The 72,089-nt window shown below is 39.9% G+C and overlaps 2 protein-coding genes across 2 annotated transcripts; both read left to right on the forward strand.

Moving 5' to 3' along the window:
• The first annotated feature begins 496 nt into the window (after nt 1-496).
• On the forward strand, nt 497-11,245 carry LOC104225688 (centromere/kinetochore protein zw10 homolog). Its single transcript, XM_009777540.2, has 14 exons — nt 497-1,805; nt 2,858-2,995; nt 3,119-3,289; nt 3,703-3,864; nt 5,803-6,036; nt 6,118-6,267; nt 7,842-7,934; nt 8,235-8,330; nt 9,324-9,449; nt 9,547-9,624; nt 9,715-9,873; nt 10,102-10,252; nt 10,338-10,420; nt 10,660-11,245. Exons 1-14 carry the CDS (start codon nt 1,242-1,244, stop codon nt 10,741-10,743), a joined length of 2,289 nt encoding a protein of 762 aa, XP_009775842.1. The 5' UTR covers nt 497-1,241; the 3' UTR covers nt 10,744-11,245.
• A 15,681-nt stretch (nt 11,246-26,926) lies between these two features.
• Nucleotides 26,927-27,811, forward strand: LOC138868589 (uncharacterized). The gene has a single exon (XM_070146149.1). The coding sequence runs from the start codon at nt 26,927-26,929 to the stop codon at nt 27,809-27,811; it is 885 nt and encodes a 294-aa protein (XP_070002250.1).
• Nucleotides 27,812-72,089: the final 44,278 nt, after the last annotated feature.

Here is a 72,089-nt window from a genome sequence, read left to right on the forward strand (position 1 = left end):
TCGATCCGACCCACATAGTCTCCTGGACACACGCTATATTAATCTTCCTCTTCTGAAGGATTTTCGCCAACTCTATAGACTTACTCGTTAGTGAACCTATGTTTCATGACCCGATTCTCAAACTATAGGCTCCCTTGCCCCCTCTACCTCCCCTGCCTCCCGTCCCACCCCCTGACCCTGGCCCCATACTCTGCCCCACCCGAGGACATGTCCTTAATCTATCATCCCAGACTACAACCACTACACCTACGACAATCTAAAGAAGACTCGCTAGTGCACAACGGACAACGAATCAAACTAGAAGGAAACAAGTGACTACTAGTACACCAGTTGAAAGATTGAACTATTGTGAACTAAAGTAACATCAATTTAGTTAACACCAAAAGGGAAACAGTAGAACGTGAGGTACCAACTCCCGAGAACCAAACCTGTGTTGATTTGCTGTGCTCGATATAGTTGTACGCTCACGCACCGCTTCCCACCGCCCTTTGCTGACGCTCGTCCAGGTTGCTCTCCTTTGCTAGTGCTCGTGCGCCCAACTTGTCTCCAACAACTTCATGAATTTCCCTGAAACACACAGAAAATACCACGACCCAAAAACCAAAAAGAGATATCACCGCTACCACTGGTGTAGCCCTGACAGTAGTAGGGGAAATGTAGGGAAAAAGCAGAGAACAGTTTGCAACACCACAAATAACCGTGACGCCTGCAGTCACCTGCTTAATCGAAATTGAACCGAACACTGACACTTCACCAAGTTTTCAAGAATCGAACAGATCTAACCTTTAGAGGACGAAAAGAAAAGATCGACGAGAAAATTTCCAGTTGAATTCACTGGAGGCAGTGGTCGGACGAGAGCTTCTAAGCTTCAGAAGAAAGGGAGGCGTGAGAGATGTGAGGGCTTACCCGCTGGTATGGGTGGTCGGTGGCGTGAGGGGGGTGTCGCCGGCGTGGAATGGGGTGGTCTGACTTTTGCCCGTTGGGGATGGGATTAACGGAGCGTTTGAAGAAGGGAACCACTAATGAGTGGAAAGCTGTGAGTGTTGTCTAAATGGAAAATATAATGAGGGGCATGATTGAACTATAAATGAAGTAGAGGGCATATCTGCCCCTTTTCCAAACTACATAGGTTATAGGTTATAAAAAGAAAAACGGAAGAAACCCGACACCGGTTGGACGGGTCACATTTACAGATCACTCTACATTGTAGAGAGGAAGAGACAGGGGTTTCCCGGCGAGCCATGGATGTCCTGTTCAATTCAATCAACGTTCGCGATCTACTCTCATCACCAAACATCGACGATGTAACTTCGCCGTTATCCGCCCCGGATCTCCGTCTTCTCATCAATCGTCTACAAGTTCGTTCCGTCGATATAAAATCCAAAGTCCGGCAATACATTCTCTCACATTACTCCGATTTCTCCACACTCTTCTCCCAGTGCTCCGACGTCGTTTCGAGATCCGAACATCTTTCTTCTGAAGTATCCAATTTGATCCAGCTCATCTCGGATCATCCAGTTGAAGTAGAAACCAAAGCCGTAATTGATGACATTGTGATAAGAAACAGAGAGTTGAAGGAAAAGAGGGAATTGTTAGGCTTACTTGCTGTGGTATTGGAATTGAGTGATAAACTCAGGTTTGTGAAGGAGGAGATTAAGGTAGGGAGAGTTGAGCAAGCGGCAGAAGCGTTAAGGGAGTTAAAGGCAGTGTTGGTAACGAGTAGTAATGAAACGACGGCGTTTGAGGAGAGGCAGCCTTTGGTTTACGGATTGTTAAAGGATGAGTGGACTAAGTGTTTTGAGGAGGTAATATTTGGATATTGTTTTTGTGTATGATTGTTTGGTTGTTTAGAGGATTAAAGGAAATTAATTTGCTTAAATTCTTTTCTCTGTTATGTTTTTTGTGAAAAATTTTAAGCTTTGGTGTTAGAAATTGGTGATTCTTATAGCTAAACAATTATTTTGGGATTGAGGCTCATTTGTGAGCGTCATTGTTATTGTTATAAGGTGTTTGGCGGAATATTTGGGCTTTTTACTGAAAATATGTTGAGACAGATAATAAATGAAGTCTTTTTACTGAAAATATATTGAGACAATTATTATAAAAAAGTATTCTTTTTATTCTGGAGTAGGGATTTTGATGTCCGTATGGAGATACATTGGAAAGAAATGGGCCTGAATAGAGAGAGTGACTAACTAGTTTGTGAAGTGAAGCTAGTTTATCGATTAAATTATTGAGATGTATTAAAGGTTAGTCTTTTCATTTTGAAGTAGCAATTTCTATGGGATTGATGCGTAGTTCTAGCTGTGCCAGTAAGGAGAGTGATTTCGATTTTTAATTTTGAAATAGTTCTGAATAGGTAGGAAGTGTTCCGAAGGATTCTTATAGCCGACACCACGTAGTTTGGCATTGAGGCAGAGTTGATTGATGATATATAAGCAGTTTATCAGCCTTATAAAAAATATAAGCAGCTTGTCAGATCTTCTCTGTGTCTGGTGCAGTTGTATTTTCTGTTTCTTGTAACATCTAGATGTGGCAGCAAGGAAACTGCTTTAAATTTGTCCGTTTCCAGATCAGTCTTGCTGCTCTCTTTTTCCCCGCTTTCGCAATGAGTTTGTTAATGAGCTATATTTGTGAAGAAAACTAGCCAAGACATTGCTGAAGTCTTTTTTTGTAATGTCACTAATCAATTTTTTTTTTTGGGTAATGTGTATGTCTGTGTGTTTCCTGTGTTTGTTTTGTAATTACGTGTTTTGGGGGTTTGTTGTGGGGCGGGGGTTGACAGAAGATGATATACTGGTGATCTTTATTTAGTTTCTGTGATTCTTGTTTAGAGGAATTGGATTTGGGTGTGTAGATGCAAGAGGTGCTTTTGCGATGTATGGACAATGCAGTGTGGTTTGAGCAAGAAAACTATACAGTTCACCTGAAGCATCAGTCGAACATCAAAGGCATTGATGGGATTGAGCTCCAAACAGTTTTAAAAGCGATGGATGTGAGTTTGAACTATGCCTCTCCCTTTTCACTTTATCTGAGGGTGACTCTGGAATATATTAATATTTCTGGTAAATCTTAGAGCAAATGTGATTAACTTTTTATCTTATTTTTTCGTTTTTAGGCAGTTGGTATTATGGATTACGGGCTGTCGAAAGTAGCAGATTTGATGATTAAACATGTAATTGCGCCAGTGGTGAGTTTTAGATCAACTATTGTGGTGGAAGAGACTAATCAGGAGTCTCGGAATGGTGCTGAGGCAAATCTGAAGATACTTCCATCTGCTGACCCAAATGTAATGTTTGATGTCGATACCGCAGTTCTTCCTCTTGGCTAGTTATACATGTCTGTTTCTGCAAAAGCATCAGTTCAATTTGAACAAACATGTTTTGTATTGAGAGAGCTCAATTTCTTTGACATTCTGAGAAGAACTGAATATTTTTTCAAAAGTTACATTTTTTTTGTCTGGACAACATAATCCACTTACTTGGACATGATTGTGAGTTCTTCAAACTACCTTTTAACCTGTTTTTGGGTTTATTGCGTTAATTTTTGTTCTATAAGTTGAAGAATCCAATTTGCTTTACCTATAAAATGAAAACAAACAAATCCACCCCCTTATGCTTTGACATAAAAGAGGACTCTAATTGGTACTAAGTTTTTAATTAGTAAAATTCATAATAACCCAGTTCCTGTCTCAACATGCAGGTTGACAGTATGGATGGTGGAAGCATGTACTCTGTTCTTGTTGATATCGTCAAGTTTATTAGTAAATCCTTGTGCTTTGGAAATTGTACATGGATGATTTGCTTTGGAAGATTAACATGGCCAAGGATGTCAGATTTGATAATATCCAACTTCCTCTCCAAGGTCCAATTCAATGTCCTTGTGCCTTAACATAGGGGACGCACTTTGCAATCTGAATTATTAGAAGTCATCTTTCCTCTGTGCTAATTATGAATGCTTTGATCTTGTTGAGATCCTTCACTGGAAATTGTTTATAACGAACTGTTAACTTTTTATATATCCCTGCAGCTGCTAGTACTCTTATTACTAAACACTAAATATATCAATTGATGTGTTAGTTTGGGTACTTCACCCTTTCATGTAGAGGCAAGGTAGGTGGCTCTGTGTATTGGATGAAAGGATAGGTAATTGTGGCAATTTTTGGATGCCATTTGATTCGCTGACTTTTCAAAAGATATTTTTGAGACAGTTATTTAAAGATATATATTGTTAAAAGATATCTTTACTAGATGGATTTGGATAAGGTAGCTACGAATTACTCTGAAGAAAGCTAAGAATATGAGCCAATGCTACGGCTCTACTTTGGTGAATTTGCTGAATCCTATTTTGGCTGAAGTAACGTAAATTATCTGTTTTTCCATGAATGTTTGGTCCAATGGGCACTTCATTAGTCTTCTAACTTCATAAAAAATAAAAAAAGTACTTCATTATAACTTTACATATCGGAAGAAAAGATTATCTCATTAGTGCTACTATCTCTGAATTCAGATGATATCCTTAATTCGTCATTTCTTAATTCATTTCAACTCTTCCAATTTAGTAGGACCATTTGACGAGAGCTGCAACATTTATCTCAATAAATTGAAAATTTTCCATGTCATTCTGGTATAGAAAACATAGAACGTTTGAGTTGCTCTAGTGCTTTTTCTCCTTTCTTGATTTGATAACTTAACGATGCCTCTGATATATGCTTTTCATATCATATTTGGTTAAATAGAAATTATTCTTAGTTCCATTTCATCTCCAAAGGGGAAGAAAAGATGTTGGTGTGACCTATATGTTACATGGGTCTTTCATTTGCATTGACATACCAATGTTGAATGGGTGAGATGGTACTTCGTGCAAATCGTAAAAATTTCACTAATGAACTAGCAAAATGCTGCGGGTACGCCTATTAGACACTTACACCTTTATGAGATCTGTACCCTTAACTGAGTCCATGTGATATAGGGTGTGACCGATATTTCTAGCTGTGACTTTGTCAGAGACTTAAGTTTCTCGGACACATGTGTGGGTGTCCGACACCAGTGCGAATCTAGAGGTCGGATCTTTGAGATGTAAATTCTAAGATTCGGGATACGGATCCTAGGACAGATACGGGTATGGGGATTTGGATAAAAATAATTCAAAAAAATAAAAATATCTCTAAATTATGAGAAATTTTGTGGTATACTTACGTATAGCTTGTAAAGTATGGATTTCTTTTTTTATTGTAGATAAGTAAAGGATTGATTTTCTAGATAAGGTAATGATATTTTTTTCAAATTTACCTAGTTTTGCTTTTGATTTCGGGAATCAAGTTGTATCTCGTCTGGAGTTTTTTCATCCATTGGGGTCAGAGTACCCACAATTATTTGACCAGAACCGGTACGGATCCCATACCCACACCCATACTAGTGTCATGTCGACACGGGTGCGGCACCTAAACTGCCGTGCCGGAGCAACTTAGGTCAGAGATACTTGGGGCAGTTAAGAACCAGTTTGAAGAATCAAGTGTTTTAGTGGCATGCTTGTGTCTCTTTTCCTTGGTATATCTTAGGAATATTGCGATAACTAGCACTGTGCATTATCAGACTAATGAAGCATCAAATGTTACTGGTTTTTATTCTTTTGGATAGCACTTGATAAAGAAAACAGCTGATTAGGATTCTTAATTCTCATTGTTAACTATGTTTTATTAGATGCTAGGTATATCTTTTTTTTTTTGAGAAAAAAAATATACAAGTTAATGATAGGTATATCTTATTGTTGAATTCACAATTTTGATATTTCTTGTTTCAGAACGTGCCTGATGATGCTTCCAAACTGGCCGACTTCCAGAAAATCATAAAATGCACATCTGACTTTGAGGAAAGTTTAAAGGAGTTAATGTTCATTGCTTCCTCTGATGGCAAGGATGAAAGATTGAGCAAATTCGCTGATAATGTGGAGGTCCATTTTGCATCCAGGAAGAAGGTTGAGATTTTGGCCAAGGCTAGAAATCTACTTTTACAGTCTGACTTCCGCCTTCCAGAAGTAAGTACAAAGTGTTATACTTTTACATTTTGAATTGTCAATGTTTTAGCTTCTGAATGTGCTGTAGAGCTCTTTCTGCAGGATGGTACCAGGAGACACTCTAAAGTTAAGGATGATAAAAAGTCTGAAAGTTCATCTGACCTTGTTGTCAATTTGCTTTTTACATCTGAGAGATGTGTGGTGTCTGAAGCAGCTTCAGGTCTAATGAAGTTAGTTCACGGAACACTCAAGGTCAGTTCACTGAAGCTTAAAAAATCATACAGAGTTTTGTTTGCATGTGGGCAAAATCAAATTGTTTTACTTTCACCTCTCTCCCCTCTGTCTCCTTTACTTTCCCTTTTTAGCCAACTCATAGGGCCAAGGTTTGCTTACTTCTTTTGGCTTTATTTTCTGTATTTTTCATGTAATAATTAGGTTATCAACCCGTCTTCACTATTAATGTACATCCTTTAGTATCATGAAGTATCTTAATATAGATGACTCTGAATTGACTTATGGTGCTTTATATTTAGCTTCTATTCCAGCATTACTGAATGAAATATAGGAGGGGTGAAATTTTGATGTGAGAGGTTAAGTCGAATAGCATCAATACTTAAGATGTTATTGTCCAGCCCGCAAGGCTTTGGTCTAGTGGTAAGAATGCAATGCGTGATGTGGGTTAGGCGTGTCACGGGTTTGAACCCTGCCGTATAAAATCCTGTTATTTAAGTGGAGAAAGGTAGAGGGGCGGGTCCATTATCCACGAGTTTCGAAGAGTGAGCCACTGACCCTTGCGGATTTCTCGGTTATCCTAAAAAAGATGTTATTGTCCACTATCAACTCAATGAAGTCCAGGGTTAATCTCATTTTAATCCCAAATTAGCTGTGACAGGCTCCCTTGCATGAGTTCACAGTGTTCATTCTTTTATTTTCTTTCCCCCTTTCCTGTATGAGCAAAGAAAGTAAAAGAAAGAACAGTTGTGCACCATCAGCTATCTTGCAGAGATCAAAATATTTCCGCCAGCTTTGATTGATTATAAAATGCTTTTCAGTAATTGCCAAAGCAATGTCATTAACTAGGAGGCATTTTTAGTACCGTGTTTTACTGAATTTTGTCATTGAAGGCATGTTCTTCCAAAAGAATTGTTCGCCTGAAGTCTTGATCACTGTGTGGGGAGTGCATGGTGAAAATTGGGGTTGTTGAAGTGTGTGACCATCTTATCTAAAACTTAAGCGGTCAGGGAGAGCACACTTTTTTTACTTAATTATGTATTCAACACGCCCCCTCAAGTGCAAACCCGATTCTTTTTCTCGGGTCAAGCATGTGAAAATTCTTCTTATAATAGGTGGTGCTGAGACTTGAACTCAGGACCTCTGCCTACTTTGATACCATGTTGAAGTGTGAAACCATCTTATCTAAAAGCTTAAGCTGTTAGAAAGAACACACTTATATTTACTTGTTTATGTCTTCAACAGGGTAATTGACCTCAATAACATTGATTAAACATTTTAGTAAAACAAAAGCCAAAAGAATACTAACTTAATTTATAATGTGTTCATATTTCAATTGTTTGTGATGTGCAAGTCCTTTGTTTAATGGATGAAGGCTACCGTGTGTTTTTAAGCTGCAGATTCAGTTGAAACCAATGGAATATGCTTAGAGATATTTTGCATGTCTTTTGTCTTTGATAGTCATCAGTTGAAGGAATTTTACTAGTCTTGCTTCTCTGGCTCTTCTGCCCATTCTTACTTTTTTATTTCACCTTGTACTTTCTCGCACATCCTTTCATCTAATGACCCCTGTGGAAAATGGTCCGATCATGCAGGATGTCTGCTTGTCATCTCCTAGAGTGGGATTGGAATTCTATCATGCTGCTAGGGATTCTCTACTTCTTTATGAAGCTGTCATACCTGTCAAGGTAACTGCTGAAGAGAGCTGCATCATAAAGAAGCTTACCCGTGCAGCACATGCTTTTCCTTTCTATCCGACCTTTTTCAATCTCCTGCACATATGTGAATGCATTTAGCAAAATGTTTCTTTTTCTCCTTCTCAAAAAACGTTTCTTTTTTCTTTCTTTATTACAACCTTCTGAGCCTTCAGGGCAAGGGCAGTTTGGTGTCTGTTTTTTGTGCCTTTTTCATGATCATAATTCCTATATTTTTAATGGTTATTCTTTTTTTCTTTTTCTGGTTTCCTCCCCTTGTTTTGACTTGGAAAGTTCGAAAGGCAGCTTGATTCCATCAACCATTCTGCCGTTCTTATTCACAATGATTGTCACTATCTATCTCAGGAGATTCTTGGACTTGCATTTGAGGTAAGCATGAATGGAAAAATATCTTCATTCTGTTTTAGTTGATTTAATTTGCTCTGGTTTCGCATGTCCTACTGCAAGCAAAAAATAGTCCCACAATCCGAATTAGGTGTCCAGTTTGATTTGATGTGATCAGGAGAAAAATAAGAAATATGCTTTCTTTAGCCTTAACTAGGCACCCACTTATCTTGTTAGTTTCAAAATTAAAAAAAAAAGGATTTTAAAAGTTTGATTTAGTTAAAATGCCATGTCTTGACTTTTTGTGTCATATAGTATTATGGTAAACTTTCATTTAATTTTAGGATAGGAGCAAAAAAAAAAAAAAAAAATATCTTTACATGATCTTACAAGGTCGAGGAATAGCCTCTTATTCCTTGTTTCTTTTTGGTGCTCCCATGAGATTCCTTTATGTTTAAAAGATTGTTTGTCACTCCTAGAAAACCATCTCTTTTGGTAGGTTTTCTACTTTTTGGTGTACTTCTTGTATAACCTTATGTTTTGAACCCAACCATTTCTGATTCTTCATGAGAGCACCCGAGGGTTTTTTATGGGTAAAGAGAGTTCCAGAGGATAGTTTTCTTTTCTCCTTTCTCGAGAAAAAATTAGCACTGTATGATACGTGTGATGGGTGATCCAATAATAGCTGCATAGATCTACGGCAAACGGTGTTTGCATTCATTACTTTGGATACTATAGCATAATTAAGAAGTGAAGTTCCCCAAGTTCTACGATATTTTGCTTGGCTGAGGTAGAGAGCCTGAGCTTTTTCCTTTGCATGCACACACTAACCATGGGTTTTCTAATGCTAATTAACTTTGCACCATATATGGTTTGAATATGACATGAGCAACAGCAACAACATAGTTATTGAAGAATTGAAAGGCATTATATCTCAAGCTTCCATCTCTTTCGTGATTGTACTAGTATTTTCGCACTGGTGTTTCCATCTGCTCTTTCTTTTCATTATTGGTTAAAGCTGATAGTAAATTGTTTCAGTATCGCTCAGACTTTCCAGCTTCAATAAGGGAACTTGTTTTTGCGGATTTGGCTCCAAGATTCCAGCTGCTTGCGGAAGAAGTTTTACGAAGACAAATTAAACTTGTCATTTATAACCTAAAACAGGTAACTTTGCCCCCAGAGCTTACACAAGCACATTTTGGTTACCTACAAGTTGTATACATCTCAGTGATTATATTTGCTGGCAATGACGTGATTCTAGGCTATCGATGGGGCTGATGGATTTCAAAATACTCACCAAATGAAGCAATATGAATCTGCTAAGTTGAGCATTGACCAGGTACAGTTTAGGGATTTGTACTTCATGCTGGAAATGGTTTTTACATTAAATATTTAGTCCTAACAATAGGGCTTAAGCATTTCCTTGCAGGTGATATTCATACTTGAGAAAGTATATATTATATGGCACCATTTACTCCTACCTTCTGCCTACAAGAGAAGTATGAGCATGGTGCTGGAGGCAGTCTTTTCTAGAATAGCAAATGATATCCTGCTTCTAGATGATATTGCTGCAGAAGAAACTTTGCAGGTGAGGACCAAAACTTTTTCTGTTATTTGACCAGGAAGCTCCAGACTCTGCATGCATTACGCCATCGAATTGTGTGCAGGAATAAGTTACCAGATTACTGCCTGCTGCTTTATTTTAATGATGAAGACTGCCTGCTATTTTTCTTTTTCCTTCAGTTCTTCATCCCAAAAAAAAGCAAGTGGTTTCTTACAATTCTTTGACCTTATAGGATGATTTGTTTGTTTACAGCTCCAAAGGCTGATTCATCTGCTATTCGAGAATCTGTCTTCTTTATTGGACTCTGTAGTGGCTATCAACCAGTCAGGAAAGTTGCAGGAGTCTCCTACACAAACTCTTGATGATCTTATACCATCCCTCCGGAAATTACGCAAGCTAGCAGGTATGCCCATTGTTGGAAGTGCTTATTCCAGAAGGAAATGATTCTCAACCTTACCATTTTTTTTTCCGCTGGACAATGTGAATAGATCTCCTGGACATACCACTGAAATCCGTTACTGAAGCTTGGGAGGCCGGTGAACTTGTCAACTGCGGTTTTACGCAAACAGAGGTATGTATGAAGAAACCAGACATTAATTAAGCTAGTTACACGGTAATATATTTGGTTGGGTTGCGTGCACTGTGCTTCGCAGCTAGAATGAGGATCTTTAGCAGAACATCCTAAACTGTAACACAATCTGTAATTTGCTAACTATCGGGCCCAAAGCAGTGTCTTGTTTGGAGCATTATGGGTCTCTTCTCTTGTTCTTGAATTATCATGTCATATTCATTAGCTAGTTCGTTTTACAGGTTGAAGACTTCATCAGAGCCATATTTGCAGATTCACCTCTGCGGAAAGAGTGCTTACGGAGAATAGAAAGTATATGTTACTGAGCTTTCAGTTACGGTTACAGTTAGCTTTTTGGTTGCTACAGCTAGGAGTTTACCCGTGTCAGATCTCTCTTAACCTCGATAAAGTAAGCAATCAGTTTTTTTCCCCGCTTCAGGAGCCTTCTATGTCCAATGATTCTAAGCGATATTCAAAGAAAAGCTCTCTTTTGTGTATTCTGCTGAGGTTTGGTAGTTCAAATCAGAGAATGTACATGATAGGGTCTTCATGTGAAATGTAAATTGGTCCATTTTATGTCTACTTTCGTTTGAAAAGTCTAAACAACGATGAGAATATGAGCATAGCGTACAACTGACAGAGAAATGACACATTTTAGATTCATTCAGTTGATGGGAATTAGAGTCCCAGTAGTTTCTCAATTTAGCAACTGTAATGTGAAAGGATGCTCCCATCTTCCGCTGTTTCTTTTGGGCTGTTATATTTAAGTAAGTTGTTTCGGTCACTTGTAAATTCTTTCTTCTTTATAAGCATAACATTTGTTCATCATTCTGAATATGTCAATTTTTGGATGTGGATGCTGAAACACTGCAACTATGTGCATGCGCACCCATTTAGAGCAAGTAATACCTATGAGGAGCACCAAGAGTGGTCTAACAGTCATAAAGTAACAAAAACCATGGGACATTAGGTTTCAGATTTCAATTGAAGCACCAAGAATATGCCTAAACTTTGATGAGCTTAGTTACCTCGGTACTGTGCGCAAACGGATTAGGTAATCACGAGTATTAAAATATAATGCCTATAGGCTATGAGGACTGCAAATGCATAGACACAAAAGTTATGGTGGTTCCACTATCAACGGTTCATAGCCTTGAATTGACGGTTACCTCTATCGGAGATATTTGGACTTGGGAGTTACTCGTGTTGATCTTTATATGGACTTTGGCACGCCGTTACATTAATCTAACTATAGAAAATTCAAAAATTATAGTAGTCTGTTTTTAAGTGAAAAATAGTATTTTTGTAAAGGGTGAGACAAACATAACAACCTGAATAATCCCAGATAGCAGCTCCTAATTGCCCAGCTAGGCACGATCGCAAACATAAAAAAATGAGGCACCGCTTGCCTTAGTGAGCTCGCAAAAGAGGAAAGAAGGGGAAGAGAAAAAAACAAACTAAAGACAACATACCATAGCCACTCACAACTTACTGTTATCCGTGTAGATTTGTATTTTGAAATTTCAAATACGGTGTAACAACGTTATAAATTTATACAAAATACCATACATGTATTTGATTAAATATTACATGTTCCTGTCGCTTTGGATACCCATTGTTTTTCTTCTTTTTTCTCAAAAAATTATTCACTTCCCAACATTTTATCAAATAGTGTATATATAATCCGGAGATACAAGGGACTCCATCTTGCACTGTCATATTTTTCGGAATCGAATAGAAACTTTTGAGCCTTACATATTTCTCTATCAACCTTAAACATTACAATTATTTTATAATTCTCATCTTAACTATTAGTCAATCATGATGAACAATTTAACCGTTACTTTAGAGAAAAACTTCGTGGCTTTCTTATTTTTCTAACACACCTCAGTTTATTTTATTTTTTTTCCTCTCTGCAAGACACATCTTTACATGGCCTGTTCCATGGCGATATGGGCTCCCACATATTGTTGGGGATATATTTAAAAGAAGCAGTTGCCAATTAGACTTTTAAAAGTAAAAGTTGTTGTATATACTCCAATATTGTGATACAAATGAAACACTAGAAATTAATTGGATGCTAGTTTTTTCTGCTGTCGTTTTGGAAGTTGGACAGTAGTTGTTTCTGCCTCTTGTTGGAGCTTCCAACCAAGCCCTCCCCCCCCCCCCCCCCAAACTCCCCCACCAAAATTTAAAGGAAAAAAAAAAGAGAAAAAGGAAACAAAAAAACGCATCATGCAGACATAGATTAATTGAAGTACTTAAATCTTAAGCAAGTGACAGTCCATCATCCATCGCATTTGACTATCTATTTTTGGTCTACCAAACACACAACGAATATGGCTACCCCCTAAATGTTTCTTTCCATAACCATTCAAAAATTATAACAATATTACAACATGAATTCTATTTTGAGTATATAATGAAAACAGAAACGTTAGTTATTACTTCCTGTATGAGGAGCAATCGAACAAATTTAACCTATAGTCTTATCTGCTGTTTTTTTAGCTCTTTACTTTGCATGCAGCGCTTAATATGTGATAGTATCGAAATAGATTAACGACTTAATTGAGAGATCTAAACTAATTTGATCAGCATTATGTGAGCCATGCATGAACCTTGAGAATGCATTTCTACGACTTTGAATCTCTCTTTTATGATGGTTGACGAATTCAAAGGACAAAATACAAATATTTATCTTGGAATTGGTGGAGGAATGAAAAAGAAAAGAAAGGAAAAGGAGGAGAAACATCAAAGCTCTTTAACCAAAAATATTAACACTGTTATAAAATAAAGACTATAAAGTAAAGACAAGTATAGAGAGAAACTGATATATTATTCGAATTCAAACTGATGTACATAATGAACTGAAATCTCTTCTATTTATAGAAGAAAGGAAGCTGTTGTGTAAGCTGCTACTACAAGCTGCTGTGTAAGCTGCTACGCAAGCTGCTGTGTAAGTTGCTACTACAAGCTGCTGTGTAAGCTGCTATTACAAGCTGCTGTGTAAGCTGCTACGCAAGCTGCTGTGTAAGCTGCTACTATACCAGATATGGATAATCTTCTACTGAGAGCAATGTTTATCCATAACGGAGTACTGAATGGATAAGCTTATTATACTCGGTATGGATAATCTTCTACCTAGGGTAATATTTATCCATAACCGGGTACCGAAGTGATAAGCTTCTTCAGGAAGCTTATTTTCAATAGAGTACTAAATAGATAAACATATTTACGGTGGAGTCCCATATGGATAAGCTTCTTCAGGAAGATTATTTACAACGGAGTACTAAATGAACATCCATAATATAATATATTTATAACACCCCCCTTGGATGTTCATTAAAAGATAATGTGTCTCATTAAAACCTTACTAGGAAAAACCACGTGGGAAAAAATCCTAGTGAAGGAAAAAGAGTACACATATTTAGTAGGGTAAGAAGATTATCCATAACCGGGTACCGAAGTGATAAGCTTCTTCAGGAAGCTTATTTCCAATAGAGTACTAAATAGATAAATATATTTACGGTAGAATCCCATATGGATAAGCTTCTTCAGGAAGATTATTTACAACGGAGTACTAAATGAACATCCATAATATAATATATTTATAACAAACACTTGTTTTTCTCTACCCCATAAAATGCTTAATAAAAGTCGAACGAGCTAGTATGAAGCCCTACAACGTTATCTGATTACTTCATAAAAGATAAAGGAAAATGACGTATGAACTTCTAAGTGACTAAACAAGTATTTTTTTAATCATCTTTATTCCTAATTTCCTCATGTTGCTATTTTCTATTGATAATCACTTCTCGTTCTTATTATACTACTAGTAGAAGTTTGTCTAAACTCCGCCATTTATAAGACGGTTTTTGCTTAAAATGTGATTCTTCTCGTTTTATTTTATGTGATGGTATTTGATTATGGACACTTGACAGAGCGTAGACATTTGTTTCATATATATATATATATATATATATATATATATATATAAGTGATATGAAAGAGAATTATAAGGTAGAAGCTGAAAGTTAACATCACATTAGTTAAAATATAAATGATTTAATGAATTTAAATTGAAAAATATTTAGAAATATATAATAGCGTCAAACATTTTGGAGCTAAACAAAACGAGAAGATAAAGTGGAGGAGTATTTGTATACGGGTGAAACGGGGCTAGCATATACCCCGCTTTTTCGGTGGATCAAACGGAGCAAGGATATGATTACACGTGATCGGAATTGAAGCTAAGAACTTCTTGTACCAAGGCCCGAGCAAAATGCTCGCCATCAGACTTGATCCGGGATGAGTTCTGAGACTTTGGGAAGCGCATGAACGATTGCACACGACTAACGGAGGGTCGTGATATTCGTGCCCAACCGGATATCGCTGCGCAGATCGCTCGATGTTGGTAATAGATCGGTAATTAAAAAGAGAGGAAGATTTTTACCTTTTTAGACTTGTACTAGGGGTGAAACTCTCTTACTATATATAAGGGAAGCTTTTATTTCAATAACACACATTGTAACACGCATACCAAGGCAATACAAATTGATTTCTCTGCTTTCTAACTATTAAAAAGTTCTTAATTTATTGTTGTTCTTCATATATGTTTGGCTTAGAACCAAGGGTCCGATCGAGACCAAAATTACTTTTCAGCTCAAATCCGAGCCTGGCCGCAACAACAAAATTAGTTTGGTTATTCATTCTATACCTAATTCATTTATCAAACATTCTCGATTATATGTGTTGAATCAATCCACATTTCTTTAAAACCACGTAAATTCAAATGCTATCCATTTTAAGGGTAAACAGTTTGGTGCCCACCGCGGGGCTAAGGATAATAGTAGTGGTTTGATACAAATCTCCATAACACACTCTATTTTACGCTTGTTCTTTAAGGTTTCAGTTTCATGTCAGTTAAAAATGTCAAATTCTATGATATTGAGTCTGACCATCATGGAGAAAACAACAACCTAGTGCCTAGCAATAAGGTGCCCCCTGCTGATCCCAACGGGGTCCCAGATGCCGATCCAATCGATGCCAATTCACAAGTTGTTATAAACGTCAACCTGCCAACTAACCCCGAAAATAGCATTCGCGGAGGTCCCCGACCAATAGTTCGAGAAACGTTTGAGGGCGAAGGTGATGAGGTAAGCTTGCGGTTAATTTTCAAAATGTTGCAGGCTCAACAAGGGGCGATAGCACAGCTACAGAATCAAGGACACGTCCCTAGTAGGGTCGAACCTAAATGGTCCCAGGAGAACACCCAAATAAACGAACAAACCACCTATAGGTCGGATGAAGTCAGGCCCGAAGTCAGTCCCCAAGTAATGAAAATGCTAGAGGCATTAACGAAAGCGGGTGAAATCTGGAGAAAAGAAAATTGAAGCCAACGACAAGAAGGTGGAAACATAAAATTACAGAGTCGACCAAATTCCAGGAGCGCCCCCACCCCGATTTTGAAAGAACCGGACTCCAAGAAGTTTATCCAAAAGCTTTTCCCTCCGAGCGCTACACCATAGCCGATCCCAAAAAGGTTTCGTATTCTTGATATTCCAAAGTACAACAGAACCATATATCTAAATAAGCATATGACCTCCTATACATATTCCATCAAGGGGAACGACTTGGAGGATGACGAAATCGAGTTGGTTTTGCTAAAGAAGTTTGGAGAAACTTTGTCAAAATGAGTAATGATATGGTATCACAACTTACCCCCAAATTCTATTAATTCGGTTACTATGCTTGCAGATGCTTTTGTGAAGGCGCATTCTGGGGCCATCAAGGTCGAAACTAGAAAATCAGACCATTTCAAGGTTAAACAAAGAGATAACGAGATGCTCAAAGAGTTTTTATCGAGGTTCTAGATGGATCGGATGGACCTACCTCCAGTTTCCGATAATTGGGCCTTTCAGGCATTCACTTAAGGACTTAACCCCTGAAGCTCCTTGGTTTCGCAACAGCTAAAAAAAACTTGGTAGAGTATCCGACGGTAACCTGGGCCGACGTCCATAATAGATACCAGTCAAAAATCAGAGTCGAGGACGACCAACTCGGAGCTCTTTCTGGGTCTGTTTATCCCGTTAGAGCCGACGACAGGTCTAAGAGAGTCGTCGATCATGAATAGAGATCGATCCAAAACCGGTATCAACCATATAATAAAGATCGAAGGGGAAACGGGTCTAGGTGTCAACTCACGAGGAACGAAAGGAGAAGTGATCGAGGGTCCAATACCCGAGGCCTGATGAGAAAAAATAGTTTCGACAGGCTGCTTAGAGCTAGGGAAGCACCAAGATTATTGGAATACAACTTCAATGTCGATGCTACCAGCATCGTATCAGCCATCGAGCGCATCAAGGAAACCAATTGGCCTCGACCATTGCACTCTGACGCTACATAGAGAGATCCTAACTTGATGTGTAAGTATCATGGCACTCATGGCCACATAACCAAGGACTGAAGACAATTAATAGAAGAAGTTGCCAGGTTATTTTATAACGGGCACCTACAAGAATTTATGAGTGATCGAGCCAAAAACTACTTCAGAAACAGGGACGCCAACAAACAAACCGAGCATGAGGAACCTCATCACGTCATTAACATGATCATTGGAAGGGTTGATGTCCCTCAAGGATCAATGAAAAAATGCACCAATGTATCTATCATAAGGGAAAATCACACCCGAGATTATATCCTAGAAGGAACCATTTCATTCAGCAACGAGGATGCCGAGGGAATCGTACAACCTCATAATGAAGAACTGATAATATCCGTACTTATCAATAGCTCTCGAGTTAAACGTGTATTTATTGATCTAGGTAGCTCGGCCAGTATCATTAGATCAAGGGTTGTAGAATAGTTGGGGTTACAAGACCAAATAGTGACGGTGGTTCGGATGTTGAACGGGTTTAACATGACATGCGAAACCACTAAAGGGGAGATAACCCTACCAGTGAACACCATTGGAACGATCCAAGAAACAAAATTCTATATGATCGAAGGGGACATGAGATACAACACTCTATTCGGAAGGCCATGGGTTCACAACATGAGTGCGGTATCTTCTACCTTACACCAGGCACTAAAGTTCCCTATGCTGGGGGGAGTCAAGACGATCTATGGAGAATAGCCAGCCGCAAAGGAAATGTTCCCAATCGACGAGGTAATCCTGCTATCAGCGGTTTCGACATCAAGGAACCTAGAGTTGACCAGAAAGGAAGAAATTAAATAGCAATCACCGATGCTAACTTCGACCGAACCAGAGGAGTGGGGAGTAGACATGAGGACGACTATGAAATACCGAGGTCGTTCATAGCCCCCGATGATACCGACGCCACAAAATCGACAGTCGAGGAGTTGGGGCAAGTCATATTGATCGAGCACCTGCCAGATCAAAAGATATACCTGAGCACAGGGTTAACTCCCGAGCTGAGGAAAAAACTCATTGAATTTCTTAAAGCTAACATAGACTGTTTTGATTGGTCCCACCTTGACATGACAGGGATCCCCCCAGAAGTGACAACTCATAAGCTGAGTTTGGACCCGAAGTTCCACCCGGTCAAATAGAAGAGGAGACCACAGTCTGAGGTCAAGCATGCATTAATCAAGGACGATGTATCTAAACTCCTTAAAATAGGGTCAATTTAGGAAGTTTAATACCCAGAACGGTTAGCTAACGTAGTGGTAGTGCCAAATAAGATAAGAATGTGTGTAGATTACAAGGATCTGAACAAGGCATGCCCTAAGGATTCTTTTCCCTTGCCTAACATTGACTGGATGATCGACGCGATGACTGGGCACAAAATACTCATCTTTCTTGATGGCTATTCCGGGTACAACCAAATTCGGATGGACCTGGGGGATCAAGAAAAGACTTTTTTATCACTAAATTTGGCACCTATTGTTATAATGTGATGCCATTTAGATTAAAGAATGTCAGTGCCACATATCAACTCCTAGTAAACCGGATGTTCGAAGAACAAATAGGAAAATCAATGGACGTTTATATTGACGACATGTTAGTCAAGTCCCTGCGAGCAAAGGACCATTTAAAACATTTGCAGGAAACCTTCGACATATTGAAAATATACAATATGAAGCTAAACCCAGAGAAGTGCACATTCGGGGTCAGATCGAGAAAATTCCTTGTGTTCATGGTATCCAATTGAGGGAGAGATATCAATCCCGACAAAATCAAAGCCATAGAGACATCACCGTGGTGGATAATATCAAGTACGTTTAAAGACGACCAGGAGTATAGCCGCCCTAGGCCGGTTCATATTGAGGTCCTTGGACAAAATCCATCGGTTCTTCTCACTGTTGAAGAAGAATAATAACTTTTCCTGGACCCCAGAATGCCAACAAGCATTAGAAGAACTCAAACGGTACGTATAGAGTCCGCCCTTATTACACACTCTGAATACGAATGAATAGTTGTACCTTTACTTGGCAGTTTCTGAGGTGGTGATAAGTGGAGTCTTAGTTCGGGAAGAGGAAGGTACACAATTTCCTATTTACTATGCTAGTAGAACTCTAGGTGAGGCTGAAACAAGGTATTCTTACATGAAAAAATTGGCGCTCACTTTGCTAAGCGCCTCCAGGAAGTTAAAATCGTACTTTTAATGCCACCCCAAATGTGTCGTAACCTCTTACCTACTGAGGAACATCACACACAAACTCGAGCTCTCGGGTCGATTGGCCAAATGGGTCGTCAAAATAAGCGGGTACGATATCGAGTATCAACCCCGAACTGCCATAAAATCACAAATTTTGGAAGACTTCATGGCTGACTTTACGCCGGCCCTAATACCCGAAGTCGAAAGGGAATTAATACTAATATCGGGGAGTACCACGGAATCTGGACCCTTTATATAGATGGCCTCGAACGCAAAAGGGTCTGGGCTTGGCATCGTGTTAAAACCACCTACTACGAATGTTAGGTAGTCTATTAGAACTCTGAAATTGACTAACAATGAGGCCGAGTATGAGACCATAATTGTAGGTCTTTAATTGGCTAAAAACTCGGGGCCGAGGTGATCGAAGCTAAGTGCGACCCCCTCCTCATGGGTAATCAAGTCAATGGGACGTTCAAAGTGAAAGAGGAACGAATGCAAAGATACTTAGACAAATTACAAGTAACACTGCATCAATTCAGGGAATGGACCCTACAACACGTGCCCCGAGATCAGAACAGTGAGGCCGATGCTTTGGCTAACTTGGGCTCATTGGTCGATGTTGATGAATTCAGTTCGGGAACGGTGGTACAACTCATGAAGTCGATGATATAAGAAGGCCACGCCGAAGTAAATTTGGCGAGTTTAACTTGGGATTGGAGGAACAAATATATAGACTACTTGAAGACCGAAAAATTGCCTTCAGATCCCAAAGAATCGAGGGCCCTGCGTACCAAGGCTACCAGATTTAGCTTGGTCGAAGGGACATTGTTCAAAAGAACATTCGACAGCGTGCTAGCCATATGCTTGGGGCTGGGAAATACCGAATATGCCTTAAGAGAAGTTCATGAAGGTGCTTGCGGGAACCATTAGGGGGAAGAATCTTTGGTACAAAAATTAATTAAGGTCTCTATTACTGGACCGAAATGGAGAATTATGCGAAGGAATTTGCACGAAAAGGCTACGACTTCCAAAGACACGCACCAATGATCCATCAACCAGGAGAGCTACTCTATTCGGTCTTATCCCCATGGCCATTTAAGAAATGGGGAATGAACATCGCCGGTCCGCTACAGTAGGCACCCGGTAAGGCTCAATACATACTATTCATGACCGATTATTTTTCCAAATGGGTCAAAGCTCAAGCGTTCGAAAAAGTTTGGGAAAAAGAAGTCATTTACTTCATATGGGACCACATAATATGTCGATTCGGGATACCGACCGAGATCGTTTGCGATAATGGGAAACAATTCATCGGCATCAAGGTAAATAAATTCTTCGAAGATCATAAGATTAAGAAGATACTATCAACACCTTACCACCCTAGTGGTAACAGACAGACAGAATCAACAAACAATACCATACTTTAAAACCTGAAAAAGAGATTGACCAATGCCAAAGGGAAACAGAAGGAAATCCTACCCGAAGTCCTGTAGGCATACCGAATGACCTCAAAGTCTAGTAAAGGGGCCACCCTGTTTTCATTGGTCTATGGGACCAAAGCCTTAATACCAGTCGAAGTGGAAAAACTGAGCCTCCGGTTCCAATATGCAACAAAAGAGTCAAATGGCGAGGCCATGATCATGAGCCTGGAACTATTGGATGAAAGGAGGGAGGCCGCCCTAGTTCGGTTGACCGCCCATAAATAGCGAATAGAAAGATACTACAACCAAAGTGCCAACCTTCGACACTTAAAGATCGGGGACTTGGTGTTGAGGAAAGTAACATTACACACCCAGAACCCAAACGAGGGGAAGGTGGACTGAATTGGGAAGGACCATATCGAGTCATCAAAATTACCAGCAAAGATTCATACAAACTTGAAGCTAAAAACGGTGTGCAGCTACCGAACAACTGGAACAAAGAGCCATCAGACCCATGAGAGTCCCCTTTTTTGACTAATACACAAGGCCTTTGCCGGGATGTCTTTCATCAAGCAAAAGAGGGGTAGTAAATGGAATAAACTAAGCAAGATATCAACTAACCAAGAGAATGAACTAACCCCAAGGGATGATCTCAGATTGAAATTCAAGGCATGGTCCCATTGAAAGCCCAGGGAATAATTCCTAAAACATAAAAAATAGGATTTAAATAAAGTCCAAGAACATGACATACTTAAAGCGGTACTACTGCTAAGGTACGAACTCAATTACTCTTTAATCATTTTATGAATCAGACTAACATTTGTAGGCAAATCGCCAAGGATGAAATCACGCGTTGCACTCCTTTTCCCTTGAACGAGTTTTTTTCCCAAAATGCGGTTTTTGGCAAGGTTTTTAATGAGGCAACAATAAAATGTGCTAACTTAGATTCGAAGACCAGAGTCAATGATCATTCACTTCATATCAACAATATCTGAGCCCTCTCAAGCTCGACCTTGAATACTGGGAGCAATTACCCTCGGATTATAATTTTTAGCAAGAAAAGAAAGAAAACATTGTATGCTAGAAGCTAAGGCTTGGTGGTTAGGATCCATATTAAGGGCCAAACGGTCGTATGAATCATGCTCTCATAGTCCAATCTAGCCATGATACAAGTTTTTATGTGCTTTCGATCATGTACTTTATATACTAAGAAATGAAAGAGAGTTCTGCCTTGCTATTACACATTTTCTTGCTTCTTCAATTCTGGATCCTAAGAGCCCACGGGCTATCCCTACTCAGGGACGATCGAGCCCAAGGGCTACCCCTACTCGGGGACTGTCGCCCGAAGAAAGTTCGGACAACCCGGGCTACCTAATCCCGGAGGCACCAATCCTATTAAGTGGTGCCCAAATATAAAAGGCTACGACCACCCTAAGAACGACTCGGAGACATCCGAAGCTTGTAATAAAAAACTAAGGCCTTTATAAAAATTCGAAACCTACTAAAATATTACCTTCGACAAAAGCATCATCTGAAATCACTTAAGCATCTTGAAAATTTCTAGTCACACCAAGGTTTCAAAGCCTCGGGCAGACAAAGTTGTATCGAAGTCGGGCTCCATTCGGACCTCCAAGAAATGAACGCCCTATAACTACATTTGATTCTATGCTAAGGCATTAAAAACACATCAAAAGATGCTAGAAAAGTAATGACACAATATTTCTAGAAAGGAAACATTTCACATATATTCTGAAATATATTTACAAAGGCCCAATAAAAACGGCCTCAAAATAAAAAAAAAAATACATAAGCGAAATCAAAAAAGGTACTGAGGCATCTACGCTTGGTCTTCATCGGGGCCCGACTCATTACTAAAATCGTCAGAGTTCTCAGATCCTTCGATACCCTCAGGCTCATAAAGCTTCTTTGCCTCGGCTTCGAGCTTCCTCAATCTCGGTCGATAACTCAAAGCCTTGGGTGTGGATCTTTTCGAGGGTCTCCCTACAGGACAACCACTTCATGTATTCAGCCTTCGTCTTTAGGTGGATCTTGTCTGCCTCCCATCGGCCTTGTACTGGGCCACCATTTCTTAGGCATTAGTGGAGGTTATGTCCAAATTGGATCTCAGTGCCTCATATTCTCTACCAAGGGAATCCCGCTATGCCACAGCCGAGCTCAGGTATGTTCGAAGACCGTCATTCAGCTGAAACCATTTGTCAGCTTTGTATTTCGCTATCCAGAGTTGGTTCTCCCCTGATGCCATCTCCACCTTCGCAGTTTCCTTCTCTAAGGCCAGTCGGTCCATTCTGCGCTTCCACACTTCGGTCTGGGCCTTGACCTCGTCCATCTCGGCCCATAGCTGGTCGATCAGATCCATCTTCTGTTGGACTTGCGAAGTTGTTTCATTGCGACTAGATGCTCGTTCTTATCTTCAAAGACCTTTACTTTTTCAACTAGGTCAGTGTGTTCGCGTTTCAGGGTTGAGTCTTCCTTCTAAGTTTTTTCTAGCTCGGCTTGGAGAATCGCGAGGTCTTTAAGGGCCTCATCCTGTTGATCACTCAGAAACCTGTACATGTCCGTCTTTCGGACCTGCTCTTTGAGATCTAACTCGAGCTGGTTGGTTTCCAAGAGGTACCAGAGGAAGCTCTCGTGGTGAAGCAATGAAGCTTATAAAACAATGGAATTAAGTAAGAGACATCAAAGGAAAACTTAAATGATCATAAGGGGAGTTTGAAGGTGTTAGAGCCTTATCCGGTTCAGCACCTGCTATGCCTCGTTGAAGAGACTTGACGTGCCCACCTCGTTCATCTTTATCCGGTCCTCCTCGGTCACCAGGCATCAGAGGTAGCTACCTACGCCTACCGGAGCAGACAAGACCCGAGCATCCTTCAGGACTGTGAGAACAACCATCCTCTTGTGCTCGGGGTCCACACTCGGCGTAGGAAATTGCTTCACCAATCTTGGGCTCGAACTCGGCCCGCCAACTTTCGAGGGCACGTCCTTCTTTGGGACTTCCAGGAGACCAAACCCGGAGAAATCTTCCAATGTGGACATATCCATGCCATCGAAGAATGAGTGGAGAGGGTCTTCTGCACCTTGTGCTCCTTCACTTGATTTTTCTTTGCCCCCTTGGGCCTCTTCGAGCATGGACTCAGTATAGGAGGGCGTCTCGATGATATCGATCACACTGGTCACCTCCTTCAGGACAATAACAGTTTCTTGGGAGGTCACAGCCTCCATCTACGCTTCGGCCTCTCTGATTAGTGGGGATTTTGACTACTTATTAGCGCCTTTTAACTTTTGTTTTAGTCTAAAAGCATTGAATTGTGTTCCCAAAACTAATAAAATTGTGCAAAATTGCAAGAATGATGGAAGTTGATATCCCGAGATGAAATCCGACTCAAAAAGAAGTAGTCCTAGGTACAAGGAAATAAAAGGAACAGGAGCACAACTATGTGGTTCGAGAAGAAATTCTGTGGCCACAAAAGAAAGTGCGGACCGCAGATTTCCATCTGCGGCCGCAAACAAAGAAGGGAAATCTATAAGACATTTGCGCGAATTGCGGACCGCACATGAATTGTACGGCCATAAAGCTGGGCTAAGAGTTGAAGATCAGAGAGTGTGCAAAATGACCAAGTCCAGATCCTTTGTGAATTGCGGACCGCACAAGAATTGTGCGACCGCAGTCCTAATTTTGCGGACCGCAAAAGAGTTACCTCCCAGCTGCAATTCAGAAATGTGCGACCGTAGACCTCCAGTTCCTGATAGATGAAGAAATTTGCGGACTACACATGGAATTGTGCGGCCGCAGAACCTCCCGAGGGGCATTTTTGTCCGAGATTTCCAACCTTGTATAAATAAACAAGTTTCATGAAATTTGGTCAAGTTTTTCAATAACTGAAGTACTGTAGCCATTTTTTTGCCTCTTTTGTACGTTTTAGCTTCTTTTAGTGTTCTAACATTAGATTTATTTATTTTAATCTTCCAAGGTAAATTTAATTAGTTCTTCTTCTTTGTTTTCTTCAAATACCCACTATGAGTAGATAAATTTTTACTAGGATTGTGACCCAACCCTAGTGTGTAAAACTTATGAGTGATTTATTTTATGCTTGTTTATGAATGACTGTTTATTATTTAGCTTAGTTCATTCTTGAATTGTAGAATTGATGGTTGTAAACATTGATTCATGAATATTTGACTTAGTCTCTTCTTGACAAAGAGGGACCTAGTCTAGGACAATATAGCTAACAAAGAATTGGATCAATTGAGAGATTGATTAACCAGTTAAAGGGTTCAATCTAGATATAGTAACAACCCGACTTGAGCTCTTATCAACCGTTTTGGTAAATACCCATTTGGTCTTGAGAAAGCCAAATTAGGCAATATCACTCTCTGACCAAGAGGCATTGAGTGGACAACATAGAGTTGTGAGCTATAATATACCCCAATCAACAAAACAAGCATTAAATTCTTTATCCTATTAGGCAAACACCTAGGTAATGGTCACAACCCTAGGGCTTTTATATATTTGGAAAACCTTCAAAATCAATTATCTCTAGTCTGGTGTCTTTAAATTTTCAATCATTATATCAATTTTAGATATAGAAACAAAAAAACCTTATTGTGGAAGTGCAATTTAGATACCTCACTTGCTCATTCCGAATATATATTCCTAACTTCCATCTTAGCTCCATGTGGATTCGACCCCGACTCTTAGTTGGGTTTTATTATTGCATACGACTGTGCATATCTCCTTTGCGGTGTGCATTTGAATGTGATCAATTTATGGCACCATTGCAGGGGAGTTAAAAACGATGTTAGCTATATATTTGGGTTCGTGTGTGGATTATCTTCTTTTCCGTCCGTGTTACTAATTTGTGTTAATCAATTGTAGGTACAATTATGGCGGCGAACAACAATGAACTCGGAAACATGCCTTTAGGGGATGTGGACATTGAAGATGACCAAGTTGAAGAGGTTCCTCTTGAACTTCAAGCCAATAGAAGAGGTCGGATGCCTCATGACAATGTCCTAGTTCCACCCCCACCTCTACCACGAGCGAATCCACACCGGGTGTTTCCCAATTAAGGGTATGCAAGTGCAATAGTCCCTCCCTTTATTAGGGCGAACAACTTTCAAATCACCAATGTGATGCTCACTTTGCTAGAGCAACGAGGTTTCTTCACCGAGGCTCCGGGTCAAAATGCGATAAATACTTGAAGGGGTTTATGGACACTTGTTGAGGGGAGCAAACAAATAAATGTCTCCGAGAATGCATTGAGGCTAAGGCTTTTCCCTTCTCTCTATGGGGGAAAGCCTTAGATTGGTTGGAACGATTGCCGAACCATTCCATTTGTACTTTGGATGAGTTGGCAGAGAAATTTATTACTAAGTTCTTCTCTCCCGGGCATATGGCTACTCTTAGAGATGAGATTTTAGCATTCAAGCAAGACACGAGATATAGGAGCGGTATAGAATAATGGTCAAAGAATGTCCTAACAATGATGTGACGGAGAATATAATTCAATAAACTTTGTATCATGGGATTAACATGACCAACCAATGTGTGGTGAATTAACTTACCGGTGAAAATTTTAGGACTACGCCGTATGCGGAGGCTTGTGAGATTTTGGATGAAATGGCAGAAACATCATCGGCATGGCAATCCCGGGCTAATGTTCCACTGATCCAAACATGATTCACCTCCATAAAGAGTTGCATGACCATGGGCAAGCCATTGCCAAATTGACGACTACCTTGAATCAAGTAGCAAAGGTGCAACTTCATCAAGTGCAAAATCCTAAGCGAGTCAATGCCATGGAAGGGGTGAACATGATGGTAAACAAGAGAAGATCAAAGTGACTACAAGTGCAAAATTGAGTGGAGAATTATGTGCATGAGGATAGTGGGTTTGATCAAGATGAATCTTATAATGAACAAGAAGAGGAGGCGCAATATGTGAACAACTTTCAAGGGCAAAGAAACAACATCCGAGGTTCGAATAAAAAATGATGGCGACCTCAAAACAATAAAGGTAATTTGAACTCAAGCAATCAAGGAAATTAGAGTGGTGGCAACAACCAAGGTAATTGGAGTGGTGGCAACAATAAAGGGAAATGGCATAACAACAACAATCAAGGTAATTGGAGTGGAAATAATCAAGGAAATTGGGGGTAACAATCAAGGCAGATGGAACAATAATCAAGGCAACCGGGGGTCGAGTTTTCAAAGGCCCCCGATGTATCAACAACCGAAAAACCTGCATCCTTATCCTTCTCATGGTCCAAGTTCTTCCAACAATAAAATGGGGCATATTGAGAATATGTTCAAGCAAATGATGTAAAATTAATGTCGATTCGGATGCCCAAATTGCCTCACGCAATATATCAATCCGCAACTTAGAAGTTCAAATAGGGCAAATATCTCAAGCTCTAAGTACTCGTCCTAAGGGGGCACTACCAAGTGACATGGTGGTGAACCCAAAGGGTGGTAACAACACGGGGCATGCCATGGCCGTTACTACGAGAAGTGGAAAAGGTGGGGATGCACCTACCTCAAGCCAAAGGCAACTTGTGGATGAAGAGCAAGTGGCACAAGAAGAAAAGATCCCAAACAATGGAGAGCAAGCTAATGATGAGGTTCAGATTAATATTGATGATAGTGTGGAAGAGACTCAAGAGGAGGTGAACCCGTCTATGGATCACATTGTTGACATACCAAAACCAGTAGTGCAAAGGTCTAAGGCACCATTGCCTAAGCGTCCACCTCCATATCCTCAAAGACTTGCAAAGAATACTGATGAAAACCAATTCAAGAAGTTTATCCAAATGATGAAGAGTCTCTTAATCAATGTGCCATTAGTTGAGGCCTTGGAGAAAATGCCCGGTTATGCAAAGTTCATAAAGGATCTTGTGACAAAGAAGCGGTCTATGAATTTTGAAACTATCAAAGTCACTCATCAAGTGAGTATGATTGTGCATTCAATAGCTCCTAATTTAGAGGATCCCGGTGCTTTCTTGATTCCTTATACAATTGGAAGTGCCGAGTTTGCAAAAGCTCTTTGTGATCTTGGGGCAAGTATCAATTTGATGCCCTATTTGATTTTCAAGACATTGGGAATTGGGAAACCAAGGCCCACCTCTATGAGATTGCAAATGACTGATTGTAGCATAAAGAGACCTTTGGGAGTGATTGAGGATGTTTTGGTTTGTGTTGATAAATTCATTCTTTCGACAAATTTCATCATTCTAAATTGTGAAGTTGATTATGAGGTGACGATTATTCTTGGAAGACCTTTCCCTGCTATGGGGAAGGCTCTTTATGATGTTGAAGCCGGAGAACTTACTTTCTGAGTTGGTGATGAAAACGTGGTTTTCCATGTATGTAAGTCCATGCGGCAACCCAATAGCAATGAGGTGTGTTCTTTTGTGGACTTGGTGACCACTGTTATTGTCGATGAAATAAGTGTTATGATAAATGTTAGTGATATGTTGGAGGGTGTCTTACTCAACTTTGATGATGACGAGATGGATGGCTTCGTGGAATGTGTGAACTCTTTGCAAGGAATGGGGTCGTACAACTATAAACCCCGAAAATTATCCTTGGATCTTGACAATAGGACAACTCCTCCTACAAAGCCTTCAATTGAAGAGCCTCCTACTTTGGAGTTGAAGCCATTGCCTCCACATATTCGATATGAATTTCTTGGCCCTTCTTCTACTTTTTCGGTTATTCTTTCCTCTTGTTTGACTAACGTGCAGGTAGATTCTGTATTGGCGGTGCTACAAAAGGGGAAGAAGGCTATTGGGTGGACATTGACAGATATTTGGGGGATAAGCCCCATATTTTGCATGCACAAGATTAACTTGGAGAGCGGGGCCAAGCCATCTATTGAACATTCTAGACACCGGATTTTTGACCCTCCCCGAGAATTTTTACATTTTTAGCTTAAATATGTAATTTAGGTCTAATATAGCTATTTTGACTATTTTACTTTATTTCTTTGCAAAAAAGGAAAAATCACGAAAATATATATACAAATTTTAGTTTATGTATTTCTCATAAACTTGAAAATACAAAAACAATTGTACTTCATTTTGGTACTTTATATAAATTCGAAAATTACAAAAAAAAATATAATTCTATTAATGTTTTGTAGTCATATAATTTTTGAAAAAATAAAAAATATTACTTTATATTTTATCTTTATATAAAAAACGAAAATTACAAAAAATAGTTTTGTTAATATTTTGTAGCTATTTTTAATCTCGAAAAATATTAAGAAAATAATAATATAGTTTTGTTTTAAATATTAGTCTTATTTTTGTTAGTTATTTTGCTTACATAGGACTAGTTGAGCAACGTAGTGTTCCTATTTCTCGGGTCCGGGCAAAAGAATAATATTCGGGTTCAAACTATCCGGTTTTAGGCCTAACTTTCTGACCTAGCCCATAATAAATCGAGTCCACGACACATGGGGAACCCCACCACGCGTGGGGGACACAAGCCTCGAAACCCACCACGCGTGGGGCTCATTTTTCTGGGCAAAACCATTACAAATGCACAGACAAAACATTTTGAAAAGGGGGGATTTTGAAAAATTGAAAAGGGGGACCTTTGAAATTCTTGGAACGAAAGACTTGGAAAATTTTGGCAGAAGCACTATTCATTCATCTTCTCCAAAAGAAGAAGAAAACCCTACTACAAAAAAGCCATAACATTCCTACTCCCTCACGCCCAAACAGACTTTTTTTGAAAAATTTAAACAAACGGACAGATTTTGGAAGGGAGTGGATTTTCCACTGTTCATCTTCTTCTCCAAAAGAAGAAGAACTAAAACAAAAAACCTAAGGATCCCGACCCCCAACGCTTGAACCTTCTCCAGTCCGACACCTTCCCGTCGCAACCAAAACCCCAGCAAATCCAAACAACCTTCCCCATCGCCTTCTTCCCGTAGCAGCCATAACCATCGCCAAACCACCACCCAAACACCACCACCGCAGCTGCTTCCACCTCCAGAAACCACCCGTCAAGCAGCAGCTGTTGCTGCTGCATCGCCACCACCAAAACAACCATCGTCCCAGCTAGCGTCGCAGCTGCTTCTGCCTCCTCCATAATCACCGTCAACAAACCACCCAAAAACCCTACGAGCCCCTACTACCTCTAGTCCAAACAACACCACTAAACACCACCCCCGTCAAACATCGTCCACTGCCCAAACGACCCCACGCATTCCTGAAGCGAACCAGTAATCCCTCCACCAAACAGGCCCGTCAGTAGCCCCCCCCTCGCGTCGACCTTACTGCTGTCGACGTTGTTCCATCTTTCGCGAGTAGTTGTTGGTTGCTGCGATCCTGCCTTGCCGAGTTTTCTGTTTTCCGTCGAGGTCGACTTTGGGTCGTCGAGGTTCGGTACGTCGAGGTTGTTGTCCGAGGTTTCGTCGCAGGTCCATTGCCTCGCTTAAGATCTGAAATAGTCAGAACCTTCCTGCCTTTTACTTCTTCACTATACTTGGAGTCGTTTATAGTCTCCTGGGTTTTCTGCTATTCCTACTGTACTGGTTTGCGATGTTGCTGAATCTGCTGTTGCTGTGTTATTACTGCTGCTGACTTCTCCTTCTTTTGTTCTTGTACTGCTGTTTCCAGGTACACATTTGTACAATCTCGGCTTGAAGCAAAAAATGAAATATTAATCAGGCTTTGTTCCTGTTGAATTCCTCCTGTTTAGATTTGTGGTTGAATATAATTTTTCTTTCTTCGTATAAAGATGTAGTTGAATGATTAATGAATAATGAGGTTGCATATGTATACTTTCTTCATCTAATAATGTTAGTTTAAATTAATCGGAGAATAATTAATCTGTTTTGATATTATGGTCAATCTCATGTTCTAGTATTATTGAATAACAGAATATAAAATGAAAGCAGTTTTTCTTTGTACAAACTCGATCGCAATTTTCCATTCGCATTAGCCGTAAACTAATAACTAATAAGTTACGTTTTTCAGCATGTAAATAATTAAGAGATTTTCTTTTATTTTAGAGACGAACTTAATAGAAAATATAGTCATTGTAGGTTTATCCTTTAAAAATAAAAATGAGACGAGCCTCGCCAAATAAAACGTATAGATTGCGGGGCCCTCACAAAATGTATGGTTTAATTAGAATTCGGAAGGACCGTTTAGCGAATTTCACGGTCTTCCCCAAAATAATAACGCGATAGTCTCTTTAGGCGCGTGTTTAATATTTTACTTTCTTAAGCCTGGGTGTGCATTTCATGCGACCCGAATCCAAATCCCAAAACATCAAATAAAACGTGTTCCGGATTGTGGGTGCATTTCATGTAACGCAGTCCAAAGACGTGTTTTAAGCGATGTTCATATTTCTTTTAAAAACAATAATAATAAAGCGGTTAAAAGATAAAATTTGCACATAAGTTCATATTTGTATAAAATCAGATAATCAAGCCGAATATAACAGTTGAGCGACCGTGCTAGAACCACGGAACTCGGGAATGCCTAACACCTTCTCCCGGGTTAACAGAATTCCTTATCCGGATTTCTGGTACGCAGACTATAATATGGAGTCATTCTTTTCCTCGATTCGGGATTAAAATTGGTGACTTGGGACACCCTAAATCTCCCAAGTGGCGACTCTGAAATAAATAAACAAATTCCGTTTCGATTGTCCTTTAATTGGAAAAAACTCCCTTGCGCCCCTTCGGGTGCGTAAAAAGGAGGTGTGACAGCTCTGGCGACTCCGCTGGGGATTAGTGACCCAGAACCACTGGTTCAGGGTTAAGAATTCGAGCTTAGAATAATTGTTATTATTTGGCTTTATTTATTATCTGATTTTATTACATGTTTTGAGCCTAATGTGCTAAATGCTGCTTTTACCGCTTTGATATTATTTGAACTGTATATAAATTGTGCCGAAACCTTTCTCTTCTTACCTCCGGGGATGTGCTTACTGGTTGAGACTCCCTATTCTGTTAGTGTCATACCCTGAATAAAAGAGGCTCGGAAAGTTTCTAAGCCGGCTGGCCTTTTGGTTCCCGGAAAGGAGCTCCTTCCTCAGCTCGAGTTGTCCGCTCGGGTACACTGTCTAGAACACCGACCCAGGTTTTTGAACCTAGTATAACAAAGCCACATGCCGGATCCCTAGTAGGAACGTTTATTTGCATCATGTGCATTTGACTTAGGGGACTCAACATAGGGGTTGGGTCCGTCTAGGACAAGCAACCTGAAAATAATAGACCATCTTTCGGCATCCTATGTGCTACATGTTGTATTTAGTCAAGGGCGAATGAGTCATTTGGTCATTTCCAGCATGGTGTTATTTTAATCAAAACATGGGGAACATTTGTGGAATCCAAGAAGCCTTGGAATTCCCTATGTCCCCCAAGCTTCGCTTTTGGGAAAGCACATGGGGAACATTTGTGGAATCCAAGAAGCCTTGGAATTCCCCTATGTCCCCCATGCTTCATATGTTGGGAAAAGCGCATGGGGAGCATTTGCGGAATCCAAGAAGTCTTGGAAATCATTATGTCTCCCATGCCACATTTTTGAAAGTAATAATAAATATAAAAAATAAAAATATATATAAAAACAAAGCATGAAAATTCAAAAGATTTTGTATGTTTTCATTATTTTCCACAGATTAAAAAAAATCGTGAAAAAGAGGAGAAAATAACAATGTAGAGATGTGGCTACTTATTGTTAGAAAAAAGAAACCAATGTCCGAGTAGTATCGAAACTCTGCCGAAATTTTGAAAATGAAAAAAAAATGTCTTGTTAGTTTGTTATATTAAAAGCAAAGGAAAAATAGAAAAAAAATCATCATTGTTCTGTCTTGTTTTTTTCAAAAATATTAAAGAAAATAGTTTGTTTTGCCATTAAATGAAAATGAAAAAGAGTCTGGTTTTTAAAATGTTTTATTTTATTTTATTTTGTTTGTCTATGAAAATGCCAAAAATAAAAATAAAAAGAGTCGGGCGTTGAATGTGATTTTATTATTTGTTCCAAAATAAGTATATATATAATCCAAAAAAAAATTCAAAAGAAAATTCAAAATTCAAAAAGATAAAATAGATAAATAAAAAATCCGAAAATATTTTGATTCTTCTTTAGAAAATTCAAAATTCAAAAAATACTTTTTTTAAAGCATTTCTTTTATTAAAGGTAAAAATTCCAAAAAAAAACATTTTCTTTTTCTTTGGAATAAGAAAAACAAATGAAAAAAAGAAGGAATGTTTTACGTTAGTTAGTTTGTTTGTTATGAATGAAAATAATAGTTTGTTTGTTTGCTAAAAAAAAAAGAATAGAAAATGGAAAAGGGTCTTCTCAAAAATAGTTTATTGGCCCGAACTACGCGGGTTTGATTCTCACCGGATGTGAGATACGTAGGCAACCCTCATCGGGTCCAACCCCACATTTTGCTAAAAAGCCAAAAACAAATAAATAATAATGATAAAAAAATATATATGTCAAATTTTAATTTTGTCATAAAGAAGTCGGGTGATGCTGTTTTATCAAAACATAGCCGAATGTTCCCGAAAGGGACGCCGGAAGGCTGACTTTGCATAAACAGCCACCTTTGGGTCATTTTTAAGATTTGTTCCAGTTGACCCACACAGCCTTAAAAAAATCTTCGTCCCCGAGACGCTGAAGGGCCGTGTTTGCAACACCAGGTTTCGTTTTAATTTGAAAAAAACAATAAAGAGTCAGTGGTCAGGTGAATACCGTTTGAATTTTTAGTTAAAATAAGTCGAGCCAGCTTCGGCCGCGTCTTAAACCGTTCTTGCCGAAATAGCCTTAGAGTATCTTTCAGTTGTCGAAAGGCTATTTTCGTAAAAGAACGGACAAGTTTGTAAAGTGTCATAAAATAATCCTCCCCGGCCTCAAAATTCATGTGAAAGTTGGAAGGAGCTACATTTGCAAAAACAACCATATGGTTAAAATTAGCAAACGGGGAAAGGAAGCTGGCCTTTTTTGTTTCAACCCTTGAAACCCAGTTTGTTTTATTATGAAAATTGATAAAGAAAAAAAATGTTTCACTGCTGTTACCTTTCATTTTATCCGAACTACGCAAGGTCTGATTCATGCGGGGTCATGATACGTAGGCAATCTCCATAAGATTCGACCACAACAAAAGAAAAATGAAAAAAAATCAAAAAGGAAAAATGAAAAAATCGAAAAAAGAGAAAAAAAAGAAGAATGAAAAAATCAGAAAAAAATGAAAAGATGTTGTCAATAATGAGGACCGACTGAGTCCATTCTAACCTGTTTTGTTTTGAATCACAAAGTTAAGGTGGTTGATTTGTGGTAAGCCGGACAATGACACCCGGAATCCTTTACTTGCACCTCATGATGCACACTCTGCGGGGATCAGGCCTGATGACAGAAGCATTCGAGTCCTATTGGGAACTTGTTGACTAAGGGTAATGATATTGAAGTTGGCAATGGTCATTGCAATACTAATGCAAAGCTCAGTGGCTACGATGCCAAGTTTGATAAAATGGGAGGACGCTCCGTTCCTGGGTTAACAAGAGAGAAGCTTGTGGTGGCTTATTTTGTTGTCATTTCTGTTGTCCGGATTATTAAGGTTGTAATTTGGATTTTGTCCTGTGTCAAACCTTCTTATCTTTCCATTTTGTCATAGCAGTTTGTTTAAATTTTGTCCAGTTTGTGTTAGGATTTTATTCTGGTTGTTTTGTTTGTTTTATTATTCAAACCATTTCGCCGGTAGTCTAATACAAAGTCGGTCTTTTGTTAGTTCCAGTCGTCTTTTTGTTTAGTCCTTTTATCATTTCTGTTCAATGCCGATTCTAGTGACATGACATGCGCACCCAGTTTGGGCCTAATCTTAAAAGTTAATCATAAAACCCCGGAAAGGCGATCAGACCATTTAAAGAAAATAAGGACGGTTTGAGATTATTCAGAGCTCGAGTCATGTGGAACTGGGGCAAGTTAAGCACAAAGAAAACCGTTAAAAGCAAGATTCGCCAAACTGGCATGAGGGTTGTTCAAGATAATGAGAGTTAGAGTGTCGCCCAACGGTGCGTTAGAAGTGACAAATGAACAAACAAATGTTGAATATAATTGTCAAGTCCAGCACCATCAGAAGAGACTACAAATTTAAATCGTGTTGTTTGCACTTGGCATATTTTGAAGACTGGAATGACGAAGGCATTTTGTTCTGCTACCCAAACACTTTTATCCTTCGTTACCCCTTTTGAGCCTTATTTATTTTTCTTTCATACCCCTCGATCGGAATCAGTGGCAACGAAAAAAGAAAGAGAAAGAAAGAAAACAACAAAACGAAAAAAAGAAAAGAAAAGAAAATGATAACAAAGAAAAAAAAGAAAGTCAAATGAAAAAGAGGAATTGGGAACTACGTTTGACCTGATTCCTCAAAGAGGATACGTAGGCGCTTCACGGCTCGGTCATAGTTTTGAAAAAAAAACAATTAAAATATCCCCAAGCAAGAAACTGGGGCAAAAGTTGCGTTTGTTGTAAATAAATCTAATTCCGAAAGTTGTAATTAATAACCCAAAATTAATGCATTTTTTGAGCCTTTAATACCCTTTTTTTCTAGCCCTATCCAAAACCCACATTACGGTCCAAAGAAAGACCTTCTGATCAGTCTTTAAAAAATGCCAAGTCAGACAAATGAAGAGTCTTACCGGTGAACATAACATTCTGTTCCACAGCAGAAAGGACTCTAATCTCCAACATAAAGAGTCATCCCGGCAACACTCCAAATCCCCCCAGCTGGAGGGAGATATAAAACGAGAGAGTCTTATTGGTGAAAACCTTCACAGGCACCATAAGGCGATGAAAGCTGAGAGAAGAACCCAAAAATGAGAGAGACTTGATAGTGAAAGCCCTTCGGGCACTACAAGTCAAATAAGATTGAGAATCAGATGGGGAATCGCCAATTGAAGATCTTGAAAGATGATTGACGGTAGAGGATAGGCCACATACGCATGTCATGGCCATTAGAGTCGGTATCTGCGTTTGATAGATTTTTATTTATAGTTTCTTTTGTAAAAGAGTCATCGTTTCCTTTGTCTTTTATTTTGTTTCTCTTATCTTTCTCCTTTCATAGAAAAACCCCAATAGAGTCTGTCTGGTCAGAACAAGTATGAAATGACTTCAAATATGCCATTAGCTTTTCAAGATGAGATCTGACTAGTACATCCAAATGGTATAGTCAGCAAGGAACAAGCGCGAGGCCAGTGTCAATAAAGATATCCCCAGCAAAAGGGAATTGACAAAAGGATTGACGAGCGTCAAGAGGGATATCCTTGCCAAAACCAAGGTTATAAACCTCAAAGACAAGGCCCGTGAACAAAGCAAGGAGAGCAGTGAGCATGATTTGGCGAAATCCATACTAGACTAAAGGGTCGGGGAAATGCCAGTTTTTCAAGCTATGCCACAAAAGAAGAGGGATATCCCCAGCAGGAAGGGATTATCCCCAGCACATAATATCATCCCCAACAAGTCGTGGAGCACAGCGCAATGAAGGAGAAAGGGAAAGCCATCCCAATAGGAGTATCACAGCCAACCACCATGTTTTAAACTAACAAATTTTGTTTGATTTGAAACAGGTAAAGGAAATGGCATTGATGCAGAAACAAATGCCACAAGGGATATTATCAAACTGGGGCAGAAAATTTTCCTTCCATTTAGAAAATTTTCTGGAAGTCAGGTACCCCCAGCTGATAACATTTTACCCCACAACAGGTAAGTAAATAATTCCCCAACAGTGTTATCCCTAGCAGTTGCGAGGAGTCCAACACAAGGTTGGAAAGTCGGTATCCTCAGCGGTTCCTTTCGGGGAAGGGCAAAACGACTCTCAAGGGAGGTGGTCTTCGAAGGAAGAAGCTATGCAAAAAAAAGAGAATAAAAAAAAAGAATAAAAGATAATAATGAAAAAAAAGAAAAAGGGTAAAAAGTCATCCCCATCTAAATAATCCCCAACAGTTTCGAGGGAAGACAACACAGGTAAGTAAATAATTCAAAAAAAAAAGAAAAAAAGAAAGCGAAGGTTTCATTAATAGGAGACGCACTCCCTAGTTTGAAATCATTAGAGTTATACCATAGGAGATGCATTTCCTCCTAAGTTCGTTTTAGTTTCGCCCATAGGAGATGCATTTCCTCCTAAGTTCGTTTTAGTTTCGCCCATAGGAGATGCATTTCCTCCTAAGTTTGAGTTTTACCCATAGGAGATGCATTTCCTCCTAAGATTGTTTTAGTTTCACCCCATAGGAGATGCATTTCCTCCTAGGTTTGTTTTAGTTTTACCCATAGGAGACTCATTTCCTCCTAAGTTTATGTTCTACCCATAGGAGACGCATTTCCTCCTAAGTCTAGTTTTACCCATAGGAGATGCATTTCCTCCTAAGATTGTTTTAGTTTCACCCGTAGGAGATGAATTTCCTCCTAAGTGGTTGTTAAAGATAAAAACATAAAAAAAACAAAAAAAAAAAAAAAACCAAAAAAAAAAGACCTAGTCTGATGAACCTTCTCCTAGGATCAAAATCTTAGTCCGACGAATTTTTCTCCTAAGATAGAGACCTAGTCTGATGAACCTTCTCCTAGGATCCAAATCTTAGTCTGATGAATCTTTCTCCTAAGATACCAAAAAGAAAAGACCTAGTCTGATGAACCTTCTCCTAGGATCAAAATCTTAGTCTGACGAATTTTTCTCCTAAGATAGAGACCTAGTCTGATGAACCTTCTCTTAGGATCAAAATCTTAGTCCGATGAATCTTTCTCCTAAGATACACAAAAAAAAAACAACGTTTGAAAAAAAAAACAACGATTGAAAAAAGAAAAGAAAAAAAGAGAGTCATTTTTAGTTTTCTAAAACCAGGAGCCCGCCTGAAGAGAGGAGTGGCGTTTATTTTAAAAGTTGTTGTTAAAATCAGGAGCCCGCCTGAAGAGAGGAGTGGCGTTTATTTTAAAGTTGTTGTTAAAATCAGGAGCCCGCCTGAAGAGAGGAGTGGCGTTTATTTTAAAAGTTGTTGTTGAAATCAGGAGCCCGCCTGAAGAGAGGAGTGGCGTTTATTTTTAAAGTTTTTTAAATCTCGCCAACCTAAAGAAAGGAATGGCATTTTATTTTCAAAATTGTTAAAATCAGGAGCCCGCCTGAAGAGAGGAATGACATTTATTTTAAAAGTTGTTGAAATCAGGCGCCCACCTACATAACGAGTGGAATACTTTTCAGGTTTTAAATTTCTTGTCAGGCGCCCACCTACATAACGAGTGGAATACATTTCAGTCTTTAAATTTCATGTCAGGCGCCCACCTACATAACGAGTTGAATACATTTCAGTCTTTAAATTTCATGCCAGGCGCCCACCTGTATAATGAGAGGAATACATTCCAGTCTTTACTTTTCAAGTGTTGAAATTGGGAGCCCGCCCATAATAACAGAGGAATACATTCAGTTTTTACTTTTCAAGTGTTGAAATTGGGAGCCCGCCCATAATAACAGAGGAATACATTCCAGTCTTTACTTTTCAAGTGTTGAAATTGGGAGCCCGCCCATAATAACAGAGGAATACATTCAGTCTTTACTTTCAAGTGTTGAAATTGGGAGCCCGCCCATATAACAGAGGCATACATTCAGTCTTTAGATTTCTAGTGTTGAAGCCAGGCGCCCACCTGTATAACGAGAGGAATACTTTTCAGTCTTTACATTTCATGTCAGGCGCCTACCTGTATAACGAGAGGAATACATTTCAGTCTTTACATTTCATGTTTCAGGCGCCCACCTGTATAACAAGAGGAATACTTTTTAGTCTTATACTGCAGATTTTGGAAATCAGTAACCCCACCGGAAGGTAGAAGGTTACAACAGGAATCCCCAGCAGGAAACAATAAAGATCCCCAGCACCGGGAAGCAGAAGGCTACAACAAAAATCCCCAGCATTCAACCAAGTTATAAATAGCAGAAGCTCGCCTCAAGAATGCGAGTCAACAGTCTGAGATAGTCAACGAAAGCTAGTCACAAAAACAAAAAGAAAAAAAGAAGAAAAAAAAGAGAAAAAATGAATGAATCCGAAGCACGGATGTGGAGAACAGATGTGATCTGCTCAAGAAATAGCGCCTACAACTAGCAAGTATCAAGGTTCAAATCCAAAGTCTGTATGAAGCACCATTCAAGACTCAAGATCAAGTTTCAGAAGACTTAGAGATAGAAATCCTTGTAACTAGTAGCTGATAGGCTTAGTTAGTCTTTTTCAGTTTTCATTTTTGTTGTAATGACAGGACCGCGGACCGGAACCTCAACGGAACGGCACCTCGATCGGCTCTTCACCTCGGTACACTCTACCATCTCTCATTTCCGAACTACACGTGGCCTGATTCCTGTATAACCAAGGATATGTAGGCAGCTCAGATACCAGGGCTCGGTCACATTCCCTCCCTTTCCTTAGTATAGTCTGTCCAAGTAATGGTCGGGTCAAAAACATGTCTAGTCGTTCTTTGTCGGAAAACTCTTCGTGTTTCCAGTCAAAGAGGGCAACTGTAGACACCTGATTTTTGACCCTCCCCGAGAATTTTTACATTTTTAGCTTAAATATGTAATTTAGGTCTAATATAGCTATTTTGACTATTTTACTTTATTTATTTGCAAAAAAGGAAAAATCACGAAAATATATATACAAATTTTAGTTTATGTATTTCTCATAAACTTGAAAATACAAAAAAAATTGTACTTCATTTTGGTACTTTATATAAATTCGAAAATTACAAAAAAAAAATATAATTCTATTAATGTTTTGTAGTCATTATAATTTTTGAAAAAATAAAAAATATTACTTTATATTTTATCTTTATATAAAAAACGAAAATTACAAAAAATAGTTTTGTTAATATTTTGTAGCTATTTTTAATCTCGAAAAATATTAAGAAAATAATAATATAGTTTTGTTTTAAATATTAGTCTTATTTTTGTTAGTTATTTTGCTTACATAGGACTAGTTGAGCAACGTAGTGTTCCTATTTCTCGGGTCCGGGCAAAAGAATAATATTCGGGTTCAAACTACCCGGTTTTAGGCCTAATTTTCTGACATAGCCCATAATAAATCGAGTCCACGACACATGGGGAACCCCACCACGCGTGGGGGACCTCGAACCCCACCACGCGTGGGGCTCATTTTTCTGGGCAAAACCATTACAAATGCACGGGCAAAACATTTTGAAAAGGGGGGATTTTGAAAAATTGAAAAGGGGGACCTTTGAAATTCTTGGAACGAAAGACTTGGAAAATTTTGGCAGAAGCACTATTCATTCATCTTCTCCAAAAGAAGAAGAAAACCCTACTACAAAAAAGCCATAGCATTCCTACTCTCTCACGCCCAAACAGACTTTTTTTGAAAAATTTAAACAAACGGACAGATTTTGGAAGGGAGTGGATTTTCCACTGTTCATCTTCTTCTTCAAAAGAAGAAGAACTAAAACAAAAAACCTAAGGATCCCGACCCCCCAACGCTTGAACCTTCTCCAGTCCGACACCTTCCCGTCGCAACCAAAACCCCAGCAAATCCAAACAACCTTCCCCATCGCCTTCTTCCCGTAGCAGCCATAACCATCGCCAAACCACCACCCAAACACCACCACCGCAGCTGCTTCCACCTCCAGAAACCACCCGTCAAGCAGCAGCTGTTGCTGCTGCATCGCCACCACCAAAACAACCATCGTCCCAGCTGGCGTCGCAGCTGCTTCTGCCTCCTCCATAATTACCGTCAACAAACCACCCAAAAACCCTACGAGCCCCTACTACCTCTCGTCCAAACAACACCACTAAACACCACCCCCATCAACCATCATCCACTGCCTAAACGACCCCACGCATTCCTGAAGCGAACCAGTAATCCCGTCACCAAACAGGCCCGTCAGTAGCCCCCCCTCGCGTCGACCTTACTGCTGTCGACGTTGTTCCATCTTTCGCGAGTAGTTGTTGGTTGCTGCGATCCTGCCTTGCCGAGTTTTCTGTTTTCCGTCGAGGTCGACTTTGGGTCGTCGAGGTCCGGTACGTCGAGGTTGTTGTCCGAGGTTTCGTCGCAGGTCCAATGCATCGGACGATAATATCAAGTAGGTCATCTCTGTCCGTGTCCTTCATATTTGCTGTTTAGTAACATGTACATGTGTTTGTTCGAAATACAATCCTAGTTCATGCGAATAGTATGCAAAGGACCGAGACATATTCATATGATGTTTGTAAATCGCTATTTCTTGTTAATTAACTCCGTATGATATTGAAATTTGGTCGTGAATGCATTTCCTTTGTTTCGTCATGTTAAGTAGTTATTCGGCATTTTGTTCCCTCATGCTCAGATTATTGTTATCTAAATGTTTGTCTTAATAGTTGTTTGTACATGTAGTAGTAATGTTAAAATCATAGTAGTAATTTAATCCCGCGGAAAAATACTCGTTTCATCAAATAAGTTTAATCTACAACCCATGACCTCACGAAGTAGCAAAGAAATGTAGTCATTTTAGCCTTGTCCTTTTTCCAAAAAAAAAGAAAAGAAATAAATAAAAAAAAAACGAGACCAGCTTCGCCAAAATAAATGCACAGATTGCGGAGCCCTCACAAAATATATGTGTTAAATACTTAGATTCCGGGACGGGCCGTTTAGCAAATTTCACGGCCCCACCCAAAATAATAATGCGCTAGTTGCTTTAGGCGCGCCTTTAATAATTTAATTTTCTTAAACTCGGGTGCACATTTATGTGACCCAAATCCAAATCTCAACGGAATCGAAATGTGTCTCTAATCACGGGTATATTGATTATGGCGTGGCTCGAGATGCATTTCCATGATGTTGCAAATTATTTAATAATAAATGAGACGAGCCTCGACAAACAAATGTACAAGTCGCGGGGCCCTCTAAATGTATATATTAAAATACTTAGAATTCGAGGACCGGCCGTTTAGCGAATTTTACGGCCTTCCCAAAATAATAACACGATAGTCGTTTTAGGCGCGTGTTTAATAATCTTACCTTCTTAAACTCGGGTGTGCATTTCATGCGACCCAAATCCAAATCCTAAAACATTGAATAAAAATATGTTCCGGATCGCGGGTGCATTTCATGTGACGCAAGCCAAAGACATGTTTTTAAAACGATGTTCACATTCCTTCAAAAATATAATAAAAGCGGTAAAGAGTTAAAATTCGCACATAAGTTCATATTTGTATAAATCAGATAATCAAGCCGAATATAACAGTTGAGTGACCGTGCTAGAACCACGGAACTCGGGAATGCCTAACACCTTCTCCCGGGTTAACAGAATTCCTTATCCGGATTTCTGGTACGCAGACTGTAATATGGAGTCATTCTTTTCCTCGATTCGGGATTAAAATTGGTGACTTGGGACACCCTAAATCTCCCAAGTGGCGACTCTGAAATAAATAAACAAATCCCGTTTCGATTGTCCTTTAATTGGAAAAAACTCCCTTGCGCCCCTTCGGGTGCGTAAAAAGGAGGTGTGACAAACATCAAAGAAGACTCAATGAGGCCATGCAAGAGGTTGTCAAAAAGGAGATTATCAAGTGGTTGGACGTCGGGGTTGTCTACCCTATTTTCGATAGTTTGTGGACTTCTCCTATTCAATGTGTTCCAAAGAGGGGTGGTATGACGGTGGTCACCAATGATAAGAATGAGTTAATTCCTACAAGAACGATGACCGGTTGGAGAGTGTGCATGGACTATCGCAAGCTCAACAAAGTCACAAGGAAGGATCATTTTTCACTTCCCTTCCTAGATCAAATTCTTGATAGATTGGTCGGACGTGCTTTCTATTGCTTTCTTAATGGGTATTCAGGCTACAACCAAATTCTTATTGCTCTGTAGGATCAAGAGAAAACAACCTTTACATGTCCCTATGGTACTTTTGCTTTCAAGCAGATGCCATTTGGTTTATGAAATGCACTGGTGATTTTTCAAAGGTGTATGATGGCTATTTTCACAAACATGATGGAGGATTACCTTGAAGTTTTATGATGCCTTCTCGGTGGCCGGGATCTCTTTTGATGATTGTATCATAAACTTAGATAAAGGGTTGGCAAGATGTAAAGAAACAAATTTGGTGCTAAATTAGGAGAAATGTCATTTAATGGTAAATGAAGGCATTGTCCTTGGCCACAAAATCTCAAAGAATTGAATTGAAGTTTACAAGGCAAAGATTGAGGTGATTTCTAAGCTTTCACCTCCAACTTCGATAAAGGTCGTACGTAGTTTCTTAGGTCAAGCGAGGTTTTACTGGCGCTTCATCAAAGATTTTTCTAAGGTGGTGAACCTATTGTAAAAGCTTCTTGAGAAGGATGCTAAGTTTATCTTCAATGATGATTGCATGAGAGCCTTTGAATTGTTAAAGTTCAAGTTGACAACTACTCCCATTATCACCGCTCCAAATTGGAGTGTTCCTTTTGAGCTCTTATGCGATGCAAGTGACGTTGTGGTGGGGGCTATTTTGGGGCAATGCATCAACAAGAATTTTCATCCGGTCTACTATGATAGTAAGACCATGAATAGTTCCTAATTCAACTATGTTATGGAGAAAGAGCTCCCTGCCATTTTATTTGCCATTGAGAAGTTTCGCCCGTACTTGATGGCTGCAAAAGTGATTGTCCACATGGATCATGTGGCGCTTCGTTATCTTATGAGCAAGAAAGACTCCAAAGCTCGATTGATGAGATGGGTGCTTTTGTTACAAGAGTTTGATATTGACATCCAAGATAGAAAAGGGAGTAAAAATCAAGTGGCGGACCACTTGTCTCGTTTGGAGGAGGAGGGGAGGCCGTATGATGGCCTTGAAATCAATGATTCCTTCCCCGATGAGAAACTCTTAGCTATTTTAATGAAAGATGTGCCATGGTTCGTGGATCTAGCAAATTTCCTTGTGTGTGGTATCATCCCGGATGAGTTCTCTTCAAACCAAAAGAAGAAGCTCAAACGGGATTGTCAAGATTATTATTGGGATGAACCATACCTTTTTTTGGATTTGTACGGATGGGGTGATTAGAAAATGTGTACTGGAAGAAGAGCAAGGTGAAATTCTTGGGGCTTGTCATTCTTCGCCTTATGGCGAACCTCATGGTGGAGAGAGAATGGCAACCAAAGTGCTTAGTTGTGGTTTCTATTGGCCCACTCTTTACAAGTATGCAAGTGATCTAGTAAAAAAGATGTGATGAATGTCAAAGGGCCGGTGAAATCTCAAAGAAAAATGAAATACCTCTCACTACCATTTTGGAGATTGATATTTTCAATGTGTGGGGTATTGACTTCATGGATCCTTTCAAGAGTTCTTGTGGAAATACATGCATCTTGGTCGCGCTTGATTATGTGTCCAAATGGGTTGAGACCGCTACTCTACCCAACAATTAGGCGAGAAGTGTGGTGGTGTTCTTGAAGAAGAATATTTTCACAAGGTTTGGTACTCCGCGGGCTATCATAAGAGATGGGGTTCACATTTTTGCAACAAGGCTTTCGACACCTTACTTAGCAAGTATGGTGTTACTCATAAAGTCACAACTCCCTATCATCCATAAGCAAGCGGTCAAGTGGAAGTCTCCAAGCGAGATATAAAGAGTATTTTGTCCAAAACAGTGAATGCAAACCGGACGAATTGGTCCAAGAAACTTGATGATGAATTATGGGCTTATTGAAGGGCTTACAAAACACCTATCGAAATGTCCCCATACCGGTTGGTGTTCTGGTGGAACATGAGCATAAAGCCATGTGGGCTCTAAAGAAGTTGAATCTTGATTGGGATGTAGCCGCTAACTTGAGGCTGGCACATTTGAATGAATTGGATAAGTTCCGGTACCATGCATACACAAGTTCGTCCTTGAACAAAGAAAAGATGAAATATCTTCATGACAAGTACATTTGGACAAAGAGTTCAAGGAGGGAGATCTTATGTTATTGTTTAACTCACAGTCGAGAATGTTCCCGATAAGTTAAAGTCTAAATGAAGTGGCCCATTTGAAGTTGTGTGTGCGACACCTTTTGGTGCATTGGACTTGAAGAACAAAAATAATGAGGTATTCCGAGTTAATGGTAACCGAGTGAAGACTATTTGGGAAAAGTTGGAGATGGCCACGTCGTGGCAGTCATTCATTTAACTTGATGGTATTCTACGTCGTGCCATGACATTAAATCAAACGCTTCTTGGGAGGCAACTCATGTGTTTTTTTCTTTTCTTTGTTTCTTTTGTAGTTAGGTGTTTTTTTTGTGCTAACTTGATTTGAAGTGTGCTGCAGGAATGAGTGTGCCTTATAAGAATTGTGGACGCAAATCTGGTTAAGTGTTGAAGGAATTGTAGACCACAGTTGCATTATGCGGACCGCAAAATTATGATTGTTGCAGCAAAAGTGCTCTGCGGCCGCACAAATGGAAGGTGGAAAATGATAACTCTCTAAAGTTGATCTGTCAGAAAAATGCTCGATCTGCAACCGCAACAAAAAATTTGCGATCCGCAACATGGAATCTACGGTCTCACACACAATTTTGTGGACCGCAGACAAAATGATGCTTTAAGCACAAAAGGTAATAGAGTGCGGTCCGCAATTGAAATTCTGCAGCCGCACTCGCCCTTTCTTCCCTTCAAAAAATCGATAAGTATAAATAAGAAGGTTAGGGCTACTATTACAATTTTTCTCTCTCTAAGCATACACAACACTAAAAAAATTGAAATTTTCTGGTGAATCATCTGCCCACACAATTTTGTTTAATTTGTAGCTTTTTGTTAGTTTTAGGCCATTTGTCAGTAGAACTCAATGGTACATACTTGTGGGGGTAAATCTATATTGGAGTAGCTAGTTCATGTTCTAGGGGGACTGGGTAATTGTATTCTCATGCTTTTATGATGTTACCATGTCAAAATTTGCACAAAAATTGCAAACCCTAGATTGAAATAACTGACTGTTCATATATTTTGAATTCTGCGGCCGCACCAGATTGTGCGGTCCGCAGAAGTTGACTATATGTCAATTAAGTGAAGAATGAGTCTGCGGCTGCAACAACAATTGTATGGACCGTAGAATTTCCTTTGTGGCCGCAGAACAGCTCTTTCAATGTCTTCAGAGAGTTTACAAACTTGTGACTCAAATGTGCGGCTGCAAGACAAAATGTGTGGACCTTAGAAAATAGGTTGCGGTCGCACATCAGCCAATTCTCTGTTATAAGAGAGTTGGCATATTTTTGATTCTGAGTTGTGGCTGCAACGAAAAATGTGTGGACCGTAATATACATCTACGATCGCAAGTGAGAATTATGCGGTCCGCAAAGCCCAATCTGTGGCAGCAAGGAAAAATGTGCGGACCGCAGATCCTTATCTTGCAAGCATGTTTCAACTGTGTTACTGTTTACCTAGAAAATGGTAAGTACAATTATATTTGATTTTGTAGTTCTATATGTTGTGTTCTTACAAAATGATAAGGGTCCCCTTTATATATGTAGGGTGAATCCCAAAACAGTACATATCTAATAAATGATGAAGAAATGCTACTGGTACAACTGTATAACGGCTTAGCATGGATTTGTACTATTCTTGCAAACTCTGTCAGTCCTCATCGCATGCCCTCGAGGGTTTCCCGCCTTCCCATGATGGTCGTCGATTTTCATACTACCTCAAGGTACACCATGGTGAGTCTTCGATGTACCCTCCCGAGGCGAGTGTTTCAGGGACGGGCCTTGGACCGTGCTTTGATCCCATCGAGGCCGGGCTTGAACTGCTATAGAAGCCTCGAATCGGTCTTCCTTAATTTTGTCCGTACACAGATAGTCCCCGCATTTTTTAGAATCAAAAGATAAGAATCGATCTTGACCTCGACTTCCTCGAACCTCCCGTGATGATGTCATGATGAAACGACCAAAACATCGCGCCAGTTTATTCTTCTAGAAGCATTGAATGCACCGTCGGTCCATTTCCCAAAAAACATTGAATGTACAGCCAGTTCATTTCCCCAAAAACATTGAATGCACCGTTAGTTTCGTCGCCATTTATCTATAAATAAGGGATTTCTGAACCTAAAGCTCCATTCATTCCTTCTTCGACAATCTTTGGTCTTTCCCTTTCTCTGTATCCTCTTCTGATATCTGATTCTTATGGTCTAAACCTATGACCCTAAGGTCATAAGGCAGCAACCTTATCAGTCATGCCATGGCTCTTTTTCGAAGCCTTTCCCCTCTAAGAGGAATTATGCCGAGTTGTTGTTGTTGTTAGCTCGAATCGATCAAAAGAGGGTATCAGATTCTTCCCTTATCAAAAGATATGTGGACTGTAAATCGCTACTTATCTCTCTTAACTTCAACCCAGTATGGTGCTTCATTCCCTTTGCTTTCATGGAGCGAGGTGGCAGTATCTACTAACTTTTGCATCCCATACCAGTGCAATGTCTCAAGAAGTGGCTTCACAATAGTAGTGTTGACGAGACCCGTACTCGCCAAGCTTTTCACCAGGACACAATTTTCTTTGCTTATCAAAGCTTTTGCTCTTTGATAGACTATAGCCTTTTCTTCACCTATTGCTGCTTCAAAGGAGGTTCTCGAAGACAACGTTCTAAAGATTGAAAAGGAGACCCCGAGATGACGGTTCTCGAGATGTTGCCCTTGAGGACAATCACTCGAAAGTAGATTAGGCTTTTCAGCTGTTATTTTTTGCTTCTTTGTTTCTGTGTAAGGACCCCTCGTGGGCTTTTGTAATCGTCTTTCTTTAATATAAGAGTTTCTTCATTTTGCCTTCGACTCGTGTTGAACTCCATTTTGCCTTCGTTTGTGAAAAATCCAAGTGTATGACTCTATCGATCGGTTTAGATATCGGACCTGGACATAATAAACCCTTAGGTTTTTGATTGGTAAATATGATATTCCTTGAAGGTCTTTGTTATCCCTTGGACTAGGTCTGGATTGATTTGATGCGGACTTAGGTCACCGGGACTTCTGGGCCCGAATTGAGTGAGAGCAAGTTCTCGATTTTTGAAATAAAGCTTATCCTTTTTAGGCCTCGTTGATAGTCCTCGAGCTAAAGCAGCCTTTAGATTTTGCAGCCAGGTGGGTGCCTGCTCGATCATCTGAAAATAAAGGTAGCCCTTAGGCTTTCACAGATAATCCCCGAGTGAGAGTTTGCTCGAACTTTGGCAGCCCGTAATTGAGCAAAAATTTGCTTTGAACTTAAAATAAAGATATCCCTAAGGCGTTATAGATAGTCCCTGAGCGAGGACATACTCAAACTCGGGTGGCCCTTGGGCTAAGATAATAGAGAGAGCGTTTGCTTGAACTTGAGATGAAGATACCCTTGAGGCTTTAATAATAGTCCCCGAGCAAGAACTGGCTCAAACTCGGGTAGCCCCTGGGCTTAATAGTCGAGCGAGCGTTTGCTCGAACTCGAAGTAAAGATAGCCCTGAGGCTTTATGAATAGTCCTCGAGTGAGAACTGGCTCGAACTCAGGTGGCCTTTGGGCTTTAATAATCGAGCGAGTTACTACTCGGTCCCAGCTCGTAGATTTTTCTTAATAATATCTGACAATCTGATTCCCGATGCTTTGGTCCTGACATCAACATCATGATATAAGCGGTTGAAGTGACTGAAGGGTTGCTTTTGTACGATTCTCAAAAATATTAATTGTAGGCGGCCAATGGTCGGCCTTTTGGCTTCCTTAGCACGTTCAAACGACCTTTATAAATAGACAAAAACCCATAACTCTGCCGATATTGCTCTCTTAGTATTTCCAAGATTTCATTTTTCCCCTTTCAATTTCTTTGAACTCTCCCTTCCTTTTTCTAATGACGTTTTCCATTTTCTCGGATCTTTCGCTTTAGAAATGGCAAAAACCTCTAAAATTGTTCCTCAAAAGGAATAAACTTCATCGTCTTCTCAAACGACCAGAGGTAAACCGGTAGTTCCTCCCAGTATCGAGGAGTGTACTCCCGGGCCTTGTGATACATCTTCTGATTTTAAGGTCGACAACCCCTCCTCTGTTCCGGGACGATGTGAACCTATGTCTCGATATATCAGTTTGTTAACTGAAATCGAGAAGGTGAAAGCCGACTACTGCAGGGGGAGGTGGTGCAAGTAGAGGTTCCTTCACGAGAAGAAGACATAACCAAGCACAAGGCCAGTTTCATCAGTGTATACACATATACTTTCACCTTAGGCCCGGTGGAAGCCTCTTTACCATCGATAGATCCAATGATCCTCGATTTCTACAACCAATATCAAGTGCACTTGGACAAATCTATCCATCATTCTGGTGTATTTTTTATATGATTAGGTATTTCTCAATCATGGTCGAGGGGATTCCTTTTACCCTCGACCATCTAATCAGACTATATAGCCCCCGACTTTATCGAGGTGGCTTGATTAAGCTAAAACGTCGATCCCCAAAGGCCTTTATTGCTAGCATCGACGAAGATAAAGACCGAGGATGGATGAGCCTCTTTATTTGAGTCAGGAACCCAAGACCTGATCCCTGCTGAGAGAATTCCATTCCCTGAGGAATGGTATATGAATCGTAAGTAAAATATGTTTTGCTAGTCGGATATCTTTCCTTGCCTTCGAATTAACTCCTTCCGATAAATTAACTCCTTTCGATGATACAACTGCCGAGTGGTACCCCAGTGCCGTTGAAGATCTCCCGGGCTAGGTCCGATGACTCAATTCGACCTGCCCGTATGCTAAGCGCGTGTGGCGTGATCTAGATAAGACCCATTGGGAGGCCAAAAATCATGGTGAGTTTTTATTTTTGTCATGCTTGAGCCCCTTAGAAGATATCTCTCAATAGTACTCTCATCCTCTATAACAGGCCTTGGAGAGGCTGTTTTGACGAGGGAGCCCCCGCCTGGGGAGGCAGACACCCCAAAGCCTACTAAGGAGAAAAAGAGAAAGAAGAAATCACCAGATGAGTCCCCGAAGACAAAAAAGGCTAAAGCCCAAAAGCCTGAGGTTGATTTAGTGGCCTTAACTCAGGAAGCGACCGAAAGTCTCTATGCCGAGGGCGAAGAGAGTGATGACTTCCCGCTGGCACTTAAGGGGAGAAGAAATGTTGTTTCCTCGAAGTCTACTGAACCGAAGGCGGCTGAGCCGGAGGCTGCTGGAACAGAGGTCACCGAGGTGATCCTGACCCGAGCTGGGGGAATTGTTAAAGGGGGCTCAAGAGAAGTCCCCAGGCCGACCAACGACCAAAACACATCGGGTGTCGCGGGGTACCGAGTTGATGAACCCGAGGAAACGAATAACGAAGGACCTCGAAGGACGAAGAGGATCCCAGTTGAACCGTTCGAGGCGATCAACATAGATGAGCCTCTACTGGGACCATCATTCTCTCCCCCACAAACACGGGATGCCCGAGATATGAAAACTCCCATCATGGGGGCATCCCCTAGAGAGAATAGTATGTTTGAAAGGTATTTTGTTGGGGTTGAGGAAGGCCTTGATATCGATGCCTCATTGATCTTTGAAGAAGCCAAGAAGCTTCGAAAACAGGTAATCTTGTCTTGGCCGCTGTATTTTGAGTTTTGATTCTTACTTTTCCGACTCCTTTCTTCTGTGTTTTCAGACCTTGAAGCTCTCCAACCAAGCCTTTTCCAAGTCACAAGCTGAACTGGCTCGTTTTGAGGATGAATTTAGGAAGCTCATTGTGAGGATGAATTTAGGAAGCTCGTTCATGCCCAAAAGTAGGGGGAGCTAGGTGACCTTCAAGCTCATTTGGAGAGGATGTCTCGAGAACGGGCCAATCTCGATGAGCAGGTAATACAACCTTCGTGGGCTTATTTTTGTGCATCGGTCAATTGAGCGTTTGATACCTTAATTTGACTTTTTCAGCTCATGCAAAAAAATGATCTAATGCAGGAGGAGCTTAAAGTTAGAGATACCAAAATCCTTAGGCTGAAGCAGTGCATGGATGAGGTGTCCTCTAATAAAGAAATTCTTCGAATGAAGATGACCTTGGTCAAGATCCAACTCCAAGGGGCGAGGGGAGAAAGCCATAAGTATAAAGATCTTCATGCCGAATTAGTTGTTGAGCTATCTACAGCTAAGCCCGAAGCCGTCACGCTCATATCCTCGTACCGAACAAATGCTACTGCTTGAAATGCTCGAGCCAGGAAGGTATCCGAAGAGGCCGAGCTTAAACTCTCCCGAGCTTTGGAGCATGCCCGATTAAGATCTCGGAGACAGGCTCTCGAGGATGTATATGCAGGGGGCATCGATTTGTCTGCCGAGATTGATAGGGTGAAGGCCCTAGAGGAAGAATCGCCAACTCTGCTTTCTTCAGATGATGGTTCAGCTAGTGGTTCGACTAGCGGCTCGGAGGATTATGAAGACGAAGGTGAAGTCCCCGAGGGGGAGGAGACCGTTGATATTCTGGGGATCGAGGGCCAGGCCGTTGAAGGTACAACTTCCGGGGGAGCTCTGTCTGCTCAAGTAACCCCGGTGGTAGATTAGGTTCTCATTTGTTCTTTTTTGTGTAAGGGCTCCAGGCGTGAGCCTTGCAAATATGTCTTTGTGAAACTTTACCATATATATATATATGGGTTTTTTGCTTTTCGTCATTTCTTGTTTTCCCTTTGCCTTTTTGGAATAAATTTCGACGTTTGTCGATAACCAATTCGGTGTGTTGGACTTGTGATATAAACCCTTCAAGTTTTCATGCTCTATGATTGATGGTTGACCGTTCGGGGTCCGATCCTCGAGTCACATTTCGACCCGGGGCTATCGACCTTCAAGTTTTTAATTATGTTAACCCTTAAGCTCTTTAGATCGGCCCTTGGGCACTTTGGGCTGGCCTTTAGGCCCTTATGTATTGGCCCTTAGGCTCTTAAGCATTGGCCCTTAAACTCTTTTAGGCTGGCCCTTAGGCTCTTACGCGTTGGCCCTTAGGCTCTTTTAAGCTGGCCCTTAGGCTCTTTTTAGATTGGGTCGATGCGACCTCTAATATGGCTATAGTTTTCCCTCATTTTGGCTAAAGACTTTTTGAAGTTTTGATTATGACTTAGCATGTTTTATGTTCGTCCGACTCTTCGATGGCTCAAATGATAACCTTGATTATGAGTCGATATGGATGATAGCCGAGTGACTCGGGAGGTTCACTCGAAGGCTGAATTTTCGATGCCTTTTCATAGGAGGCCAATTTTTCTGAAACCCCTTTATTATTTAGAGTTGATATTATCAAAGCTCCTTCGCTTATGACAAGGGTAGCCTGATTAACCGGTTCTTTTCGAAGTATTTAGAGGCTTTTAATTTTATGGCGGCAATCAGACGTCTCCGAGCCGCATTATTTTGGTCGGGGCCTTTTGATATGACCGTAGTCTTTTTGTTCGGCCGTAGCCTTTAATCCCTGGGTGCGGTGACCTTGGCATTTATATCGAGAGTATGCCTTTTAGGGGTCTTACAAATTCAAATATATAGCCTTGGCCTTCATAATGGGGTTATGCCTTTTTAAGGTCGTACAAATTTGAGTACGCATCGTTGAGGTCTTATAAGCTCGGTATTGCCTCATTGAGGTCTTATAAATATGAGTATTGCCTCACTGAGGTCTTATAAGTTTGGGCATGCCTTATTGAGGTCTTACAGATTTGATGCAGCCTCACTGAGGTCTTACGAGCTCGAAATTGCCTTATTGAGGTCTTACGAATTTGAGTTTTTGATGGCTTCGACAAGCTGACTGTCGATGGCAGTCCCCGAGTGTTCAAGGATTTTTGGCCCTCAAGCCATTTTGTGTGAAAGTATTGAATTTCTTAGAGTGTTTTGGTAAGCAAAGAGGCTTCCTCAATTATTTGATGTATGCGTACATGTGTTTTACCTTTGTAGGCCCAATTATTCTACATAGACACGGTTCATTTGACCATTTGGCCCAATACATCATTTTCCTATTGAGGCCCTCTTAGGCATAGTTTGAGTTATTTGAAGAGGCGACCTCCCGGGGTGATGCCCTCAGTGTTTGAGGTAGATCGAAGAGAAGCCTCAGATACTTGATGAGTTCTCCTTAGGTAGCACATGGATGTTGCCTCGTTAAAAACCTCGCCGGTAAAATCCGGTCTAAGGGAAAAAGAGTGCAACACATGCTTTAAAACCTAAGGTATTCGAGCTGGAGGGTGCCTCGATTCCTCTCAATCGAACACATACAACAAGTTAGTATAAAACCTAAATGAAAAGGGCGAGGGTTGTACCTTAGCAATGATAGTGTTTGAGCCTCGGTACATTCTCATCGCTTGCTCCGAGGACGCGGCACAGTCCTTTATTCACTTGTTTGGATGTAGCCGAGAATGTTGGCTGTCTTTCGGTGTTGATGCCGGTGCCATATAGTGCACTGCGAACATCTTTTTTGCTGCATGCTGCTCCCCGTATACTGCTTTTACTCCATCCTTGGTTGGAAATTTCATCATTTGATGAAGGGTTGATGGTACTGCCCTTATATTGTATATCTACAGCCTTCCAAGTAAGGCATTGTATCTCATGTCACCTTTAGTGACATGAAACTTGGTATCTTGGGTTGTACCGGCCACGTCGACCGGGAGGGTGATCTCCCCTTTCGTTGTCTCTCTTGCCATGTTGAATCTATTGAGGACTCGAGAGGCGAGTACGATTTGGTCGAGCAGTTTGGGCTGCTCTACCACCCTCGACCTGATTATGTTGGCCGAGCTGCCTGGATCCATGAGCACACGTTTAATTTGAAATTTATTCAAAAGAAATAAAATTACCAGTGCGTCATTATGAGGTTGAGACAAGGTCTCGATGTCCTCTTCGCTGAATGTAAGAGCATCCTCTAGTATGTAACTTCGACTTCGCTTTTACCTGGTGATGGATATTTTTGTTCGCTTGATAACGGGTCCCTGTGGGGCGTCGACTCCTCCAATGATCATGTGGATGACGTGTTGTGGTTCTTCTAGTTCATTCTTTCCGTTCACCTTTATTTCTCAAAAGTGGTTCTTAGCTCGATTGCCGATGAATTCTTGAAGGTGCCCTTCGTTGATTAGCCAAGCCACCTCCTCTCAGAGTTGCTTACAATCCTCGGTCCTATGACCGTGGATGCCATGGTACTCGCACATCAGGTTGGGGTTCCTTCAGGAAGGATCTGACTATGCGGGTTTTGGCCATATGGTATCCCTGATTCTACCCATGGCCGATATGATGTCCGAGACATTGATGTTGAAGTTCTGACAATCGGGGTACCTCTACTGGCCTCGAATGCCTGTCGAACCCGGTCTTGCTCATACGAGATTTTTGGCCTCGATCTACTCCTCGATCGTTCCGAGGTACATTCCGCCACAAAAAGTCTCTTTGATCTTTGAAGTATGGCTGATACCTTTCTTTGCCTTATCTCGACTCCCTTTCTATAGACTTTGATTCCTTTTCTAGGAGCCTGTTTGGATATACTGAGCCAGAATGGGCTCCCAATTGGTCGTCCTCAACCCTGATCTTCGATTTATATCTGTTGTGTACATCTGCCCAAGTCACGGTGGGATGCTTAACCAAGTTCTGCTTTAGCTTCTTCGAAGCTACTGAGCTTCGTTCGTTCAAGCCTCGAGTGAAGGCCTGCACTGTCCAGTCATCGGAGACCGGTGGAAATTCCATTTGCTTCATATGGAAACGAGATACGAATTCCTCAGCATCTCGTTCTCCCTTTGTTTGATCTTGAAGACGTCAGACTTCCTTGTAGCAACCTTGATGGCACCGGCATGCGCCTTCACAAAATAATCTACCAATATGGAAAACGAATCCATCGAGTTCGGGGGTAGGTTAGGATACCATATCATGGCCCCCTTCGATAGTGTTTCTCCAAATTTCTTCAGCAAGATGAATTCGATCTCATCATCCTTCAAGTCATTCCCTTTTATAACACAAGTATAAGCGGTAACGTGCTCATTGGGGTCCGTGGTCCCGTTATACTTCAGGACATCGGGCATTCTGAATTTCTTCAGGATGGGATTCGGAGTCGCACTTGATGGGAATGGTCTCTGCATGAACTTCTTTGAATCTATACCCTTCAAAATTGGGGGTGCCCTAGGGATCTGATCGACCCTCTAGTTATAAGTCTCTACTTTTTTTTTCGTTAGCCTCTATCCTCTTTTCTCTTGATTCAATCCTTTGGTGAGGTCCTCGAGCATCTTCACAATAGCAGGGTCCTTTGCTAACCCGTTATTACTCAATCTCTCTTGTGCCTGCTCGACTCAAGGAGCCATTTCCGGTGCTGCTGTGCTTGGAGTTTTATGTTGACTTTGCAGCTGAGCAATAGCCACTTGTTGTGCTTGCAACATTTCAAAAATGACTTGGAGGCTGACTCCTCCTTCTTCCATTCCTCGTGCTTCTTGGCCTCCATCCTGGTCTTCCTTGAGTCTGTTCCTTACGGGGTCTACGCCTGCTTCCATAGTTAGAACGTTGTGGGAGCTGATACCAACTAAATCAATGTTTGGTACTCCCTCAGAGTTTATATGTGGTACACCCAGCCCTATGCCGCTATTTTCTCCGAGTCCTTCACTGTCGTGAAGAGGTGCATTTTTGTGTGCTAGACATGATTAAGCCTGAAATCAAAGAATATTTGACAAGAAAAAATATGAAGAGTAACGTGTGTTATCAGAAAACTAGCACAAAAAAATCACTATTATTTTTAGCCCCACGGTGGGCGCCAAACTGTTTACCTGAAAAATAATAATTACAATTATATTTGATTTTATGGTTCTAAATATACGTGATTTATTTTTATATTAGTTGTTAGGCAATAGGTGCTAAGTGTGAGTAAAGAAAATAAGAATTGCAAATCAAAGCTATCACAAAATCGAGCCTCGAGCTGGCTGGAGCAGAGGCTTCGAGGCCTATTTAGGGTGGTTGGTAATGAGTTGTTGATGAAGAAACAATGATAATGAGGGCATCAAAGATGACCTTTTGTGGTTAATAATGAGCAATAAATGAAGATCAATAAATGAACAATGAATGAACAAAGAAAGAATAAACAATAAATATGTAGAACAATTATTTAAGCGAAGATAAGAGAATGCTGTATTGTATTCAATATGTTGTGTCCTTACAAAATGACAATGGTACCCTTTATATATGTGAGGTGAATCCCAACACAGTACATATCTAATAAATGACAAAGAAATGCTACTAGTACAACTGTATAATGGCTCAGCACGGATTTGTACTATTCTTGCAGACTCTGTCAGTCCTCATCGCATGCCCCCGGGGGTTTCCCTCCTCCCCATGATGATCGTCGATTTTCGTACTGCCTCGAGGTACATCATGGTTGCCTAGGGGAGTATTTTGGAGACGGGCCTAGGACCGTGCTTTGATCCCATCGAGGCCGTGCTTGAACTGCCACAGAAGCCTCAAATCAGTCTTCCCTAATTTTGACCGTATACAGTTACCCACTGTGTTTTCTGGTGTGTATATACATATCTCTATGTATGTATGAACTTGAATTACAACTAACAATTACCTTTGTTTGCTACAGAAAATGGTTCGATCTAGAGGCAGAGGTGATACTTCAAAAGGGAGGGGTGAACCTTCCAGGGGTCGAGACAAGAGTGTTTTACCCCTCAGTCTGCAAAGAATAATATCAAAGAAAGCTACAACTGGCAGAGGTAGAGGTGGAGATCCCTCCGAGTCGAGCTTGTATGTCCCGTATACGGAAGCATTGGAGGGAAACTCAGCCTCAGCTCAAGAGCAACCTGCTGTCCAGTCAAAGCCACCAGGAAGATATCAACTCAGGGACGAGTAGTCCACATCTCAGAGCACTTTCGAGGGATCGGAAAGTGCTAGTCAAGATTCTGAGCCATCTCCTGCACCTGTCCTTGAGGCACCAGATACTACAGTTTAGGACATCCCTGATGATAGCAGAGGGGGAGATGCCACAACTGTCGGCCTTGAAAGGTCGAAGAATTTGTTAGTTTGGCTGTCTTCACCAACTTTCACACTTGGTGGCCAGTGAGGTCGCTCACTCTTGAGTGACAGTTTCAGTTGAAAGATATGGATATAACCCTGCAGTCTTGAGATAGTTTACAGAATACAAAGTGTGGATGTGGTTTACCCAGAGCGTGGTGGATGCAGAAGAGTACCCTGTCCAGGAATTCTATGCCAATATGGTGCATATAAAAAAGGGACAAACGTGACGAAAGTGAGAAACCTCAAAGTGCACTTTGATCAGTAGACATTGAACACATACTTGGGATTGATGATATCAAGCCCATAGAGTACTTAGAGAAGTGTGCACTTGGGGATGCAGCTCGTCCTTAATTGTCAGACACTCTAACTGGACTAGGACCACAACCACCATGGATCACAGCAGGGGTGCCTATCCAGAGGAGAACTCTGAGTTTCGAGGCAAAGGGGTGGTAAACCTTTGTCTGCATTAGACTAGACCCGAGCCAGAATGAGAAATATCTTCCGATTCCTCGGGCAGTTGTAGTTGCTTATATCATTGACGTGTACCCAATCAATATGGGTGCCGTGATGTCAGCCAACATCTTAGTAATTTCCAGCAGGATGACTCTTCCTACCCGTATCCCAAAAATATTATCGAGTATCTTACGGATGTGCAGGTGGAGACGAGGGATTATGACACAAAGGTGCAGCTGAAGAAGCCTTTCACATGGTACTCATTTATGGATGCGAACAACCCAAAGAGAAAGTCAACCGTCTACCACCATAAGCCAGTCTAATGAGCCAACTGTAGTAGTTGCGGAGGCTGCTGATCTTCCATCCTCTTCGGCTGAGCCTTCCTCTAGTGTTGTAGCTATGCCTCCCCCATGATCTTCAGTTCCTACTGTAGTCCCTATCATAGGTTCCACCTCGGCCTTGAGGCTGATGCCCATTCCTACTGCCCATTTTCTGTGCTGCGAGACATTGAATTGTGTTCCCAAAAATAATGAAATTGTGAAAACTTTCATGAATGATGGAAGTTGATCTCCCAAGATGAAATCCGACTAAAAAAGGAGTAGTTTGAGGCACAAGGCAATGAAAGGCGCAGGAGCACAATTGTGTGGTCCGCAAAAGGAATTCTGTAGCTGCGGAAGAAATTGTAGACCGCAACTTTCCATCTGCAACCTCAAATAAAGAAGGGAAATCTATCAAACATTTGCACGAATTGCGGACCGCACATAAATTGTGCGGCCACAAAGCTAGGCTAAGAGTTGAAGATCAGAGAGTGTGTGAAAAGACCAAGTCCAGAGCTTCTGTGAATTGCGGACTGCACAAGAATTGTACGGCCGCAGAAGAATGCCTTGCGGCCACAGTCCTAATTCTGCGGATCGCAGAAGAGTTACCTCGCAGCCGCAGTTCAGAAATGTGTAACGGTAGACCTCCAGTTCCTGACAGATGAAGAAATCTGCGGACCACACATAGAATTGTGTGGCCCAGGACCTCCCGAGGGGCATTTTTGTTCGAGATTTCTAGCCTTGTATAAATACATGAGTTTCACGAAATTTGGTCAAGTTTTTGAATATCTAAAGTATTGTAGCCGTTTTTCTTTGCCTCTTTAGGAAGTTTTAGCTTATTTTTGTGTTTTAACATTAGATTTCTTTATTTTAATCTTCCAATATGAGTTTAATTAGTTCTTCTTCTTTGTTTTTTTCAATACCCACTATGAGTACCTAGATTTTTACTAGGGTTGTGACCTAACCCTAGTGTGTTAACCTTATGGATGATTAATTTTATGCTTTGTTTATGAATGAGTATTTATTATTTAGCTTAGTTCATGCTTCAATTGTAGAATTGATGGTTGCAAACATTGATTCATGCTTATTTGGCTTAGTCTTTTCTTGAGAAAGAGGGATCTAGTCTAGGACAACTTAGCTAACAAGTGTAAGCACGTGATTTTTGCCCTATATGAGAATTACTCCCAAAAAATTCAAAAATAAAATGATTTTTTCTTTGGTGTATAATTTTGTGATATTTTGTGATATTTTGAAGAATTATTTGTATTTGTCTGTGCGTGTTTATTCGCTAAATTAATAAAAAATACAAAAATATGTCGCATTTTGCATGTAGTATTTAATTCTACAATTGTTAGTAATTAAATTTGTTTTACAAAAATTAAAAATTACAAAAATAGGCATCGTTTGCATTTTTAGCATTTAATGTCCAAATATACAATTTTATGCTTAATTAATACTTAATTGTGCGTTAATTGTTATTGGGAATTAATTTGCGCTTTTATAACTTAATTTAGTTCTTAATAATAGTTTAAGTATTTTTATAATTTAGTTTTAGAAAAATAAAAGAAGAAAAGAGAGCGAAAATATAAAGAAAGTCGGAATTGGGCCTTTTCTTCGATTTCAAGCCATAGGCCCAAAAAATGGCCCAACCTTCCCTACGACCCAGTCCATTTCGAACTGGGTCGACCCAGTCCATAACCCAACACCCCTTTTATTTTACAAACAAAATAAAAAAAAAAAAAATTAAGAAAACCCTAAGAAATGCCTAAAGCATCCGCACCCCCCCTATTCTCTTTCTTCTTCCTCAAAACTTCAAGCTCCAATGGCTGCCATAGCCAACCATGGCTACTCACCTTCACACCACGAACACCCCCTCACGTCGTCACACTCACACACACATACACAAACAAACGACGCAACAGTCCATCGCCCCAACGTTGTTTCTCCATTGAAGCTCAAGCTCGACCATGGACTACCCGTTGCTTCTCCTTCAGCATCCTCTTAGTTGCTGCCTCACTTCGTCTTCTTCAACTCGAATAGCCATAGCCACTGCTTCGTCGTCCTCCACACCGTAGCCGCTGCTCCTCCACACCGTCGACACTGTTCCTCCTCCTAGCTCCATAAACTCAGTCACGTCCAAACAACCCCGTCGCGGCCAGCTGCTCCTGTTCTGCGAGCTTCATTTTCTTCGTGCTGCTGCCATGGTTGTCGCTGCTATTGCTTCAACTTTCTTCTACTGCTGCTCGCGTTTCATGGCTGCTGTCGCGACTGCGTCTTCTCTTCGTCGCCGCGGCTATCGCCACTAATTCCTCCGTCGAGCTGCTGTTGTTTCTACCTTCATCAAGGTTCGTTGATGCTGTTTCTCCTCCTTCTACTAAGCAGCTGCTCCCAGACCACACGACTCTATGTGCACGTCGAACAGTTGAAAACAAACCACGCTGCTGCATCGACTATTGCTTCACTTCGGCGTCAACGCCAGTCGAGTTCGCGCACATGGATGAGTTTTGGTCGATGTCGTCGATCACTGTTCGAGTTCGTTGTTGGTTGGTCACTTGTTCGTTCGTTTCAATCCGGTTAGTAGTTTTTGAATTTTATTTTTGTCCGTTATTTTGTTTTGATAGTTTTCGGATCTAAAATCAACAAATGTTTGTTTTGTTTATCGTTTGAATTAATTTTTAGTTCATGTTTATGTGTTGTTTGTTAAATTAATTTTCAGATTTCAAAATAGAAGTTTAATTAGTTGTTTTCATGTTTATTTCATGTTTGTATTATTGTTTAAGTAAGTATTTGTTAGTTTGATGTTTGTTAGATTCAAATTGAAATTTAATCAACTATTTCTTCAATTTATTTCATGTGTTTATGTATTGTTAGAAATTGTTAATATTGTTAAGTTCAAGTTTAAGTCCATAATTGTTTCTTCGTCGATCTTGTTATTTGTTTAAAGAATTTAGTTGTATTAAAGGAATATATTGTTTTAATCGTTTAATCCGTCATGTTTGTTGTCTTAAAATAGATTCATTCATGTTCATACTTTGTTTGGATGATCTTGAATCCGAATTTTGTATAGTTTGATTTCTTGTTTACCATTTATGATTATTGCTTGAATTGTTCTCATAATCTTGTTTAAAGTTTAATATAAGAATTGTTTGTTGTAATGTTGTTAGAGTTGATTTTAAGTTCAATATGATTGAATTTAGAAATCTTCATACTTTGTTTGTTGTTGTTGTTGAATCCGAAAATAGGATTGTTTGTTGCTAAAATATTGTTCAATCAAATTTTAGTTATTCTTGGTTGTTCAATTTGTGTTCATATGATTTGTTGTTGAAATGTTGTTAAAATCATGTTCATGTGATATTGTTGTTATGATGTTCATCCATGTTCATATTGTTGTTTGAACATTGTTAGAAATTGATCATATTGTCTATATTTTGGTTAAGTTTGATTAATTGATGTGTTATAGCTGATGGGTAGTTTGGTAAATTTGTAATACGTTCAGGGGTAGTTTGGTAATTTCAGTAGGATCGGAAGGGGTAGTTTAGGAATTGTACATTTTGAAATTGTTTATTTGAAGCATGGGGGACAAAATGAAATGGGGTGGGTTGTGATATGATTATTTAATATAAAGGGGGGACAAGATTTAAATTAAAGGGGAATCTTGTATTATTTTAAATAAAGCATGGGGGACAAAATATAATGGGGTGGTGTGATATATTTATTTAATGTAATGGGGATGAGTGGGAAGATAATGGGTTTGGTAGAGAAAGGGATTGATTTTAATTGATTTATGGGATGGGATATATATATGTGAAGTCTTGAACACAAGAGGGGAGAAGAAATACACAAAAAAAAAAAAACGGGAGAGAGAAACAAATCTGAAAATAAGAGAGAGAAAAGGGCTGAACATTTAAGAGATAGAAAATTCCGAAAAATATTTAAGCTTTCAAATATAAAAAAAAACTAAAAAAAAATATTCTGTTTTCTTTTGTTGTTTGAAATCAGAATTAATTGTTGTTTCATAAAAGCTGGAAGCTTTTGTTTTTTTTGGATTACTACTCCACCGGTCTGTTACTGGGTTGTTACTGTTGCTGGGCTATTGTTGCTGTGTTGTACTGATTTTACTGCTGTTGCTGATTCTCATATTCATTTTCTTTTGCTTCCAATATCAGGTACACAACTGACACGCTGGTTATTGTAATCCGAAATATGAAGCATGAATACATATGAAGAATGAAATTTTGAAGTTTTAATTTCGTTTTTCTTTATTCATTTTGTTGATTGTATTTAAGCTATTTCATGTATTACTAAATAATAATTGGAATAAGAAAAAATAACATAAGTTAGTCTTTAATGAATCAGTTCGGCAAAACAGGTTAATTCACTAGTTATGAAGGCTTCAAGATTATAGGTTGATCATGAACAAGTAGCTAAATTTAGCTAAGACACGAATTTAAATTAAACATCGTAAATTAGGCATTAAGGCATGACTTGAGCTTAAGCAAGATTAAGAGAACGTTTAAGTCTAATAAACTTTCTAATAAGCTTTAGTAATTATGGTTAAATCTAGTTTCAAATGATTGTGAATAATTAATCTCAATAATTTTTTTTTAAAAAATAACAATGCTGAGTTTTAATCTAGCTATATTTGTTTATTTTGAATATTAGTTGTTGAATTTTTATTTTATTTATAATTTCGAAATTAAGAGTGAAATTCTTTTTTCATCAATATTTGTATTAATCAAGCAATTAGCATGTCATGTCTTCTTAAATAATAAAAGCTAGTAATAAATTAGAATTTTCTTTCTTTATTTTAGAGACTCATTTTTATTGAAAAATGTAGTCGTTTTAAGATTTGTCCAAATAAATGAGATGAGTCTCGCTTAATGAAATGTATAGATTGCGGGGCCCTCAATAAATGTACATTTAATCGCTTAGAATTAGGGAGGAGCCGTTTTAGCAAATTTCACGGCCCTACCCAAAATAATGATACGCTAGACTCTTTAGGCGCGATTTAATTAATTTTACCTTTTTAAACTCGGATGCGCATTTCATGCAACCCAAATCTAAATCCTAAAACATTGAATAAAAATGTGTTCCGGATTGCGGGTGCATTTCATGTGACGTAATCCAAAGACATGTTTTAAAACGATGTTCACAATTTTTTTTTAAAAATAATAATAATAATAATAAAGTGGTAAAGAGTTAAAATTGGCACATCGGTTCATAATTGTATTAAAATCAGATAAATAAGCCAAATATGACAGTTGAGCGACCGTGCTAGAACCACGGAACTCGGGAATGCCTAACACCTTCTCCCGGGTTAACAGAATTCCTTATCCGGATTTCTGGTACGCTGACTGTAATATGGAGTCATTCTTTTCCTCGATTCAGGGATTAAAATTGGTGACTTGGGACACCCTAAATCTCCCAAGTGGCGACTCTGAAATAAATAAACCAATCCCGTTTCGATTGTCCTTTAATTGGAAAAACTCCCTTGCACCCTCGCGGGGGCGGAAAAAGGAGGTGCGACAGCTCTGGCGACTCTGCTGGGGACTTAACCCAGAACCAGTGGTTCAGGGTTAGAAATTCGAGCTCATATAAATTGTTATATTTGGTTTTATCTGATTTTTACATGTTTGAGCCTAATGTGCTAAATGCTGCTTTTACCGCTTTGATATTACGTGAACTGTGTATAAACTGTGCCGAAACCCATCTCCTCTCTGAGTCTTCTAAATCATGAAGAAGGGTGTACTTCGTACGACTTCTTTTCTGTATAGTGTAAAATCCCAATTTAGAACGAGGTTCGGACAAGTTGCTAAGCCGGTGAAGCTTCTGTATTCCCGGTACGCTACCCCCCCTCGGCTCGAGCTGTCCGCTCGGGTAAGCCAGGTCTAGAACAAACACCCAGGTTCTGAACCTAGTATAACAAAGCCACATGCCGGATCCCTAGTAGGAACGTTTGTTTGCATCACGTGCATCTAACTTTGGAGGCTCAACACAGGGGTTGGGTCTGTCTAGGACAGGTGCACCAAAAATGAAATTGACCATCCTGATGCATCTTACTTGTTACTACTTGCGCATTAATTTGATACGGACTTGTGTGTTGACTGACTTGTGAATATCAGGAATAATATTTTGAAAAAAAAAAGAAATAGCGGTTAGGGAATTGATTGTTTATTTTGAAAAGAAAACAAATGCCCAAATACTGTCAAAACTCTGCCGAAATTTTGAGAAAATGAAAAAATAATGTCTTATTAGTTTGTTTTATTAAAAGCTAAGAAAAGAAAAAAAAAGAGTCGTTGTTCTGTTTTGTTTTTCAAAAAATAAAAATAGAAAAAAATATATAGTTTGTATTGCCATGAAAATGAAAATGAAAAAGAGTCTTATTTTTAAAATGGTTTTTTTTATTATTTATTTGCTTATGAAAATGCAAAAAATAAAAAAAAAGTCTTTCATTATTTGTCGCAAATATATATATAAATCTGAAAAGTTTTTTTATTTCCAAAAAATATATATATCTTTATTTGTTGCAAAGAGTATTTGTCTTGCCAAGAAAATTCAAAGTAAAATTCCAAAAAAGATATGTCTTGCAAAAAATAATATAAATATCTTTATTTTCCATTGTTGATAAAACAAAAATAATAAAAATGTTTTTTTAAAAAAAAAAATCCGAAAATATTTTGATACTTCTTTCAAAATTGAAAAGAAAATTCAAAATTCAAAAAATATTTTTAGAAGTATTTCTTTTATCAAAAGTAAAATTCCAAAAATATTTTTTTTTTTTCTCTTTAGAATAAGAAAAAAAAAACAAATGGAAATTCAAAAAAAAAAAAAAACTTCCTTTTACTTTTGAAATTCTCAAAGTTCAAATCAAAAGAAAAGGAATTTTTACAAGTCTTTCTTTCAAAAAGAAATCAATCAAAAAAAAATATATATATATATATACTTCCTTTCTTCTTTTGAAGCAGTTCTTTCACAGTTCCAATTAAAAAAAAATATATATTAGTTCATCTACTTATTCGCGAGGCCCGAACTACGCGGGTTTGATTCTCACCGGATGTGAGATACGTAGGCAACCCTCATCGGGTCCAACCCCTTTTTTGCTAAAATAGTCAAAAACCAAAAAAATAAATAAAAAACGTATCAAAATTTTTTATTTTGTCATAAATAAGTCTAGTGGTGTCCAACCTTCCCTTTTGCTAAAATAGCCAAAAAAAAAAACATGTCAAAATTTTAATTTTGTCATAGAGAAGTCAGGTGACGCTGTTTTATGAAGACATAGCCGAATGTTCCCGAAAGGGACGCCGGGAGGCTGACTTTGCATAAACAGCCACCTTTGGGTCATTTTTAAGATTTTGACCAGTTGACCCACACAGCCTTAAAAATCTTCGTCCCCGAGGCGTTGAAAGGCCGTGTTTGCAATATTGACTTTTCTAATTCGAAAAATGATAAAAAGAGTCATAAATAAGTCGGGTGATGATGTTTTGTCAAAAATAGCCGAATGTTCCCGAGAGAGACGCCGGAAGGCTGACTTTGCATAAACAGCCATTTTTTTTTTTTTTGGGTCCTGTTTAGGATTTTGGTCTAGTTGACCCACACAGCCCTATAAATCTTCGTCCCCAGGCGCTGAAGGGCCGTGTTTGCAACATCAGGTTTTTAGTATAATTTGAAAAGAAAAAAAAAGAGTCAGCGGTCAGGTGAATACCGTTTGGATTTTTTTTAGTCAAAATAACCCGAGCCAACTTCGGCCGCGTCTTGAACCGTTCTTGCCGAAATAACCTTAGAGTATCTGTCAGTTGTCGAAAGGTTATTTTCGTAAAAGAATGGACAAGTGTGTAAAGTGTCATAAAATAATCCTCCTCAGCCTCAAATTCATGAAAGTTGGAAGGGGCCACATTTGCAAAAATAACCGTTTGGTTGCATTTGTCAAACAGGGAAAGAAATTGGCCATTTGTAAATCTTTTAATTAGAATATGTGGGTTGTTTGATTTTCCAGCTTGTAGGTCATCTTCAAACCTTTGAAACTCAGTTTGTTTTAACATGAAAATTGAAAAAAAAATGTTTAGCATTGTTTATCTTTTATTGGGTCCGAACTACGCTCGGTCTGATTCATGCGGGGTCATGATACGTAGGCAATCTCCATAAGATTCGACCACCACCAAAATAAAAAAAAATATAAAAATAAATAAATAAAAGAGAGTGTGGAAGATTTTCAGGGGGGCACAATTGTCTAACTGCTTAGGTACATTGTATCTCTGATACATGATTGTCTGTCCAATGCCCTAACACTAACGTGATGGCTTCCCTTTGATGTGTCCATATATAGAAAGTGGTTGGTTGTGGTAACTCCTCCCTGCAAAGCAAAATCAAAGGACAATGGCTCAGAACCGCAGAACCGAGTGGATCGGTACTGATGACCGACAACAATTGGTCGAACAGAACAACAGGTTGGTAGAAGAAGTGAAAATGCTGAGACAGCATGTGGCAGACATGTATCAGGCATGGATAACGGGAAAAGCACCACCCCCTACACCGCCAAGCCTCTTGAACTCGGTCATTTCCCAAGCACCCAACACCATAATGGAAGATTCTCCATACTCTCCATCCCAACCCATTTATGGCAGCTTTCCCAACTATCCGAGTAGCTCCATCACTCTTCAATGTTTCTCCGCTCCCCAACACCACTTCTTTCCCCGTGACCTCAAAAGCCATACCTCACTTCCCAGGTACCCGACTCCACGAAATGCTTACCCACCCATACAAGCCTACCAAAAGCCATCTGGATCAGGTTTCCGGCCCTGTCAACATGCAAGAATGAAGAGGTTGCTGAAACGAGAAAAGGCTCTCACCCCTATCGGGGTATCTTATGCCTGTCTGTTTGAAAGGCTAAGGCATGCTGGCTCGATTGAACCACTCCCCGCATGTACTCCAAATCCACTTGCAAGGAGCTTTGATCCGGCAGCGCGATGCGCCTACCACTCCAATGTCATAGGGCACAACATTGAGAGCTGTCATAGTTGGAGAAGGGAAGTAGAGAAAATGATCCGAGAAGGGCGGGTTGTGATTAATAACAGTGACATGGAGCACTCGAACCCCCTCGAGAACTTGCCGACGGAGGTTGATGAAGATTGAAGCTGGTAATGGTCTCGGCAGTATTGATGCAAAGCTCAGTGGCTAAAATGCCAATTTTGATAAAGTGGGAGGACGTTTTGTTCCTTGGTCAGCAAGAGAGAAGCTTGTGGTGGCTCATTTTGTTGTCATTTCTGTTGTTCGGATTATTAGGGTTATAAGTCGGATGTTGTCTTGTCCAGTTTGTTTTAGGATTTTGTTCTGGATTGTTTTGTTTGTTTTGTTATTTAAACCATTTCACCGGTAGTCTAATACAAAATCCGGTCTTTTATTATTTCCAGTCATCTTTTTGTTTAGTCCTTTTATCATTTTTGTTCAATGCCGATTCTAGGGACATGACATGCGCACCCAGTTTGGGCCTAGTCTTAAAAGTTAATCATAAAACCCTGAGAAGGTGATCAAAGCATTTAAAGGAAATAAGAATGGTTTGAGATTATTTGGAGCCCGAGTCATGTGGAACTGGGGCAAACACAAAGAAAACCGTTAAATAAAGATTCGCCTAAATTGGCATGAGGGTCGTTCATAATAAAAGAGAATGAGAGTGTCGCCCAACGGTGCTTTAGAAGTGACAAATGAACAAACATATGTTTAACATAATTGTCAAGCCCAGCACCGTCGGAAGAGACTATAAATCTATTGTTTGTTGTGTTGTTTGCATTTGGCATGTTTTGAAGACTGGAATGACGAAGGCATTTTGTTCTACTACCTAAACACTTTATCCTTCGTTACCCCTTTTTGAGCCTTACTTATTTTTCTTTCATACCCCTCGTTCGGAATCAGTAAAAACGACTAGAAAACGCGAGCATGGCATGAAAACATGAAAAAAAAAAAAAAAAACAACAAAACGAAAAAAAAAAGAAAAGAAAAGAAAAATGGTAACAAAAAAAAAATGTCAAATGAAAAAAGAGGAATTGGGAACTACGTTTGACCTGATTCCTCAAAGAGGATACGTAGGCGCTTCACGGCTCGGTCATAGTTTTGAAAAAATATAAATCAATCAAGTAAAATATCCCCAAGCAAGAAACTGGGGCAAAAGTTGCGTTTGTGGTAAATAAATCTAGTTCCGAAAGTTGTAACTAATAACCCAGAATTAATGCATTTTTGAGCCTTTAATACCCTTTTTTTTTTCTAGCCCTATCCAAAACCCACATTACGGTCCAAAGAAAGACCTTCTGACCAGTCTTCAAAAGATGCCAAGTCAGACAAATGAGAGTCTTACCGGCGAACATAACATTCTGTTCCACAGCAGAAAGGACTATAATCTCCAGCAGAGAGAGTCATACCGGCAACACTCCAAATCCCCAGTTGGAAAGTGATACAAATGAGAGAGTCATATCGGTGAAAACCTTCACAGGCACCATAAGGCGATGAAAGCTGAGAGAAGAACAAAAAATGAGAGAGAATTGATAGTAAAAACCCTTTGGGCACTACAAGTCGAATAAGATTAAGAATCCAATGGGGAATCGCCAATTGAAGATCTTGAAAGATGATTGACGGTAGAGGATAGGCCACATACGCGTGTCATGGCCATTAGAGTCGGTATCTGCGTTTGATAGGTTTTTATTTATAGTTTCTTTTGTAAAAGAGTCATCATTTCCTTTGTCTTTTGTTTTGTATCTTTTATCTTTCTCCTTTCATAAAAAATTTTCCCCAATAGAGTTTGTCCGGTCAGAACAAGTATGAAATGACTTCAAAATATGTCATCAGCTTCCCAATTATACAAAATGAGATCTGACTAGTGCATCCAAATGGTGTAGTCAGCGAGGAACAAGCGTGAGGCCAGTGTCAAGAAAATATCCCCAGCAAAAGGGAATTGACAAAAGGATTGACGAGTGTCAAAAGGGATATCCTTGCCAAAACCAAAGTTATAAACCTCAAGGCCAAAGCCAGTGGGCAAATCAAGGAGAGCAATGAGCATGATTTGGGAAATTCATACTAGGACTAAAAGGTCGGGGAAATGCCAGCTTCCGAGTTATGTCACAAAAGAAGACGGATATCCCCAGCAGGAAGGGATTATCCCCAGCACATAATATCATCCCCAACAAGCTGTGGAACGCAGAGCAAGGAAGGAGAAAGGGAAAAGCCATCCCAGTAGGGGTATCACAACCAATCACCATGTTTTAAACTAACAAATTTTGTTTGATTTGAAACAGGTAAAGGAAATGGCATTGATGCCAGAAATGCATGCCGCAAGGGATATTATCAAACTGGGGCAGAAAATTTTCCTTCCGCTTAGAAAATTGTCTGGAAGTCAGGTACCCATGCGGGAAAGAATAAAGATAACGCCAGTCTCAAGGGAAGTGGTCTTAGAACCAGTGTTGCCCCCAACATAATAAGTTCTATGGAGGAAGTTGTTCCCCAGCAAAGGGATGAAACTTGAGCTCAGTGAAGCACTAGTTCTGAAAGAATCAGAATCCCCCAACAGTGTTATCCTCGACAGCGTTATCCCCAGCTGATAACATTTTACCCCCCAACAGGTAAGTAAATAATTCCCCAACAGTGTTATCCCCAGGAAGTATTCGAGGTAAGACATTTTCAAGTCTTAAGGATATTTTGGGTTCATCCACCCTCGAATAGGATATTTTGGGTTCATCCGCCCTCGAATAGGATATTTTGGGTTCATCCACCCTCAAATAGGATATTTTGGGTTCATCCGCCCTCGAATAGGATATTTTGGGTTCATCCGCCCTCGAATAGGATATTTTGGGTTCATCCGCCCTCGAATAGGATATTTTGGGTTCATCCGCCCTCGAATAGGATATTGTGGGTTCATCCGCCCTCGGATAGGATATTTTGGGTTCATCCGCCCTCGAATAGGATATTTTGGGTTCATCCGCCCTCAAATAGGATATTTTGGGTTCATCCGCCCTCGAATAGGATATTGTGGGTTCATCCGCCCTCGAATAGGATATTTTGGGTTCATCCGCCCTCGAATAGGATATTTTGGGTTCATCCGCCCTCGAATAGGATATTTTGGGTTCATCCGCCCTCGAATAGGATATTTTGGGTTCATCCGCCCTCGAATAGGATATTTTGGGTTCATCCGCCCTCGAATAGGATATTTTGGGTTCATCCGCCCTCGAATAGGATATTTTGGGTTCATCCGCCCTCGAATAGGATATTTTGGGTTCATCCGCCCTTGAACAGGATATTTTGGGTTCATCCGCCCTCGAATAGGATATTTTGGGTGCATCCGCCCTCGAATAGGATTTTATTTTCAAAGTTGTTGTTGAAGCCAGGCGCCCACCTGAATAACGAAAGGAATACTTTTCTTGTCTGTCCATTGCATATTTTAGGCGCCCACCTGTATAACAAGGGAATACATTCCACGCCTTTGCCAATAGGAGACGCACTTCCTAAGTCTAGTTCTACCAATAGGAGATGCACTTCCTAAGTTTAGTTTACCCATAGGAGACGTATTTCCTCCTAAATTTACTTTTACCGATAGGAGACGCATTTCCTCCTAAGTTTAGTTTACCCATAGGAGACGCATTTCCTCCTAAGTTAGCATTGAAGTTGGGAGCCCGCCCATATAATAGAGGCATACATTTCTGTCCTTTTACTTTCAGTTCTAGGTCGCCCACCAGTAGAATGCGGGAATACTTTTCTGTTCTAGGTCGCCCACCAGTAAAATGCGGGAATACATTTCAGTTCTAGGTCGCCCACCAGTAAAATGCGGGAATACATTTCTGTTCTAGGTCGCCCACCAGTAAAATGCGGGAATACATTTCAGTTCTAGGTCGCCCACCAGTAAAATGCGGGAATACTTTCTGTTCTAGGTCGCCCACCAGTAAAATGCGGGAATACATTTCAGTTCTAGGTCGCCCACCAGTAGAATGCGGGAATACTTTTAAGTTCTAGGTCGCCCACCAGTAAAATGCGGGAATACATTTCAGTTCTAGGTCGCCCACCAGTATAATGCGGGAATACATTTCAGTTCTAGGTCGCCCACCAGTAGAATGCGGGAATACATTTCAGTTCTAGGTCGCCCACCAGTAAAATGCGGGAATACTTTCTGTTCTAGGTCGCCCACCAGTAAAATGCGGGAATACTTTCTGTTCTAGGTCGCCCACCAGTAAAATGCGGGAATACATTTCAGTTCTAGGTCGCCCACCAGTAGAATGCGGGAATACATCATGTTCTAGGTCGCCCACCAGTAAAATGCGGGAATACTTTCAGCTCTAGGTCGCCTACCAGTATAATGCGGGCATACATTTCATAATTTTGCATTGAAGCAACTTTTTAGTCTTGTATTACAGAGTTTGGAATCAGTAACCCCACCAGAAGGCGGAAGGTTACAACAAGAATCCCCAGCAGTAAACAATAAAATCCCCAGCACCGGGAAGCAGAAGGTTGCAACAAGAGGTCCCAGCATAAACTCAAGTCCATGTGTCAAAAGGAAGAAAAGCATCGGAAGAAAAGCACCGGAGGAAACACAAGCCGACAAGAAAGCAAGGCAACAAGAACAAATTTTAGTCTAGCCTAGCTTCTTGTTTTCTTTTAAGCACGGTGTAACAAGGATATCGGTAAGCAGTAGTAATAGCATGCAACAACAGTAACAGTGCAGTCCAACGGTAGTCCCAGCTACCAAAGTTTTCCGAACTACATTGACCTGATTCCTGTTTAGCCCAGGATATGTAGGAAACCTTTGAAGCAAAGGTTCGGTCAAATCTTTTTCAAAAAATGCTTCAACGGAGTACTCGAATGGGCAAAAAATCGCTCGCTTTATCTTTGCACGAAAACCCTTCGTGTCTTCGGGCAAAGAGGGGCAGCTGTAAGCACGTGATTTTTGCCCTATATGAGAATTACTCCCAAAAAATTCAAAAATAAAATGATTTTTTCTTTGGTGTATAATTTTGTGATATTTTGTGATATTTTGAAGAATTATTTGTATTTGTCTGTGCGTGTTTATTCGCTAAATTAATAAAAAATACAAAAATATGTCGCATTTTGCATGTAGTATTTAATTATACAATTGTTAGTAATTAAATTTGTTTTACAAAAATTAAAAATTACAAAAATAGGCATCGTTTGCATTTTTAGCATTTAATGTCCAAATATACAATTTTATGCTTAATTAATACTTAATTGTGCGTTAATTGTTATTGGGAATTAATTTGCGCTTTTATAACTTAATTTAGTTCTTAATAATAGTTTAAGTATTTTTATAATTTAGTTTTAGAAAAATAAAAGAAGAAAAGAGAGCGAAAATATAAAGAAAGTCGGAATTGGGCCTTTTCTTCGATTTCAAGCCATAGGCCCAAAAAATGGCCCAACCTTCCCTACGACCCAGTCCATTTCGAACTGGGTCGACCCAGTCCATAACCCAACACCCCTTTTATTTTACAAACAAAATAAAAAAAAAAAAATTAAGAAAACCCTAAGAAATGCCTAAAGCATCCGCACCCCCCCTATTCTCTTTCTTCTTCCTCAAAACTTCAAGCTCCAATGGCTGCCATAGCCAACCATGGCTACTCACCTTCACACCACGAACACCCCCTCACGTCGTCACACTCACACACACATACACAAACAAACGACGCAACAGTCCATCGCCCCAACGTTGTTTCTCCATTGAAGCTCAAGCTCGACCATGGACTACCCGTTGCTTCTCCTTCAGCATCCTCTTAGTTGCTGCCTCACTTCGTCTTCTTCAACTCGAATAGCCATAGCCACTGCTTCGTCGTCCTCCACACCGTAGCCGCTGCTCCTCCACACCGTCGACACTGTTCCTCCTCCTAGCTCCATAAACTCAGTCACGTCCAAACAACCCCGTCGCGGCCAGCTGCTCCTGTTCTGCGAGCTTCATTTTCTTCGTGCTGCTGCCATGGTTGTCG

The sequence above is a fragment of the Nicotiana sylvestris genome, chromosome 5 (genome assembly GCF_000393655.2).
Source record: "Nicotiana sylvestris chromosome 5, ASM39365v2, whole genome shotgun sequence".
NCBI classification, from domain to species: Eukaryota; Viridiplantae; Streptophyta; class Magnoliopsida; order Solanales; family Solanaceae; genus Nicotiana; species Nicotiana sylvestris.

Coding starts and splice junctions, on each gene's coding strand:
- LOC104225688 (XM_009777540.2), top strand. CDS start 1,242: ATGGATGTCCTGTTCAATTCAATCAACGTTCGCGATCTACTCTCATCA. Junction 7,935..8,234: donor AAGCTGTCATACCTGTCAAG/GTAACTGCTGAA, acceptor TGACTTGGAAAG/TTCGAAAGGCAGCTTGATTC. Junction 8,331..9,323: donor TTCTTGGACTTGCATTTGAG/GTAAGCATGAAT, acceptor AAATTGTTTCAG/TATCGCTCAGACTTTCCAGC.
- LOC138868589 (XM_070146149.1), top strand. CDS start 26,927: ATGGTGGTGAACCCAAAGGGTGGTAACAACACGGGGCATGCCATGGCC.